Source organism: Uloborus diversus, chromosome 10, assembly GCF_026930045.1.
Source record: "Uloborus diversus isolate 005 chromosome 10, Udiv.v.3.1, whole genome shotgun sequence".
NCBI classification, from domain to species: Eukaryota; Metazoa; Arthropoda; class Arachnida; order Araneae; family Uloboridae; genus Uloborus; species Uloborus diversus.
In genome coordinates, this window is record NC_072740.1 from 138,883,846 (window position 1) to 138,955,934 (window position 72,089).

Genomic DNA, 72,089 nt, shown 5'->3' on the forward strand with positions numbered 1-72,089 from the left:
GAAATCTTCTATAAGAAAATGAGAAGTCGTCTGCTCTCTTGAACTGCCATCTTAACAGTGGCTAGTGAGAAACTAGTGATCGAAATATGAAGCACTCTTCAAGGGTCAATGTTGTCAGTGAAACTTTGCAAGTGAAATTTTATAGATTTTACTGCTGCGTCTCAAAGTGACCTAAGAGCGGAGAAGCTGGTTGAATAAAATGAAATTAAATATTATTGATTGTGGTAAGTAAAATTTTTTTCATTTACACATATTCTTGAGCTTCCATTGAGCTCCGAGAATGAATTGGTCATGGTCACAGAATATCTGAAACGGTGCTAATTTACTTTAACTAAATCTTAGTATAATACCGCTATCAAATTATTTGTGGACAAATCACTTCTTTTAGTTGAACGGCTTTCGTGAAAATACACGCAAAAATTGCAACACATCCCTTCGTTGTTTTTGATCCTCATTCCTAATAAAATTCTGAAATACCTGCGTAATCAACTCCCGTATTTGAAAAAAGACCGTACAGATCTTACTTTTGCTTACGGTAAATTTCCCATTTTTTAGTTTTGTAGTTTTTTTTCTTTTCTATACCATGTGATGGTAATGAATTTGTTTAACCCTCTAAACGAGTTTTCTGCCCTTAATGATCCATTTTCTTTGCCAAAGAACATTTGTGTACAATGTTAGTCCGGCATGAAGGCGAATTAAATGATACTGAGTTGGAAGGTTTCTAATTCTGTAATCCGCCGGTAATATCAAAGAATGCTTTCCATCAAACGGCAACAATGATTTTTCAATCTTCCAAAACACCAGTGGCATCAAATGGGCAGAAAAGACTTTTAGATGAAATAGAACTGTTATTTTCAAGTTTTGCAGCTTCTTATAAAATTATAAACTTTTAAATAACATTTTTTTTGATTGCAATATTTCTGTCAATACTAGTTAACGAAATAAATGATGGTTTTTAATAAACTACAATTTCAATTTAGATAATGAAGAAAAATTGTCAATTTTTGAAAGGAATGGTCTTTTTCCAATAAATAATAATTCGTTAAGCTTTCTTTCCGCTATTGTCTTTTATTTTGTACCTGAACTACACTTTAGGATAATCCTTTGAATTTCTAAGTATCCGAGGTGACCCGTCATACCTCAAATTGAAATCAGGTAACAAATTAGCATTTCTTTCGCATGCCGGGTTCTGCTTTGACTTAACGAGCCGCTACATTTTAAATTGAATTATTTCCCCAATTCTCAAACTTCTATTCATTATGAAGTGTTTCCATCTACAGGGATTGTTTGCTAACCGAATTGAAACAAATGTCGAGTCAGTCTAATCAAATTTCTATTTCAAATTCAATGCAACTTGTGCTAATAATCGTGCGGTATGCAATTCCAAACGCGGGATTAACAGTTCATGAACCTTACAACGTTTGCTTTAGGAACCATCAAAGTGGATAATCTTCAACCATTGTTATTTGCATCCTTTATACCACAGCAGCATACACTAAGGCCAATGAATCTGGAAAAACCATGAGACTAGACATATTCTTTGCGTGTTTAAGAGTCTTGGAATTTAAATATAAATGAGCTGGCTCTAGATTCTCTTTTAATTTAAATATTTTCATAATTCATTTCACAGTATACGTAACGTAATCTAAATTCTATAAATACAGCATTTAATAAAACATTTTTATTATTACAGTACAATGAGACTAATCCTAATAGACCAAAAATTTGCTGTTTAAAAATATATCTTTGTTACTAAATATTCATGAAAAATTATTTAAAAATCGACACTCTAAAATTAGTCTCAATACAGTACTTAACCCTCCAATGCACGACTTTCTTTTTCGAATAAAAAATATTTTTAGCAATGTATGATCATATAAAACAACAGAAAAATACTAAAAAAAATCGAAGTTGAATATTACTTTCATTAAATTAAATTTAATTAATGTATCAAATTTGATACAACGTGTACAAACGTAAAATAATGACATTTTTTTCATGTATCATATTTGATATAACGCGTATAAACCTAAAATAATAACATTATTTTAAACATGAAAATTTCTAAAACAATTATTTTTCTTATTCAAGCAAAGAAATACCCCACATGTATCGCATTTCACAGATGATAATTTTCCACCTTTCGGGTACTTGCACCGTTGCCTAATGTCCACAATTATCGGTAAATGTCCAATACCATCTGTGCGGACATCACAGAGTGGCACGTAGGATGCTGATGCCTTCTTGCTTTTGTTGCGTATTTCATCACTAGTGCTCGTGGAAGGTCGACCACGTTGATTAGGGTTATTTACCCCTTGCTTACAAAGTACCTCTGCTACTTGCTCGCGAAATTTCCATAAGGACAGCAAGTTTTTGATTTCATCTTCGTTGCCTCTTATTTTTTTCACTCGTTGGTACAAAATCCACGCATTAACTACAGTTAAATCAAGTAAATGGTATAATAATTTAAAGTACCATTTTTTGCTTCTCTTAATATGATGTCGACCTAAAAAGCTGGCTAACAGGTCAACACCTCCCATGTATTTATTGTATTGGGAAATGATTGCTGGGCAAAGGATTTATAGGAATCCTTTTCTTCTGTTTCTTGTCGAACCTTTCAACTGTAGACAATGGTAGTTGTCGACAAAACGAGGAGACTGAAGTAACTACTTTATTGTCTCTCCATATGGCGATTGAGACTTTGCTGCCATCCACAGCTGCAACATTTTCACAACTGTAACCTCTCTCATTTCCCATCACCTCTTTTACCATGAGCAAAATACAATTAGTTATTCTGTTTCGCCTAATAGTGCGCAAAGAATGAATTCCTTCTTTGGCTAAGTAAGATATAAGTTTCAATGATGTGATCTGAATCGCTGCTACCATCAGAAATCTCATTATTACTTGGATTTGCCACGTAACTAACATCAGCTGTGCTATTATCGCTGTCAAAATCCAATCCATCTTCACTTGCATCACTCCAGGCTTTGTCCATCAACTGTTTTATTTCCTTTTGAGTCAAAAATCGTTTTTTCGCCATTTTCTAAAAAAGTGATGTTATTACACATTGTATCATTTTTGATACATAATGTTAAAACCACTACTATATTTTTCAGAAAGTAATTCAAAGCGTTTTGATGAGTAATTATCAATGTTACATGCCTATGAAAGCAATTTTTGTGACTACCCAATATGCAAGACTCCTTTTAAATACTAAAACAGAATTAATATGTCACCACGTGTATCAGAAATTGAATAACTAAATACTAAAGATGCATCATAATACTGGTGCTGTCATCTAACCGCTTAAAATGACATGAAGTTTTTTTTTAGTCTATCATTTATGTTTCTTAAATGATACAACGTGAACAAAATGCTAAAGTGTTTTCAAATATTTTTTAACGGAAAAAATAAATTATGTATCAAATTTGATACAAAATGCAGTGAAGGGTTAAAATTTAGATTTCTTACTGGGAAGAATTTGAAGCTATTTTTTTTTCTGAATCAAACGCAATACCATTCCAAATTTAATTCGAATTTGATCTCTATCTTCTGTCATGTAAACCGATTCAAGTAGGGGAGAACGGGGCAAGATGACTATGCTAACAACTTTCGTGGTTCATTGATTTTTAGGGATAGTAAAATTAATTTTACATGAGCTGTTAGAGTAGTCCTTTGTAGCACTAAATATATTACCATTTAATTTTTCAAATAAAAATAACAAAGGATATTTTTATTTTTTCATAATCTCAACAAATCGTCATCTTGCCCCAGTACTGGGGCAAGATGACAATGTTGAACATATTTTATGTTTTGAATATGTTACCTAGTTTTACAAATGATAACCGTGTTTTTACGTCTTACATAGTATCAAATTAAGCGTAATGCATTGTAGCGTAATGTTCAAGTGTTAAGTTGTGCAGCTAACAAGAGACACAAATAAAAATGCCATTTTCATGGTTGGAACATTCCTCATGCCACCATTCTTGGCTTTTACAACTCTGGATCCATTCTTCTGTTGGAGGGTGAAAATATTCCACTTTCTAAGCAAGGCATCATAGAACACCATTCTTTGAAGTTGATGCAACTGGATTGCTTGACATGAATTGTATAGACTTGGGTCTACAGTAACTTGGTCTGAGTTTTTTTTTTTTTTACTTCCTTTTTAGCTTCACGAGCTTAGTTTCCCGTTTTTTTATAATGTTTTTTTTTTATCCGCTTTGCTCCTTGTTCTGACATTTCTTTGATGAGTGTGCTTGTGAGAATGTTTGAGCTCAGTTTTCTGTGCGCTTCCTTTTGTTTTCTCGCATTGTGCTGCTTTAGGCAAAGCATTGAAATCAGAAACACTAATAGGCTTCTTTGGTGCATCGGAATCAGCATTTGCCATAACTTCTGCTTCGTCTGGAGGGTTTATATGTTGGTTTTCTACTTTTAAGGTCTGTGGTTTAGCTCTGTTATTCTCAGTTTCATCGCCGTCAAAGTACGCTAAAAACTAGATAATTATGAGACTCGATTGCTCATTCTTTAAACCCTTTATCGGCATTTCCAACTGTAGCTGCTTTGAAGTAAGCGGTGCTCAAAAGCTCACCAATATTTTTGTCTGTGATAGTTTGTCCTAGATGAATGACCATAAAGTTGTCACATGCTTGGCTATAGTAGGTTTTTAATGGGCAGAAAAATGATGCATCAGGAGCTAGAGACGATGCGATGGAATGGCAACCAAACCATGATAATGTTTTTTCACTGCAATATAAGATAGCCTGCAAAGTTATGTGAGAGTTATGATTGTCAATAATCAACAGAGCAGGAGATTAGTTGCTTGATTTATTCGTTCAACTAGTCATTTGGTCAACTAGTTTATAAATAGCCCCTGGTCACCTGCTTTCTCACGATACCTCCCTTGATTCAATGCGTCCTTTAGCCCCAGACGCGCAAGGTCGTGTGGCAAACACACAGACGAAGAAGCGTTTAAAGGAGTTATTAAAATGGACAACATAGTTAGTTTAATGAATTCCGAAACACGGGCAGTAGGCAAGCTCGTCATCTTGCCCCAGACTGCCTGTTTGAACTGATTCTTCTCCATTGCCATAAAAAAAGGCAATTGACGTGTATTCATGGTAATAGGTAGTATTTAAACTAAGTTACTTATAAATACTAAAGAGGCACGATATATCCTATATGTATCCGTAGCAGAGCTTATTTACACATGCATAAAAGTTATACTGTGGCAACGGTAAACAATCATAGCTTCAGAACTAACACAAATATGGCGATTTTAGTTTCTCTATACTATTGCTGAACGAACAGCGGATAGGAGAGCCAGTAGCATAAAGTTGATGCAGTTACCTAGTTTAAAAGGGAAAAATTAAGGCATTCGTCACCTTGCCCGGCTCGCCTTCTTGCCCCGGTCTCCCCTATATATAATTCTAAAAACTCGAAATAACTCATCTACTTTTTTTATAGGACTGGAACTGGGCAATAACTCATCCATACAAGTCATTTATAATAACTTTTAATAGGATTTTTCTCTTCGCAGTTAATTTCAATTTGGTTTAGAACACTGGTAGCAAACAATGGTGCAGATGCAATTACGTATCTCAACGAACAAAATTTAAATTCCCGAGAAATTAAATTGTTTCTCCATAGTATTATCTAATAATTTTGGGCATTTAGGTATGTCCGCATTAAAACTTATGTATTTGAAAATTCTGTGAAATTGAAAATAAGTCATTCAGGACACTTGAGCCAATGCCTTAAAAAGCAACTCAATGAGACTGATGTCGTAGTTTTATGAAAACTATCTTAACTCCACTCTCAGGTTTTAAAGCTGCATGCTAAAAAAAAGCTTTTCTTGATATAGTAAGTTTGTCGAATTATGTGACTTATGTCTCAATATTCCTGCATCAGCGAAAACTCTTTATATTCTTCATCTAGAATTCATCTCTTAAATTTGCCTTAGATAACTGAAAATGCGGAAGTTGTCGCTGATTGAGCTTAGCAAAACATTTCCCCCAGAACATCTTTTGATCTGTGGAAGGGAAACTAAACTACAAATTTCCAATCTTCTAAAATCTTATGACTACTTTAAAATTGTTTTTCGAAAACTAATCATCATAATTTGTTTCCTCGGTTAACAAAATTCCTGGAATGCTGTGTCTCATTCCGAATTATGTTATCAAAATTTTTCTTTTAGATGATTTGTCTTCAATTTTTACTCTTTTTAAAGCGATTCATAGAAACACCAGTCTTTTGCCTTATTGGCTCATTTTTAGTTCGTATAATTTGTCCACGAGCAATTGAGATACATAATACACTCTTATTATCACATCAACAGGTTCGGGTTGCGAAAGCTGAGGATCCATTAAGGCTCTTATTACAGTTATGGACAAAATTATAGACTCATTTTTTTTTTCTTTTGTTTCAATTATAACATGACTCAGTTTAAATTATTTTCATTGAAGTTAAGATGAATAGTTGAAGAAATAGTTATAAAATTAGTACATCTTATCACCTAAATTAAAAAATTCATGAAATTAGAAAATTTGCAAATTTAATATTTTATTATTTCGTGAAACCTGGACAAAAGTATAAACTCAAAAGTAAAAAATCCAGGATTACGAGAAAGTTTCGCTCGAAAATGTTAATTTAACGCCATAGAATGAATAAATGTTGCCATCAGTGATTGCTAAAAGTTTTGTTTTTGGAAAGTAATGAGAAACATATAAATGCATCGCTGGACAAAATTATAAACTTTTTTTTTCATTTTATCAATCATAATTTAACTCAGTTAAAAAAAAATGTTCCAGTAAAGATAATAATCACTAAAATAGTCCTAAATTCAGTATAACTCATAAACTTTATAGAATAAATAATTTCATTAAAAAAATTCTCAACTTTTATGTCTTAATAACACATGAAACCTGGACAAAAGTATCAACTCAAAACTAAGAAACTCTGAAGTTTGGTAGAGTTGTATTCAAATACTTAATCAGTTAATATCCAAAAATTAACCAATGCTGAATTACAAAATTACAAACTTACGATACTGCATAGACACAATTATAAGCTGATAAAATTTTAATTATTTTTGTTTTGAGTTTAATTAATTTACATTTGCAATTACTTTAGTAAAACAAAAGCAAAGATTTAGGAAAATGTAATTTTGCTATTAACAATGGATAAACTGAAAAAAAAAAAAAAATTGAAAAGTTTTAAAAATTAACACTGCTTTAAATCTAGCCATCAGTGTAAACTACAAACTTTTATAAACGAGTTGGGCCACCATTTTTCTGAATTACCTCGAATATGCGGCTGGGAATAGATTTCACAAGAGTTTCCAACAGCTGCAGTGGCATATGGTTCTATACTGAAAGTATTGCCGTTTTAATTCCTCTGCGGTTTGGTACTGGTGCCCATCATGATAAACTTTGCGAAACATGGTCTAACAAAGATTTTCATTTCCGGATTGAGATCCGGACTACGAGCTGGCCATTTGATAACTTCGATATCCTAGAGCTTGAACCATTCTTTTGTACTTTTCGCTGTGTGTACGCGATATCTTGCTGAAATAACCAGTTACTTCTAGGAATCAGATGAGCAAAAGGTAAGAGATGTTCGTCCAGTATTAATTGGTAATCTTCAGCGTTCTGTCTTCCATTGAGAAAAGCCAATCCTGCTTTACCATGTTGAGAGAAACCAGCTCAAACCATTACAGAGAATTAAAAAAAAAAAATGAGTTTATAATTTTGTCCAGCGGTGCATTTATGTTTCTCATTAATTTCCAAAAATAAAACTTTTAGCAATCACTGATGGCAACATTTATTCATTCTATGGCGTTAAATTAACATTTTCGAACAAAACTTTCTTGTAATCCTGGATTTTTTACTTTTGAGTTTATATTTTTGTCCAGGTTTCACGTAATGATAAAATATTAAATTTGCGAATTTTCTAATTTCATGAATTTTTTAATTTAGGTGATAAGATGTACTAATTTTAGAACTATTTCTTCAACTATTCATCTTAACTTCAATGAAAATAATTTAAACTAAGTCATGTTATAATTGAAACAAAAGAAAAAAAAATGAGTCTATAATTTTGTCCACCACTGTAGTATCTAATTGATCTGCCGTCAAGTTTGCTGCGAATTTTAGTGCAAATGCCTGAATGTTTAAGTGCTTGATTGCATTTGCTTGAGCATTAATGGTTATTTTTGGGACACTTCAAGTGGATATCCGTTTTGTTCGCCCCCATTACCGTTTATTACAATTCCAGAATTTTTCTGTTTTAAGTTTATTTTTTGTGAACACTTTTCTGATATAAAGGTGGTTATTGAGTCGGTTTTCAGCCAAGTAAGATTGTTATGAGTCTGCTCTTGAGGAATCACTGTTTCTTACAAGTGTCGTAGGCAGCGAAGAACATCATAAATGCTCCTTTCTGTTAATCGAAAGCTTTGAATTATAAGTTTTCTACTGAGTCTTCATTGACTCTGTTAGATGAAACTTTCAAGGATTTTTTAAATTATCGTGTAAAAGTATTATGCTTTTGTTTACACATACGACATAAAATACAGGCCGTTTAAGAAAGAACTACCCTTCATTAAAGTGACATGATAGCAGAACAGTGAAATAGAAAGATGAAACAAGTTTTATATTATACCAGCGCGTTGGAAATTTTTATAAAACACTTTTCAAAAAATAGATCATAAATTCAGATGCCAAAGTCAAATGTTTTTAAATTAATGTATGAAAGTGCTTCTTGAACAAAAGTCAAATCTCATTACGAAGAATTCGATAAGGCCACCTTTTACAGCAGAAATATGACCATTCGTTTGTATAATGTTACAGTAGTAAAAGAAAGGTAGCTGTATCGAACCTATGGATTCGATGTGGGCAACTAGATTTGACCTCTTTTCAATAAGCACACATTCTTACATCAATGGAAAAAAAATGTTACAGCGCTCTTTGATATCCAATATTACTTCATCAAAGGTATCTGTTAACTGTCGTAAATTTAACCCATTTATTTTACTAATATTTAGCTTTTCAATAGACGCCTCGGCATGGAATCAAAGAGGCTTTTGATGTATCCTTGGGGGGTATAGCAGTCCATGTGGCTTCTACATATTGCCAAAGTTGATCTGGTGTAGCTGCAATAAATAGTAAAGTTTAAAAGTAATTGCATATTGTTGGGTTTTCGCTTGTTTTCATTTTTTTGCTATGAAAATTTTAGACACAGGGTCTGCCATATTAACCTCCCGTATTTGGAAAGGGTGCCTTTTAATTGTGAGGACACGGTTGTAGAAGTTGTATCGACAGATAGCAGTATCTTAGCCATTTACAGTAGTAGCAATGGCGTGGCGTTGTAAACATCATGTGATGTTGTTTAAACCACTCGGATATCCGAACCCGAGTAGAAAATGCTTCCCAGATTAAGGTAGTTCCGTTTACGGAGCCCCACTAATGAGGATGTCCAATCTGGCGCAAACATCGCATGATACATGAAAGAAACAACTGTCAACATTTTAATAATTTTGATCCAAACCAGAAGCCCAGCAACTCCTGGTTCAGCATCCACAGAGGTATTGATTCACTTGGAGGACTTGAGTACGGCATATTTAAACGGGGGGTGTCACTACGAACCTGGGACCCTCTTCTCCCCTCCGTTAGTCAGACGCCTACCCATCATGCCACCACGGCCATTCATGTGTAGTGGAATAGCATAATGGTGTTTTTTTCAATTACTACTCAGGAAGAATTTTAGGTTCAACGCCAATTTAGACGATATGATCCTGTTCCCGTGTTCCAGAAATAAAAAGATGTTTGGGTAACAGACTTTAGAGTCACAAGTACTGCCCTGAAGAGAGAAAAAAAAGCCTGGCTGGCCTCAGACTGTTACAACGCTGGAAAATTGTGCACTCGTGATAGCTTCAGTCTAAGAATCTCTAGTGTTTAGCACTATAACATACAACTGGTAAGTGGTTTTCATATACGAATGGGAGAAAAATTCAGAACGGTGATCTCTACGAAGTGAACAGTTTCCCGAGCAGAAAAGGTTCAGGTCGAACCGAATGCGAAATTATTGATGTGTAGTAAGTAATAATAATAACAATAAAAAAAAACAATTTCAAATACACTATCACCAAAAGTATTGGTACGCTTTCAAAAATGAACATTTTTACGAATATTTCTTGAGAAATAAGACTAATTATTCTATAACTTCTGTCACACAAAGGGTATGGTCCGGCTGTCCTCTTCCTATAAAAAGGAAATCCTCCATTCGCATTTAGAAGACCAGCAATAAGAAAACGATGTTTTTGACCATCTCTCTTCGCAAAAAAAGTAGGAATAAGTTATAACTATCAGAAATAAGTTTAAAAGGAATGTTTTTTTTCATGATATCGCTTATATTCACGAAAATATAAGCATTTCTTTTAAAAATAAAAATTTCGCTTTTTGGTTTTTGGCTCAAAACACGCAATTTCCCATAAAACCTTGAAAAAAAAAAACTTTTAGAAAACTTGACAGCATATAAGAGAGGTATAAAATTCAAAAATAAAATATTGAAAATTTAATGAAATATGAACGTTCAAAGCAATTTTTTAATCTGCATGCGCAAAATATAGCGGTATATAACTCATATTTTAAAGCCCTAGTAGATCTCTCAACTCAATGAAATTCCTGTTCACTGTCTCAAAAATTTAGAAGATATCAGCGATCAAATGAGCCGAATTAGAATCTTGTCCTGCAGTCGGTCCAGATAGGTCAGTTATCGAAATGAAGTCCAGCGTAGATGTTTCTTCTGTTGTACGCACATCTTCACAAACAGGGAATGCTAATCACAGAAATCCACCTATTTCTTTCAACTGTTACACTCGAGAATGGGTGTACATCTTCGGAAGTCTGTTAGTCAAAAAATAAATACTTACTGGTGATGACAATTCTTACCTAATAACTACAGCTGTTCAATCGGTTTGGCCAAAAAAACAAAGAATTGCAATCTGATAAAATTTCTCATGTGGAATTTCGTCCCAGGGATCCAAATAAATTTGTTACTGCGTCTCCCGATCCTTCCGTGAATCTCTGGTATATAAAGATGCAAAGTGACTGAGATTTGTAGATAAAAGGGACAAAATATCAACTTTCTGAAAATGGTCTTCACCTGAAAGCTGATCCCCCCTCAATAGAATCTTTCGGTAGCAGTACAGGAACTATTTTTTATCAGAAAACATTCAAAATTCAACAAAATTCATTACTTTAATGTTTTAGTCGAAGGGATCCTGTCAGTCTCTGAATATGCATTTTGATCATACGCTCCCGTTCACTATTCCAAAAGTACTTCACTTCACAGAATTAGTTGGTGCTCATAAGAGAAGTCAAGGACCCAATTTTGGAATAACACAGCTTATCTAAAACTGCGACTTCGCACCTTATCTTGAATTATGTGCATAACTTCATCGGACCTTGGGTAGAGATCTTATAGACGGAGGGATTGGACAACGGTGCGCCAATCTCCGCCGTGTTAAGACCAAGTGTTGTCAGCTCGAAATACTGCGCTGTGTCAATTTTTAGCTTTCCCACGTACATGAAATCTTTAAAGAAGACTTTTTTTCTCCTCGGTATTTTTATTAAACGGAGTGAGCGCCAAGTCTGGCAATCCGGCGCCAATCGTTTTGTATCGACATAGCGCTAACAAATAATTCTTTTTCTCAAAACTTATTCATAAACATAAAAAACAGATATTTGTGATCTGCACGTTGCATTTCATAATATAACTAGCTTCCTAATATAACTAGCTTCCATTTTTTTCCGTACAATATACAGTGATATTGGGGAGTAGAAGATGCATTACGGTCTACGGGAAGAGAGCATCTATGGACGTAAGATGGCCGCCGGTCCGAAGTTGTCCAATCCCCTCCGCATTTAGAATCTCTAACCTTGGCAAGACTTCCTCAAGTTAGCAATGCGTCACCTATTAAAATCCCCTCGAGGAGCGGACCGAAATTCAAGCCCACTTTCATTTCAACTCCCCAACTTAGTGACTATTTTAAATCCCTCCACCTTAATCATCTTTTGATCAGACTGCATTTACTGATCATTCAGAATCAGTCTCCTCTAACCATACTCTTAGTTTTCCTTTCAGAAGGAAGCTATTTATTGCAGCTAAAGGAGCAGCTCTGGAGAAGGTGGACCACCAACTATCTGAAGTTCCTCTAACTCCGCACATGGTGTACCAGAGCAAAACGTTAATTCCACTTATAGGACAAATGATCCTGGTGAAAGACAGCTTTTCTCGAAGGATGGATTCTTGGAAGAATCTTCAGCAATGGTCCAAGAGTGGTCTTCGTCCCACCGCTATCACGAGAGAAATGGACATAACCTCTTTAGCGGATGCCGCCCCCGGAAGATGTTAATAAGATGGATCGTTGGTGCTGAAGTCAACTAGCTCGTAAGTTGAAACTATAAACTTTAGTCATGTGTTTTCTTATGTCTGTGTAACATGATCAAGCCGCTTGGTCTTCAGGTTAAATCGAATCATTTAGTCCCTAAATTATAATTAAAACTCGAAAGAAATTAAAATCGTGTAATCATTTTCTTAGTCAATTCTGTGAGTCACACTTCCTTTCCAGGCAGTTACAGAATGTTTTAAACGGAAAAAAATCAGGTAAAGGCAAAGCTTGTTTCAACCTTATTTAAATCGCTTTCTTAGTTCTGAATGATTCTTTATTTCGAATTTTACATATATACAATACAACCAGTGTTTGTAAATTCTACCATTACATTTCCGATATATCTCGTTCTGTGACTTTGCGATGCACTGATGTGCAAAAATTAAGGACGATAAAGTTTTCTCAATGTGACGTTGAAGCAAAAGCTTTCTAAAACCAAAACGGACCCGCCAAGACAAAAGAATGTGGGTGTTGTAAGCAACACTTCCCAAAAAAGAAATTAAAAGAAAAAGTAGCGTAGAGCGCAATGATACGAAATTTTTAAACAATCATTGGACAATTTGTCCAGCAAGAAGCAATCCCGCGTTTAAAGATCAGATCCTAGGTAGACTTTCATTGAATTTTTTTTCTAAATCATGCTATACAGCAGAACCTACCAGGGCCACTAGTACAATCTCTTGCCCAAGACAGAGGAGAGGTTCATCCACTATTTGTAATGGTTATTTCCAAATTTTTAATTTTGCCACTTGCATTAATTTTTTTCTCACTGCCTCATTTCATGCTTTTTTCTTTAAATTCTTAAGGGATAGTAGGAAAAAAAGCTGCGTGTGTGCTATACAAATTTAGTTCTCCCCCGGATCTTTGCCAATTTTGGCAGAGTTCCCTTGATGTGCAGGATTTTACCAGAAATTACTTGAAACGGAATGTTTACGCCTATACCGTGAAATTTTAGATTTAAATTCGAGTGATAAAATTCTTCTTTTCTACACGTTGACCAGAAATATTAAACTATTTTATTGTGCTTTCCTTTATGCCTGATGGTTGAATATGCTACACATTTCATAACTTTAATTTTTGAGGTGCAATTCCGCTCGACTAGTATTTTTTATTAAATATATATTCAGCATGAGATGATTAAGTACTTGCGCAGAACACGAAATTTACCGAGTAACGAAATTCTTGAATTATATTATTTCTTAATTAACTTTTTGATTGAGAGTTACTGAAACAAAAGATTTCCATATTTATTTCTCATTTGAATCTTTACACCAAACTTCTTGTGCAATCTGTTACATATTACTAAATACATTTTTATCTACTTTCATTGCTTTACAATTAGTGATGTTGTTTTTCAAATGATTTTAGTTTGCGTAAAATTGTTTTTGTCAATAGATTTTTTAATGTTTAGTCTCAGCTTGCTTAACTTCTGCGAGAGGTAAATAGTGTGAAGTATTTGTATTGAAGAGTATTCCGTTCTCTCGGCAATAATTTGACAGCCATACAAATATTTCTTTGAAGAGTTTCAAGTAAACTTTGCTGTAAAAGAAAAGCACTCTACCCCTTATTCTTAAACAATTTTTAGTCCTTAATTACAAATAAAAATATATTTTTTTTAAATTTATTTTATTTTGCATTAAATGCAAAACAAAGACTATTTTACAGGCAGGATTATTTTTTTTAAGTAAAATGGTTCCAAAAATGATGTTCTTCGAACTGTTTCTTTCGAATCTGTTTTTGCTGGGATAAGAGGCTTCCACAAATAAAACGAAGAAACATAAATAGTTTCTACTTGTGAATAAGTAGTTCATTCTTTGAGTAGCTATGATTAAATATAATCATTTTCTCTATTTGAAACTATACAATCCTACGCAAGTTTCTGTTTGTCAAAAATGTTAGAGAAAAGAGGCAGTGGCAGTTCTTATTGGGCCCAACCGTCCTTTACTAAAGCAAATGGTTGTAGTTGCAACGAACAAAAAGTCTCCTTACTTTGGCTTTAATTATGAATGAATGAAAATGATAAAGCTTTCTATGATAAGTGCTGTAAAATCCACGTCAAAACACATTAGTTTGTGGATTTCAGTATGAGCTTTTAGTTACTTTAAGCATGCTTTTTGAGTATAGATTTAGACTGTATTTAGATTGTAGATTGCCTTGCGTTCTTCAGCACTTCGTGTCAGGTAATTTCCAGATTCATTTGGATTTTGTAAGTCTATCGAGAATCTCGCATTTTAGTTTAAACGATCGGAAGAAGCAGTTGAGACAGAGAGAGAGAGAATGAGCAGTTAGATGAGTTGTGCTAAATTCTTACGGTAGTTGTGTAATACTTAATGACTAATTTAACGTTTTTGTAACCAACAACTTCAACTGCAGGAATGCAGCAAACTTTTCAAAAATTTTGTTTCGATGGGAATTTCAACTGCCTCTTTAAAATTAAAATATATGTATCGAATAAATTTTAACTCAAACTACATGAAGTTATAAAGCATATAACACCAATTTATTTGTTATGCAACAGAAACAGATTTTGAAGGTATAATTTGCTCCCTGGTAGGGCATAAAAATCGTTTAGAAGGATTAGTTTAAATTTTGGATAGGACAATTTTCGGATACCTATTACATTAAATAAAATTATTATTTAACATGAAGTGGAAAAAGTAAAATCACCTAAAACTACCTTTTGATTTTTTTAATGAAATTAAATCGTAAAGTCAAATTTTTAGGTAAATTTTTAATAAAAAATAGCGTTACTGGTGGCAAGTCCTCGTCTACTTTATACTGAGGAAGACCGTTTGGAAGAATGTATTGTGAATTGCAAGTCGATAAAAGATGACAAATATCCTTCTAAAAATGACAAATGATTGTCACAATTCTTTAGTTATGTGTTAACATAACTAAGCATGAGCACTTAAAAATTTCATTACATTTGAGTCATTTTTGTCACAAGTAGTATTAAGCTTTAGATTCAGCAAAGCGTATCGAAGTTATGTTATTTTTAATGTTTTGCTCACGAACTTGCACTTTGCCATGTAATGATCTATATTTTGCAAAAAAAAAAAAAAAAAAAAAATCTAACCTTCGAATCAAACTTAAAAACTACAATAAATATAATTCATTACATAAGGTATTTTTTTCACACCAAAATGGCTTATTTAGACCGCAGAAAATTGCTAACAACTCGGTTTTAAAGGTATTTTAATGGAAACGTTTGTAATAATCGTTTTGTAAAAAATTAAGTTATACGAACAAAAAATTTCTAAATTTGCAGCACCAAGCAATTTAAATGACTCCTATAAGATGTGAATAAAGTCAAAATAGTATGTACCTGGGAAAATAGTTTCGACGTAAAAACTCCGGCAAGTGCTTCAAAATATGATTGCAAATAAAAACATTGAATGGATAGGTATGATAGCAGCAGAAAAATGATTATTTCAGTAAATTGGAAAGCAACTGCAGAAAAAATTTACAAGTCTTTACTCTGCGAGAAAGTGTCAGCTCTGAGTAATAAAAGTATATTTTTAATAGATTTTGCCATAAATGTACCAACTGCTCAACTGACTCGATAATATCCCCAGACGTTTCACACTACCTTAGCAACGGGTTGCACACATGCTTAATTATGGCAAACTAACTTGCCAAGCCACTAAATGATAGTGGAGGGCTAAATGCCGCCTCCGGCTGGTGACAATTGATGATTTTAATGCTTTTGCCGTGGATGTCCTGATGACATCCATGGGTGAAGATGTCCTCAGAACATCCCCACCGGAGGTCGGTCGCTATACGTCATAGAGGGGTGAGAAAGACTGAAATGGCGTTCCCTGGCTAAAGTCACTAATACCGTGTCTAGCGATACCATTTTTACTCGGTAGACGTTGACAGTCCAAAAGGAATTTGGTTACACACATAGACGTGCACAGGTTCTAAATATTATTGCTAATATCCTAATAACGGAAGGAAGGACAATACGGGCTGCACCACTAGCTTCAATATGTCATTAACATACCTGTGAGCCCAGTTTCCCTAGATGCTTAAGTGGAGGCAACTGGTCTCGCCAGCCAACCGCTTGGTGCTATGATAATATATTGCTTTGTAACAAATGCTGGAATAAACTGCAAACCGCTCCAAGGGGAGGGAGGGGAGATTAAATAAAATTTCTAATGACATACTGTGTTGCAAACATTTGTATGAGCCTAGAATGCAACCCAGTCCGAAGTGTCATGGTAATTTAAAATATAGTAAACCAAAACATGTTGATATCAGTCCCAACAAATGTTCATTTCAGAAAACGGTAAAGGCAACCTTGGGCAGCCTTAGAAGATAATGCTCTCTGGGAAATGGAATTAAGTAAAATTTCGGCAGCAGCAAATTTTGCCATAAATGTATAATGATAATATGCTTGAAAGCATGGCTTTGAGTGTCGACGAATATGTTATCTGATCACACACTGACGCGAAAATATAATAATCGGCAAGTCAATAGATTTGTTCTCAGCAAAAGCGAAGCAAGGATCACTGGATGCGATAATAAATCACTACCCAGGCAAACTGGAATATTCAAATTTCACTCAAAACCTACTTACTTATTGAATGTGCTTGCCGTTAATCTTTCTCTAAGTTTACAGTATTTCTACGAGATAGCTAAGTTCTATCTAATTAGATTTAAGAAAAGAGTATAAAAAGTCACTAATACTGCTTTTTGTTTATGCAAAAAGAGACCTTGAAAATTTGGTGATTTGTTGCTCGACCCAATTGCTACCAATTAACTGAAACGCTTTTAAAAAATAATTTGAGGATGAACAGTTCTTTGTTTTGTCCAAAAAGGAACAAGACTATACAAAAATTACTAGCCCTTATTCGGATACAAATCTTTACCTTGTTGCCTTTTTTTTAATTACTCATATAAAAGCAGTCTTGAATTTTAAAACAAATAATTTAAAATGCACGCTCCAACAGTTGTTTATTACTGTAAATGTTCTTAAAAATAAACTAATGATTCGAAAAAAATCTTTAGGTAGAAATGATAGTGTAAGTGAGAATAAATTGAGATACATTACTCGTGAAAAAGTTTGACCGCGCATCGGAATTTATATTTTTCAACGAATGTAGCTTGTTTTTGCACACTAAAGAAAACTGCAAATTTCCATGAGTCATTTGATTATTTATGCTGTAGTGTATGCATTCAACTACAATATCAAATGGCATGTTTTGTAGATCAGCATAAAATGGTTTCTCACATCTGAAGTAATAACTTGTATCTATTTTTTCAAAATAAAAATGGGAAGTCCTGAGAATCGGAGTATCGCTTGAAACTACTGTTTGCTTTCCCATTTTTTGCATGCTGCACATCCTTCTCATGCATTGACTTATTCTGAAAAAGTGTGCGTTCATTATCGGAAGTAAAACACAAGCCGCTGTTTATTTTAAACATGTTCTAATTTTTACAATATATCATAAAGTTAAAAAACCCACAAAGATTTATTTTACTTTTAATTTTTCCTCAGAAAAGTTTGTATTGTCTTCGGTTATGCAAATTAATAACTAATGTTTAAGGACTGCGGTTATGTTCGTAGCATTGTTTACAAAGTATCTAAGTCTTCTTTTTATGTGCAAGTGAAAGGATGTATGCATTGCACAAATTCTTTGCACAAATTTTGTCATTTTTCTTTTTTTGAAGTTTCCCATAGTAAATATTAAGGAAAATTTTCCCTTTCATTTTGACAATTTGATACCTTGTAATGGTTGTGGTGTAGGGTATTGTAGGCAAAGCATTGTATATCCAAATGTCGTGGGACTCTTCCAGGAAACCCTTATGGTCAGCTGCTGATGTGACAAAACTGGCCAATTAATCTCAATTTGGCAATTGTGTACGCATTGTGCTAGTAAGAAGTGGCTATATTTGCTGCTTATGAAACCAAATTAATAGAATATAGCATTCTTGGTCATTCAATTTGCTTTGTGGAATGTTTTTATACCACTTTATTTTGCTTTTTTTTTGTAATATATAAGTGTTGAAGACATTGGCAAAGCTTTTCTAAGTTTAATATTAAAAAAAAAGAAAAAAAAATCCGCAGCAGTTTTTATAGCTTGCATTCAGTTTTTGATAACAATGAAAATATGGCCTCCTGTCTCGTACTTACTATTAAATGTTAGGATTTGTCATAGAGGGACTGATGCATTGTGTGATTAGGAAATCCCTACTCTTTCTTGAAATCTATTAAGAACTTCATTACAAATGAACTCTCAGTTGTATCATTGTGGAACAAATAAACTCATTCCAATGACGACAGTAAAGGTTGAATCCTTTGAAAACCTTATACTAATTTCAATAGTATCATTGCTTTTTGTATTTGCAGATGTTTCTGTTTCGTAATAATTCATTTTCCTGATAACAATTTTCCCATATGAATCAATAGCTAACAAATGAACTGCTTGTACTGTTTCTGTAAATTGGATGAAACCTATTTCTCAGTACTAATGTTGAAGTAACTGATTTACTATTAACAAGGCACATTTCAAGTTTGAGACATTAAAGAGCAATACAAAATGTATAGTAGTACTTATCTTTTTGAGTCGCCCGAAAATATCGCTACACAATAATCATCGAAGTCTGCATTGACTCCGTTATAATTGTAATCCAATGACATTTTGCTTCCGAGTGCTATTACATGTTTTTTGTTCGTTATAAAAAAGTTTTATATTAACTTAATGTATTTCAAAATTCAGAAAATGCTTCTGAAAAACTGCATGTTAAGAGTTTTGTGTCAGTTCATGCGATTGTAAAATATATCTACTTTTTAAAAAAATATTATTACAGCTTCGAATTTCACTTCATAAAAGTCAGAAATACTAAATTTATGTTGGCAAAGTGTTCGTTACTAAATGTATAAAAGTTCTTGTGTGAAGAAAGTCATTCGGTTTTTATTTGTAGATGTTGTTTTAACACCCAACTCTGTATTTGCTCTGCTTAGATTGTCTTACGAATTCGTACTTAACATATTATTTAAATGTATTATTGTATTGGTTGCATTTCGTTGTAAGTAACATCATTTAAATACGATGTTTTGAATACTTTTCACAAATATGCATTTTAGATCGATCTGTTAAGAGAAAGGCTTTCTTTAAACAAGTCTGTCTGTTATAGCATACAGCTGTTTATATTTATAAAAACTGTTCCTTAGAAATATTTCTAAATATAGTGTTCCGTTTTAACCTACAAGAGCTTTGTTTTCGCAACCTTTGGTCCTAGATGTATACTTCAAATTGCAAAAATTTTCAAAATCAGATTCAGAGTTAAGATATTGAAAGTTCGAAGCAAAAATAAAAATGAGTGAAAAAATATAAAATTTAACTTTTTATACGTGCCCCAGGTCCTCTTACTTAGATTTAGGGAAATATTCTCCATTGAAAAATAATTCCAACGCAAAAAGTTTGAAATTAGTACGACTAATATTCGCTGAGATATGAAACGGGGCGTTTTGTGACTTACACCACTTTTCACTCGCCGTCAATAACGCCTTTTGGGGGAAAATAAAGTTGTTAACAATGCTTTAAAATTAATGTGTGCATAGAGCGTGGTTTTTCAAATTGATTGCGGCTTTGTAGTGTGTTTTTGCACAACATGGCATAACGTTTGCATTTATCTTTGAGCAGCAGTGAAAAATAAATACTTTGTTTTTTTGCTTCGACAACCTGCCATTCCTCTGAAAGGGCGATAACTGAAATGGAATATCTCCTTGAGTTCTGGTCGCAAAAATGTCAAGTTTTTTTGTGTCAGTAATAGTTTTCAATGGAGATTATTTCCTTAAAAATAAGTCTTGGACAGTTTTCTTTAAATTTGCCGGTACCACAAATTCTTGACTGTTTTGAGATTGGCAGAGTTGCTTGACCAATTTAATACCGAAATTCTTCTTTCTGTTTAAAATCTACGATTCGATTTAGAGATGTGACACGGAGTAGAATCTTGCTGAAAGATAATGTCACTAAAAGATGTGTCATTAAATGTCTAACTGCTGTGTCTCGATGAAGTATCGTACAGTATTATTAATAAACAGCGGAAGTCACGCATTGTTTTATTTTAAGATATATATAACTTCACCATTTCAACAGTCATCATGCACCCACAAACCAAGAAGGATATGGCAAAGTGGAGAGAACGTCTTACACAAGCTTTCTCATATGCTTTTCTTTTTAAATGCCAAACCTGAACACTTTTTGTTTACAGATATTTCAAAAAGAGATTCATCACTGAATATCCGGGTCCCGATTCACCACTGAATGACCAGGATCCCTCGACCTTTTTCGTTATTCATTACTAACAAGCTAATTTTCCGTTAGTAGCTTCATTTTGTCGAGAAGCCCAACATCAGCCAGTACAAAAATTTTGTAAGTGGTAGCTAACAGGGGTAATAAGAACATCGTTATAAATATTTGATAACCGCAGAATCAACAAACTAACTTTTTTTTATATAATTCTCGTAATAAATTATCTAAATTAGCCGAAAAAAAATGTTCCTACAAAATGCACGATTTGACCAAAGATGTACCATTTTTGCAACATGTACTATTTACGAAGACATGAAATATAATTACTAACTAGCTGAATTTGTTTTAGTCAGTTAGTTAATATCTATGTAATTTAAGACGCACATTGTCCTACAAATTGCGTGGTATGCTTTTCTAGTCCGACCCTCCAAAGTTGTAGTACAAATCCCAAATATAAAAATAATTACTATCAAATTGAATCTTCGTGAGTAGTTTCGTTTCAGTGAGACGCCCCACAGTTTCCTTTGCAAAAATGCTCGATTGTGGTAACTAGGAGAAAGAGCAGGTACATAATATGTTGATTTGATGATAGTAAAAAAATTATTACTAACTGGGTTTTTCAATTCTCAAAATAATGATTGATATTAGCCGAAAAATATTTATCCTGCAAAATTCAAGATTTTATCAACGAGGTCAACCCTTTCTAACATGTATCATTAACGAGGTCATGAAATATAATTACTAACCAGCTGAATTTTATTTGATCAGTTAATTAATATTTATATGATTTAACACCCACATTGTCCTACAAATTGCGTGGTATATTTTGCCGATGGGGGGGGGGGGAGAGACCCTGAATTTGCAATCTAATGAATCTAAATGAAGAAGGTACTGATAAAGATGAGAGTGATACTAGCAGCGACGATGACGAATATTTGTCTGAGTCAGATGAAAATTAATTTATTTTTTGTGTAAAAGTAAAAATTTTTGTTTATATCAGATAATAAAGTGGATTTATTTCAATAACTATGTTTTCACTTCACGTTATGTTTCACATAGGAAAACGAAAATAACAATTATTGTAGGACTAGGGATATATACCTGTTTTCTCGTAGGACATTGTTTTATTTGGACACAAAACACACTAATATATCACGTGATATTAGTGTCCTACGGTTACTAAAACCAAAAATGGTCCTGTGGTATTGACAACTTTGGAGAGTCGATCCAGAAAAGTATACCACGCAATTTGTAGGACAATGTGTGGCTTAAATAATATAAATATTAACTAACCAAGAAAAGTTCAGCTGGTTAGTAATATTTCATGTCTTCGTAAATAGTGCATGTTGCAAAAGTGGGACATCTTTGATCAAATCGTGCATTTTGTTGGACTATTTTTTTTTCGGCTAATTTAGGTAATTATTATGAGAATTATAAAAAAAAAAACAGTTTGTTGATTTGGCGGTTATCAAATATTCATAACTATGTTCTTATTACACCTGTTAGCTACCACTTACAAAATTTTTGTACTGGCTAATGTTGGGCGTCTCAACAAAATGAAGCTACTAACGGAAAATTAACTTGTTAGTAATGAATAACGAAAAAGGGCGAGGGATCCCGTTCTATAATACTTTTCCAACCTCGTTGCTCCTGTTTGAGCTTCTCTTTGCTCCAGGAGAGTCGTGCACGTTTCTGCTTCATGTTTATCTTTGGTTTTACTTCGTAGATCTGCAATTGCAACTGCAGTTTGTGCAGCCGTCCAAGTGTATTTGGCGTGGAAAAGATAACTATACATTGTGTTCAACACTTATGGACGTAAGAAGCATTTTTCAACGATTATTTCGGGCAATATTTTTTAAATTTGGGTTTATCTCTGCCAGTTGATACAATTTTTCATCCTCGTTTACGTCGGTAACTTTTTAGTTGGTCAGTCCTTCTATATTCCTTTAAAATCTTTCATACCATAGATTATAAAACGTTAATTTGAATTGAGTTGGATAGTTTTTTTCTAACTTTAAGAAATGATACAATATGTAACTTCGGTTTTTTCTTCTTTATTCCTTTCCCTCTTGACGACCTATTTTGAGCAATAGAATGCTTTTAAACGAGCGTAAAATTATCCTGGCACCAAGCTCCAAACTTTTGACAAACTATAGGGTGACAGGTATGCAGATAATTTCGCTACTTTTTAAAATTCACAGTGAATGAATAGATTATTCTATTTTTTTGACCCATATAAAAAATTTATCCATTTTTCCAACGTGTTAATGATCTATAAATTGTTAAAATAATATCTGAAAAGTTGTTTAAATTGATTTGCCCATTCATGAATAACGAGTTTTAGTCTTTTTATTTTCATGCTTTCATTTTTCCCGACCCATGGACAAGTTTTGTTCAAACATTTCTGATATTATTTTATTTTGAATTTGGGTTGTAGAGCCAAGTTTGCCTTGACGATACGCTTTCATAATTTAATTATTTACACGACTTACTGCTACTGTTAACTCGTCTCTGTCAAAATTTGAAAGCAATCTTAGTTTGTATTTGAAAACATTTTCATTATCTTTTCTTCACATCGATTGTAGTATGTTTTGTTTTGCATTGCTACCTGTAAAATTTTGCTAATGGCGCATATACATTTTGAGAGTAAGTTGATCTTATCTTTATTTTGGGAGAAACTGAAATATCGTTGCCTATTTATACATTCCTTGTCTTCACTAATTGCTGCGTCTTTTTAACTATGTGGTTTAAGTGGTTGTCAAGAGTTGTTTTTTGAGTTGCGTCTTAACATGTGAAACTGCAATAATATTTTCAGCATTTTTTAATGCATTGTATTTTATTTTTCACAACATGAAACACTCTAAACAGTAATGAGGTTTTGAAAAACAATTGATTTGTTTACCCTTGGAAAACTTTGTACATTGTGATACTTCATTTACATCGCCATATTTTTTGTTTTAAATGATCTGAGTAACTTGAGTTTAAAATTGTGTGTACCAGTCACTAAAGCTCTAACTGCAACAAAAATTTTGTTTGTGATTCATTTTCCTGTGTTTATTTGTATTGCTAACTATTGCTCTAGTTTCAAAACATAACCAATGTGAGCCCACATTCAAAAATGAAAGTTAACTAATTCTTCAAAATTACTAGATGAATCTATGAAAGAGCAAAGTATAACAAAAGATTAAAGTCAATATGATAAAAAATTTAAACATGTGGACTAAATTATTACAAATTTTATTCCATCTAAAAACGGATTTTGGAATCCGAATATCGCCATGAAATGCTTTTAAAAAATATTTTTTTATCAAAAAAAAAAAAAAAAAAAATCTTCGTTTTATATAACAAAATGTAATCAAATACAATAATTATGTAGAGAAAAAGTAAATGTATCACTCTGATTATCCCAGATTTAGATTTACTGATTTTTTGTGGGAGTTTAGAAAGCCTTTTTGATGACTCACTGGAAGATCTTTCCAGATATTCAAGAATTTTCTAGATATCCAGGATCTTATACTTGAAATGTGAGGCAAAGTGAAATAGTAAAGATGACTATGCTTTTTCAAAATAAACAAACTGAAAATTCGTTCTGAAAATCACAGTATATAAAGAAAGAATTTTTTTGCCACTAAAATTGACCCTAAAAAAGTGGAAATTTTCCACTTTTTTTTTCACTGGGCAAAGTCCAAAATGAAATATTTTTGGAAGGAAATATTTTCTGTTCGATTGAATAAAATACTTTTTACAGAGGCATGAGCAAATAAAAGGATAGCTTAATAAATGGAAAGATAATAAAAGAATAAACTAATAAATTAAATAATTGATTTTAATGCATGAGGAAAAATAAATGAGTGAATAAATAAGAAAATAAGTGAATGAATTAGTAACGCAGAAGTATTAAATGAAGGAATGGTAAATAAATTAGTTAACAAATGAATACGTAAGTGATTTAGTAAATGATTGAATGAGTAAACGAAATGACATATTTCCCTTTGCCTCATCCACTTTGCCCAGCATGCACTTCACTGATTGTGAAAATATTAAAAGCACAAATAAGCTAAATATTTTACTAAATAAATATTGCATCGAATATTAAAAGGTCCCAATTAATAATTAAACTGTTAATAAAAAGAACTTTATTATTTGATTTCAATTTTTGACTTACAACACAATCTCTTCATTTATCAATTTGAGTATCAATTTTTGAAAATTGCTTGTATTATCATATGCTTTGGATTTCAAAGGTATTTTTTTTTGACTCGAATAGACTACTCGAACAGACTATTATCATGACGTAAGTGGCACTAAAAGTGGAGTAAATATTTCACCATTTCACTTTGCTCCACATCTAAATGACCCTCCGGTTTAAGAGAAGTCCGGTTTAATAGGGTGCGGATTAATGAGTTGATTGTGCTTTTACCTCTAGCAAGATGAAAAGTTTTCTTATTGCTTCGTGTGTCCCCTCTCCCGCCTAATTAAAAACTGTCATCAAAGAACTTGTATGTAAGAATGTTGACTTTAAATTTGTTCTTCAAACATTTACTATATAACTGTAAAGTACACAATGTGCTGCATCACAGAAGTTCTTTAAAGTAGCCATTGCCAGCTGTGATACTTGTTAAAAGCCCCTCTCTTAATCGCAAGGCAAAGCAAGAAAGCCCGTATGTAATAGCTTGCTGAGCATATCCCTCAAAGAAATTAAGGGAAACTTTTTTTTAAATCTCGCTATCGATTTTTCCCATCAGTCATAGAGGGTATTTTAGGGCCTGGCCGGTAAAACTTTGGGTAACTTCAAATTGTTTAGTTAATTTGACTTTCTAATAGATGACCTAGTGCTGAACATTCTTATCAAAGTCATGAAATAAGTTTTCTAAAGTTTATTAAGTTTTAGTGAGATCAACGCTCAAAGAATAGAATCGAATAGAACATTCATAGAATGTTCTTTGCTTTAAGCATGACTGATATTTAACAAGTTCTCCAAGCAATCGAGCAGAAATGGTACTGATGGATATTCATGGACACTAGCTGTGAAACTATTTGAGTGGATAGAATTCTTCGTACCAGTGGCGGCGATTCAAGGGGCAAGGGGGGGGGGCAGCCCCCCACTTCTTAGTTTATTTTATTTTCAAAAATTATTTAAAAAAGCATAAGTGTCGAATTTTTCAAATCGTGATTATTTGTTTTGCTTCGTATATCTGTTTACGAAACATACAGTCATTACATGGCACAAGCAGTAACTTTTAGTTTATGTATTCATTGTTTAGATATTAGTAAATCGATTGTTTTACTTAAACAAGCCACACTTGCTTAATGAAGTTATTACCAAGTGCTTGTGGTATCTTAAAATACTTGGAGGTAAATATTGCAAGTCCAATTCTTGTTTAAGTTTTTCTTTCGGAAACGTTATTGTATACATAATTCATCAAAATCTTTAAAAAAAACGTGAGTTAAGCTCTTAAATTTGAATCAATTGCCACTCGCGCTCTCAAAACCAGCCTTAGCAATTTGTTTTTCTTTTTTCTTTCACTCTTTTGCTGCCGTTAAAAATCCTATGGCTTTCAGTCCCAATCGCTGCCTCGATCTGTTACTTATTAAGATCAGAGTTTAACTGAAGGACTTATATGTGTCTTACCCAGACTGCTTCAGTATGTTAATTTAGATTGAAAGTTATTAGTATTTGTACGTATTATTTATGTTTAAGAAGCTATTAAGTGCTTTTAAGATATGAATTGAAAGCACAAAAATGGTCTTGCTTTTTTGTAATATTCTTAAATTCAAACTACACTGCTTGACAATTGCTAAGGAACAAGTGATTTATGCAAATTTGTATCTCAAACACCTGGCCAATGGAAATAAATTCAAGTTCAGATGGCGTGGTAGATCAAGACTAGTTATCTGTATAAAAGACAGTGCACACACGCTCAAAATTCGTATTTAAATTCACGCTGTTTGGTTTTTAACAAAAATAGTGCTGGATGTTAAAAAAGGTTTTTCTCTGAAATTCTGTTTGGTTCTTGAAATACTTAAGAGTAAAATGTCAGCAAGACATCATTTGAGTAACTACGATCGTGGACGAGCGGTTGGACAACTGGAAGCACGTCAAAGTGTCGCCACTGTGGCTGCTGCAATCGGTGTATCAAAAAGTGCCATCTCCCGATTAAAGACGGCCGCTGAAGGTGGAAATGTTTTGCAAAAGCAGGCCGAGGATCGTGATAGGAGCACCACACCTTCAGAGGATCGCTATGTAGTCCTCGTGGCAAAAAGGGACAGAAATTTCACTCTTGGACAGATAGCTGCAAATCTAACAACCGCTACTGGTACGCATGTTTCTGCAAGAACCATCTCACGACGAGCAAATAATGTTGGTTTGTATGCACGGAAGTCCGTACGTTGCATCCAAGTTCAACCACGCCATCGTCGAGAGAGATTACGCTGGTCTAAGGAACATGTTGGTGGGATCATCAAATTTGGTCTAGAGTGATGTTCTCTGACGAATCTCGTTTCAGTGTGACAAATAATTCTGGTCAACTACTGTGGAGAGAGCGTGGAACACGTTATGCACAAAAATTTGTTTGCAAACGTGATCGGTACGGTCCAGGCGTCATGGTGTGGGCAGGCATCATGCACAATTGCAGAACACAGTTTCACATTTTTGAACAAGAAAGCAATACGTCGCGAATGTATTGCAGAGATGTTATGCTGGACCATGTTCGTCTTTTTAGAGGGGCTTTCGGTCCAGATTTTCTCTTTACGGACGACGATACACGGCCACGCTGGAGCATTGAAGTGTCACACACACACTAAAGTGAAAACATTCTCTGTATGCAGTTGCCTGCTTACTTTCCCGAATTAAATCCCATTGAACTTGCCTGTGAGGCTCTTGGCAGACGCGTTGCGTGAACAACCGTCCCTTCCAGAACAGTACAAGAATTTAAATCCGCATTGAGAGAGGAGTGGGGAAAGCATCCCCCAAGCACTCCTCGATAATTAATGGGGAGTATTGAAAACAGATGTAAATTGTGCATCAGTGTCCCTGGTAATCATACATCATATTAAGGTACTCATGTCTCCATCATTCTGAGTTAGATCATTTTTTTGGTGTTGTATGAAAATCATCTAAGTAGGATTATTTTTTTATTTTTAAGTTTTTACTTCATTAATGCAGTAATATCTGTATTATTTTGTACTTATAATAAAAGTACATCCTCCCTACTAACTATATATTTCGTTCTGTTTCTTTAATCATTATCTATTAACTATTCCAAAAAATGTAATTGTTCCTTAGCAATTGTCAAGCAGTGTAGTATTCCTTAAATGTACCTCAATAAATATTTTTGTAGATGTATATGCATTGCGAAATTTCTTATTTTTATCATTTTATTTTAGCAATTAACTCCTAAAGTTATTAAAACGACAACAGAGTTCACAGTTGCCTCATCAATGTAAACTTGACCGGGAAGAGAAACAAGGGATTATTTACGCTTTCTAATGGGGTAAGTTTTATTTTCTCCACTCACATGCGTAATTATTGTCCCCCCTCTATTGCTTAGGGTACTGCAATATGGTGGTCACAAAAAATCGATTTTCGAATTTCTTCCACGGCACCCCCCTAAAATGTGCCAATGGACTAGAAAACATGATTTGCAAAGTTTCAGCTCAATCCGATAATATTGACACGTGCCGCAAAGAGGCCAAAGTAACGAAAAACAGTGATTTTTAGCAGAAAATGGTAGCTTTTCTTCTTTAAAACGAAAACTTTTCATCCTAGAAACTTCGTTCTGGTCTCATTTTATAGGATATTTTTTTCTCGTGATGAGTTATCTTATCCATTTTTTAAACAAAATTTATAGAATGGTACTGAGCACTTTTCAGGTCAGGTCATGGAAGAAATCAATAATAAGGAATTTTCATGCAAAGATCTAAAAGCATTACAATATCTAATTACATTTATATGCTCTTAGTTGATTTTAATTTATCCATTAAAAAGGCTTCATTTGGAGGTACTTAAAAAAATTAATGCAACTTAAAATTGCTGATTTAAAATGAAATATCTAAGTAGTTCAGAAGAGAAAGCAGAGTTAAAAAATTACAAAAAAAGAAAAAAAAAAAATCTAATGCATTTTATTGCTTACACTGTTAAATTATACATCATTATGTTATTACTTTTCATTGAGAAGTTTAAGTGCTAATGGCTTTGATATGACAGATTTTGATGAATGTGGGAAAATGCCTGCATTCGGACATAACTTGTAATAGAAACTGTCGTTAGTTAGAAATCGGTTTTTCACCTGTTTCAACTGTGCTATTGACAACCCTTAAACTGTTTACTATCTTTTTAGCTTTAATATAATATTGGTTTTCATACTATTCATCAAGATCAGTATTTAAAAATGTTGTATCGATTTCGAATCTCTGTAAAAAATGTATCTCTTAAAAAGTTTAAGAAGAAATGAAAAAATCTACTTCTTTATCCAATTAACTAAGCTTCTTTCATATTGAACTGTGTTTTTGTATCCCTATCATCACAATCATCTTCATTATCTCCTTGGATTTTAATTTTGCAGCCTTCTTTGTTTTGATTTTTTTTCTCCCTCAAGTATGATCAAAAAAAGGAAATGCAACATTCTCTAAGTTCAGGGACTACAAATGATTAATTATTTTAGGTAGTTCTGTTCCTATATCATCTTCATAAATACTCTTGTATTGAATCAAATATTTTACTAACTGCAGATCTTGGTTGGAGGCCAAAGCTGGATCGCAGACAATAAACCATACTTTTCCGTAAATATTGTTGCTAAACAACCAAATATCTTCAATACCTTTTATCTTCAAATCGATTAAGGAAAACTTATCCCTGAGAATATATATTTTCAAAGAGTATATGATGCAGTGAGAAGCTAAGGGATGTAATTGAATTTTCGAGATAATCATTACAAATAATAGGGGAACGTATCCTCTGCTGAGGAGCAAGATATGGTACTAGTAGCTCTGGTAGGGGTTGTTATATAGCATGATTTAGAAAAAAGTTCAATGAAAGCCTACTTAGGATTTGGACTTTAAACGCATTTTATAAGGAACTTAAAAAATCCACTTCGTCCCTTTGCTTCTCACTACGTCATATGGCCTTTGCCACCCATCTTGTGTGATGAATAGCGCCAGGTACTCGAAAAGTAACATTGTTTGGAGAAAGACTCCCTAGATAAGTTAAGCAAAGTGGAATGAACTTTTTATAGGCATCTCTAAGCTGCTACTGTTTTTATTTCTCAAAAAGAAAGGTTTAAATTTCACCTGGATTGCTTATTTTGTTTTTAATCTTCTATACTTGCTTTGAATTGCCTCTTATCTATACCATTCATTTTGAAATTCTTGAAAAACATCCGGTTGAGGACCAGTGGACGTACTTATTTTGCAAATCAAAACTGCTTTCAAACCAACTTCTACGATGTGGTAGTGGTAGCGACATGCTAAATACAAAAACTTTTCGTGTAATAACTGTACCCACAAAACGCAGGTTTGTACTGCAGAAAGGAGCAATAAAATGACTGTCATTTTAACGAAAGCCCTAATAAGTCCTCGTCTAAGAACACAGGCCACTTTCCTGGGAATCGTAGTTTTCCTTTTTTTGGGGGTCGAAACAAGACTGGGATTTTTAAGCTAGTGTTTAGCGCTGATCACCCAGGAGGAAAAGTAACGGGTTCCGTATTTATGGCCTCTACAACTAATTTCATAAAATTTACATGCAGTTGTTTGTTTTAGCTTTGAGTTTTAGAGACATAACTATAGTACAGTGAAATTCTGTTACAACGAACTTCAAATTACCAGAAATTTTCTTCGTTGTAACGAGGTTTTAGTAGTAATGAAATTCAAGCAACGTAATGGAAATCAAATCGGAGCTGAAAATTTCTTTCGTTGAAACAGCTATTTCGTTGTATTGGTATTTGTTGTAACGGGATTTCACTGCATATATTTCTGATAATATTGCTGTTTTTGCTCAGATAGTTTAACATTGTAAGGGGGTTACAACCATTAACTAAAAGAAGCAATACAATTTATATTATAATGATTCGTTCTTTTTACGTGATTTTGAGGATATTAGCTACGACCTGACTTGAAAAATCCTGAATAATGTTCAATCAATTTTTGCAAGAATTTAGATTAAATTAGACTTAAAGAGAATAAAATTCCCTATAAAATGAAACCAAAACTAAGTTTCTAGAATGAATAGTTTTGGTTTTACAGATGAAAAACTACGATTTTTTGCTAAAAATTGCCATTTTTCGTAACTTTAGCCTCTTTGCGGCACATGTTAATATCATCGAAATGACTTGAAACTTTCCAAATCACATTTTCTAGTCTATTGGCACATTTTAGGGGGTGCCGCAAAAGATTAGTTGAAAAAAGTTTTTCCCCATGTACCTTGTGACCATGTACCTTGTACTGCAACAATGCAGTTTCAAAATACTGTATTTTATAACTGTACACGCTACCCTCGTATAACACGGTACTTCTCCAACACGGTTTCGATATTAAACGGTACAAAACTTGATTTTAATAATGCACTGTTTTGATGCGACATGAATTTTAAAAGATGGAAATTCAATTTTGTTTAATACATTGAAAAAATGCATGATAACAACTGAAAAAAGTTTTAACTTTGTCTTCATGAAACTTTTGCGAAAAATTGTCTGTCTTTGGCTTGAAAGTTTTGTTTTCCCGTATAAAAAAAACACTAACTTTTAACTACTTTTTGCTTTTAGAACACTGATAAGAAAAAGACGAAAATTATTTTGTTTCCAATGCATTTAAAGAAAACAAGATTAGGATCAAACATAAGCTAAATTTGGCAAACGATAAATAAAAATGTGTTCGAAACAAAATGTAAAATAAAATCAATAAAATAGTTATTTTTTAATTTATATTTTGTTTCGTTGCTGTTGCTGAGACAAACTTCATTGCTATAGAAAAGCTCGGATTTTTTTGCTCATAAAATGCGTTTTAGTAAAGTCGATAAAGGTTTTTTTTTTTTCCTTGATCATAATTTTCATTTGAGGTATGTAAAATAATTACGTTGTATCGTTTATAAAATTTCTTAATTTTAGATCAGTGGGCCGTTACAAGTTTTGGTTGCCAGTTTTCGTGTGTGTTCTACTGAGTCGAAATTTCAGCTATTATAAAATTTGCCCATTAAGAATTTGGTTTTGATATAACATGGTACACATTCCTTGATTCACACGATTTTAAAATCTCGTATAGCACGGTTTCGATATAACACGAAACATATAGACATGATTTATGATATTTACATGATTAGTTTAAAAAATGAGTAAAAAAACTATTTAAGAATAAGTTCGTATAACACGATTTCGATGCTACACAGAACGAATCAACCGTATTATACGAGAGATACATGTACTTGTTTTTAGAACATTGAGGAAAGTGATGATGAAGAATACATTTTTTTTGTTTCATTTCTGGTAATATTTTCTATGAATCATATGTGTTTTAAACACTTAGAACAGTTTCGAAAGACATTTATTCGAATCGAGCTCATATATAATGAGCAATAATTAAAGAAATGGACTTCCTCTCTTCCCATTCAAGCCCACCAGTGGTATTAAATACTGCCGTTTAATGAAAAAGAACAGTATCTACAAAAATGAGTTTTTGAGATAGTTAAAGAAACACGTTTTGGATTCCATGCATAGGGGAATGTTGAAATTTGACGATTTTTTCGTGCTTTATTTTCAATTGAAACCAAATAAGCAAACTTGCATAAAACAATTTAAGTAAAATAGATGGCAAAAAGGCAAAACAATGCAAGTTTTGTTGCAACTGCCTTTTACTTTCCCACGGCAGATTAGTTCGCTGATGGTAATGAATACGACACCAATTCAAAGTGAAGCAAAATGTCATGGAAGTAGTTATTTTTATTTTAATGATAAAATTGACATGTGGCAAAAAAATTAAGACTTCTGAAGTAATTATTGCTCATTTTTATACAGAATAGAGGTGGGCAATTTCGTTCTTTTTAATGATCCGTTCATCAGAGGATCGTTCATTCTTTTGATCCGTTCACTCAACTCGTTCATTTGAAAGACTTCATTCATTTAAAACAGTTGCAGGTGATCTCTCTGTACGACATACTCGTGTAAATTCGAAGTGTTTCATTGTATCAGTTATATTCTATGAAGGAAGAATAATGAACTTTATCTAAAAGTAAGAAAATATGCCTATGAAAAATAAATCAAAAAATATTTATTCAGGTTTAGACGTAAAAAGCAATTATAGTTTATTTTGTAATATATTTCTCAGCTGCCGAATATTAAGATATGTTTAATATTCCAAAAATCAGCATGTAAAAAAAAAATATCGTTAAATTTTTTCATCTACAGCACTGTATATGTTTGTATGGTATTACCAATAGACCATATATAACGAAAAAAGTAGCAACAACTATATCGGTAGCTCAGACGGAGTACCGGATACCTTAATTTAAAAAAAAAAATCAGCCAAAAATATTAGGGAACTTCAAAAATCATTTCACAGTACGGATGAGAATGAAAAAAAAAAAACTTTCAATTGGAAAAAAATTAGACAGTAATAGTCTTATCTAATTAAAAACTGAGTATATGTATCTATCTATGTATGTATCTATGCCTCTTTGTTTGGCTATTTAACATAATCCTCCGATAAAAATCAGCGGAGATATCAATTAAAAATTTTAATTATGACGCTTAGATTTCGACATAAAATCCCTGTTTTTCGAAGGCTTTCCTCCATTCAAAATATTATTCAGTGCTTCATCCTAACTTTCCGTAACAATTCTTTTATTAAAATTTGTAGCGTGAAGAAAATCATTGAGAAGAAAGATCTGTTGCCATTTTTTTCTCGAATATGAACAAGTAAAATTCTGACTTTTGTTTTAAAATCTTTTCCTGTAATCTGGGGATTTAAAATGATTACTTTTTGATTATTTTTCCGCAATTTGCAGCAAAATGTTTTTTTTTTTTTTGTTTAAGCCTGGTTGTTGAACACGTGTCACTTGACGTAACTTTTATTTTCGAGGTAGACCGTGCAAAGCCAGGCGACGCAGCTAGTCCTTATTAAAAAATCTGTGGATATAATGCAAAATAAGTGACTTGGAAGACGCCAAACAAGTTAAAAATAAAGACAAATTAATATAGATGGTAGTTGATAGAGTAGAATATTGTTTTCCAACCAGTCGTTCGTGAGATTAATGAAGGAGGTTCGCGAAAATTATATTTCAATGGTGGATTTTTAAATATTTTCGTAAAAGGTAACGAAAAATTTAATTTACGTACATAGTTACTGCACTGTTTTAAATTTCTAAACAAATCAGACTTCTTTGCTCAAGAAAAGGTATTTAAAAAATCTTTCAACGGTTTAATAACTTTCCGCGGCAAAGTGAACCCTTCAAAATGCTGCTGATTCTTATGTAAAATGATCTCTTTAATCCAAATATGAACTCCGTTTTCCCCCATCGGTCAACACTTTTTGCAAATGGCATCCCCCCTATTTTTTCTAGTATTTGTTTGGAGAGAAAGGGAGCATTTACCAGTAACGTGTTTCTGTTGGGCGAAAAGTTCAAAAGCATGAACATTTATATTAAATTGGAAGACTCTTAGGGTGATTCCTGCTAAAATATCTACACAATCATCATCTTTTTCCCCCAAGAGATTTGTTTTACAGTTGTCCCTGTTTTGTTTTCGGCATAAAACAAGAATAGAGGAGACTTTCGTCCGACAAAAATTCCACGATGTAATTCTTAAAACATGTTTTGGAAACATCGCATACGCGTCCCACAGCAGATCTTCAGTAAGAAAATTTCCTGTATTATTTAAATTATTCAAGCTTCTTTCTCGGGTATAATAAGGATTTAAAATGAAAATAAGCATGCTTATAACACTGTATTAATGTTAATTTATATTTCTGGAGCACCACCCACATTGTTCTTCCACTTTCTGATACACAATGTACTGTAGAAATTAACAATGGGGATGGTGCATCCCCGTAATATAAATATACATAATGCTTTATTATAAGCATAATTTTACATTTTTACGACTATATTTTCGTTTATTATAATCAACTGCTAGGAAAAAAGAAAAAAAACTTTTTTATTTTCTTACATGTTACTAATTTTAACACGAGGTGATTCGTAAAGAGAAAAAGGTTGTGAACCGCTGTGTAGAAGACAAAAGGATCGCCAGAAAAGTGCTAAAATATTTTTTAGAAATAATTTTTGCAACAAAGAATGAGAAGGATTTTAGCGGGTGTGTGGGACAGGATGTGTAATTGTGTAGTAAGTTACCGCCCAAAAGCCAGGGCTAAGGCAGAAATACTTAAAATACACCGCCAGCTCAGTTATTTCATCCGATGACTGCAGTTTCGTGCTTTTTAGCACTCATCAGCCCGGAATAGGAATCACATGAGCTGGAAGCGAAAAATCTCTTAAGGGATCCAAGAGAGCCAAACAAACTGGTAGCTAATGCAGAATTAGCAAACCAGATGAGCGACCGCAGCAATGGTGCGGTTCAACTCAAAGATTGATGGCAAAGCATGGTATTTTGTTGACAAAATACCATGCTTTACTATGAGTTTTCTTGCTCTTCTTGCAGACATACGAGGAAGATGATTCAAACTTTAGATGATGCTTGTGAAAATGGCCGTTTTATGAGCGGCAGAAGCTGGAAAACGAGTCAATGGAAAACATTTTCTTGACTGGAAATCTCGTAATATTAATCCCGCTAAATATCATGCAGTATTCCGTGAGATTCGGGATTTCTGGATTGGAAACCCTAGTATTTATGGAGGGTAGCGTTTAATTTTTTTCAGGAATTTTTGATTTGCCGTTTTCTTTATTTAAGAATGATTATTTTGACGGGAAATTTTAGAGTATTCTTCCCCTTCTAATTAAAGCTTGATTGTCACTTAACACAACTTTTATTTTCGAGGTACACCGTGCAAAGCAGGGTAACGCAGCTAGCTTACAATAAAATGCATTGCTCTTTGTGTATGTTCTGTAGCTTTTAGAAGAAATTTCCCTTTTGTTCCTTTTGAAAAAAACAACTCATAACTTTTTAACTTTGGCTGGCATTCTCCTACTCATTTTTTGAAATGATGATATATATTTTTTAAAATAATTTAAGTAGAGGAATGTGGGGTAACGTGAAATAGAGGGGCAAATTGAAAGTTTTGAAACATCTAATCCGCCTTTAGCGCCACTTACCTAGTAATATTTTAACTGTGTAGTAATGGAAGTAATGTAGTCTTTTCCAGTCAAGAAAAAAATTATCTCTGAAAAGCACAGCATATGATAATGCAAGCAATTTTCAAAAATGGATACTCAAATTGTAATATTTTGTTGCAAGTCAAAAATTATGCTGATATTATCTAATAATAAAGTTCTTGTTAACATTTTAAACATTAATTGGGACTTTCGGTGAAGTATTTATTTAAATAATATGTAACTTATTTGTCTTTTTTATATTTTTCACAGTTAAGTGCATGCAGGGCAAAATGAAATAGTTCATTTCGTTTTCTCATTCAATCATTTACTGAATCACTTACGTATCCATTTATTATCTAATTTATTCACATTCCTTCATTTAATAATTTACTTATTAATTAATTCATTCATTCTCTTATTTTCCTATTCATTCACTATTTTAATCACTTATTTATTTTTCCTCTTGTGTTAATTAATTTAATTTATTTAAGTAGATTATGGTTTCAGCATTAGTAGTAGTATCCCTTAGTCAATCATATTTTTATTTGCTCTTTAATTTCTTCAAAAATATTTTTCCCAATCGAATAGAATTTTTTTTCATTTAAAAAATATTTCATTTTTTCTTTGCCTCATAAAATAAAAGTGAGATTTCCATTTTTTTTTTTTGAAGGCACAAATTTACTGCCAAAAATAGAAAATATTTTACTTTTGGCATAATTCGATGCAAGTTTTATAATGAAATACAATGTTCTTCGTTTAAGCACTTAAATATTTAAAACCAATTTCCAATTAGTTCATTTTGAAAAAGCTCCGTTATCTTAACTATTTTACTTTACCTCACAATTCCCTAATTTTGTGAGAGGGAAACAATGCGTGTTTCTTATGATTAAAAATTAAACTTTCTTTGTCAAGAAATCTCTTTGTTATTCTTTCAAGTCAAGATACCGTTAGGTTTTTGGAGAATCACTCAGTTGTGATTTAACCTTAACTTAATATATTTATCTCTTAGAAAGGAAACGAAGAATTAGGAAAGAGAAAAATGATTAAAAAAAATTAATATCATGTAAAGCTGGTTGTTTGATTTTCTAACTTTTTTGAATTTGTTATGCTGCTTAGAAGTTTTTTATCTCATACTTTTTTGCAGCTGATCACAGTTCAGGTTAGACAGTTTTGTTTGAACGATTCTTGAACTCTTCAAATTGACGATTCTTTTATCTTTTAAGAACCTAAATATCTTGCCTTTTTCAAAACGTATTGTTTAGAAGATTGCATGATAGTTGGAAATAGACGTTTTTTTTGAAATGAATGAAAATAAAATGTTAGGTAAAAATTTAAATTTGAACTGTATAAATTTCATTCTCTAAATATGAGGAAGCACTTGCAGATTTTATATTCTTTGATCTATTGTTATTTTTGTGAATTGTCTAATATCTTTCCCAGTAACATTACAAAATTTTCCATTTTAATCTCTCATGGCTTTATTAGTCTCAATATTTTAATATGAACCCGAGTTTTCACTCTCTCTACTATCTGGAGATCGGAGTATTAGGAATTTGGCCTTGCCGGGTTTTTTTTTTGAGCAATCACGATTGCTTATTGCTTTCATTTGACTGTTTTGAGGGCCTATAATTTTATTTTCCCGCCAGCACCCTCTGCAGCATCACCGTCGACCGGCTGCCTCACGATGCTGCATCTCTAGCGAAAACAGTCTCCAGTTGCGTCAATATCCTACACTTACACGCATACATACACGCACGTACACACACACATACATACACCTACACACACAAACATACACCTTCACACACACAAACACATACGCACACTCAAACACATACGCACACTCAAACACTAGTAGAGGGCTATGGTAGAAAATATAGCCGGAAACTGTTAGTACATTGTCTACATGCATGTCAAGTTTCATGATTTTATCACAAAATTCAAACATTTTTGGAAGGGGAGGCATTTCAAAATTCCCCCAAACCCAGCTGTTAGCCATTTTTGGTCAGACACCCAAAACTACTTTCCTTTTTAATTTTTTGAAAAATACCTACTGTATCTTCTTTTGGGAGTTCTATTATGCTTACTAAAGCGTAAAAAGTCATCAAGACATCTCTAAACCTCCTAGTTTTAAAATTAATTTCAAAAACTTGATTTTTTTAAACAAAACTAAACTAACTTGATGTTTTTAAACGAAACTAACTAATCAAAGTCTTTAACATTTATTGAGGGGTCGTTTGAGAAATGCTTATTTATGCATTTTAAAGCACTGTGTTAAGAAAAATAAATTCATTAACAGTAAAATCCAATAATCCGAACCCCAGAAATCCGAAACATCAGAAAATCCGAACCTATGTTTTAAAGTTTACTATTAAAAATTGATTACAAAACTAAGAATAAAACTAGAAATTAAAAACCATAAACAAAGCTAATAATTTTTCAAAACCAGAAACAAACATTTGAATTGTTGTTTAAGAATAAATACAGCATTTTGATTAGTTAAAACGAAATAAATTTTCATTATCGGTGGAAAAAAAAACTTCGAACTCTTGGAAATGAAGTACGCATTTTTTTGGAAGTTTCACTCACATTCTGCAGTTTTATCAGTCATATGTGCACTTGAAATAAGGGGGAGGGGGCACGGACGTTGTTTTTACAGAACCTTAATCTTTATTACTATTACTAAACGCTTTAAAACAAGTTTTAAGTTTTTTCTCATTAGACGATTTGAGGCGTTTGTTCTATGTTTTAAACGATGTAAGAGAAAGAAATATTTAATTACTACAATAAGAAGTTTAGTGCTATGTTAATAAAGCTAGCAATATTTTTACTATTAATAAAATTGTTATTGGTTGAAATATAATTCACTCTTACAAAAACTACAAATAAAATATTTAATTACTACAATAATAAGTTTAGTGCTATGTTAATAAAGCTAGCAATATTTTTACTATTAATAAAATTGTTATTGGTTGAAATATAATTCACTCTTACAAAAACTACAACTAAATTGCAATACAAAGCTGATTAAGTGATGCATACAACGATTATATAGAAGGCAATTTAAAACGTTTGAATTTGCAAGTAATTTACACAAGTACATAACATTTTCCATAGCAGTATTTACACATAGGTTAGGTAACATTAAGTTCATTTTTGAAGCACTCACAAGTTATTTGAGAGCAGTTTTTTTTTACACTTGCATAACCTAAATTCGCTTTCAGCAAGAAATTGAAATTTCGGGCAAACTCAAACAAATAAGAACGTGCATTTTCATCAGTTACTGTAAAACCCCAATCAAAAAATTGAAGTTAAGGCTAAATTTTTAGACATACTGCCCCACTGATGTCCACCTTGATAAGCACGAAATAACTTGCCTTTGGGCTTCCGCTGTAGGTGGTAAGTTATTCATTGATCATTGTTCGCTGATGGGAAAAGTTTCCAGCTTCGTTTACGGACGGCAAGTTGCATGCAGACGAGTAGTAGCAAAGATTAATGAATCGCTAAGATATTTGAAAATTTTAATTAGGTGTGCATTTTTTGAGGTTAGGATATATATATATATACTCCAATAATATTAGGATAGTCTTTTCATCATTTCCACATCGTCACTTTTTTCCGACGTGCAAGAAAAGAGGTAACCATGAGAGTTCCGCTGAGAATGAGTGGAATTCTCTTAGAACAACCGATTTTACTGACCGAATTTGTACGCTAAGTCTTGGACTAGTATAATCCGAAAGTGTTTTCCAGCTCCAAAATCTTCTTTATCCCCTTTTTGTACAGCTGATGGAAGCATCGTTGTCAACAGTTCCAACGAATATGCTCATGTGTCCTCTTATTGCAGCATGCAAAACATGAACAAAGATCCAGAAATTAGCTTCCTCGTGATTTTAGGGCACTGGAGATGTCTTATTCGATGAAAATCACCGTCACATCATTAAGAGCAAACATAAGATCATATAGCTAGTGCAATCATGGAAAACAATTCTGTCTTATCTGCGTTTCGTAAAAACTGAACCAGTTCTTAGAAAACAAACCATTTTCTCTAAAATAATGTTTTTCTCTTATTTTTCTTGTATGTCTTACTTGTTGTATCTTGAAAAGAATGCAGATACTCCACCGAAAAATTTTCTGTCCTAGGTCGTTTTATGTGAACGATGAAAGAGCCATCACAGACAATGGCGTCACAATGTATCTCCATTTGCACTTATTTTAAAATTAGCATTCATCATTTGCATCTTCATCATCCCATCTTAACTCGTTTTCTTCTTCTCTCGAGTTGTTTTCATCAGTAGGAATACTATAATTTAACTCATTGAGCAGGAATGTTATTGACCAGACTTATTTCCCGTTCAAAGAGCTCCATTTATTGAAATCGATGGAGGGTGAGGTTGATTTTCATAGAGGAGAAATTCAACTAGGTTGAAATTTACAGTATTGCAAATAATGAAAAGCTTTGAAAACGAATCTGTATCGGATTTTAATCTTTTCAGTAAAAGAGCAGACTTACTGATTTTTCTAGAAAAATGAAATGCTAAAAAGTTATTGGTTTTTCTACCCGTGAACATAGTGACTTTTGAATCACAACTCTTTTCCATATAAATTTGTTGCACTGTTTTTTTTTTCCCTTAACTTGCCCAATCTTCATCAGTTGCCCCGAATATTCTTCGTCTACTGCTGCATTCGCCTTCAATGAGAACAATTCTTTCGATGACTCTAAAAATGGATTCTCATGCTTAGCTATTTCTCTTCAAGACCTTTATAGAAAACATGCTTTGGAAACTTAACATTTCTTCAATAAGCATATACGCCGTTTCTTTAAATCAGCAGAGATAACTTTTTCAAACTGTGCAATTACATCGATAATTTGAAGACCAGCCAACATCCATCTTCTTAACGCAGTTGGATCTGTGAAAGACCAATAGCCCCAACATCTCGTTTTACTATCGCATTGTTTTGCTAAGCATGGTCCGATCCAATTACAGAAAACACGTTCCCTGTCTTTTTTACAACAAACGTTCCTTTTTCAAAGGTTTTGTGTACGTCTGGAAGGTTTTGTGGGTTAAAGAAAAAAATCTTGAATAAAAACTGGTAACCATCCAGCATAGTATATGTAAAGCGTATAGCAATAAAATGAAAAAAAAAAAAAAAAAAAAAACACATACACAAAATCAACTCCTTCAAAGTTTCGGTAAAGATACTAAAATTGTTTGAAATCTATGATCTAATAAACTTTAATTTTAAAAGCACCAGCTTTAATACGGTGCACCAAAACTTGAATTTGTTTATATATATATATATATATATATATATATATATATATATATATTATAAAATGAGAAAAAGCTTACTGATGATCAATTGGGTGACAGGGAATTAATAACAGCAACAATAGTAATAATAACAATAATAATAATGAACAGAAATTCAAAATTCAACTTTAAATTTCTTTCTATTAGAATAATGTTGTCTTGAAATTAATTTCTCCCTTTTTTCTTCAAGTCTTTATTCTATTATACCCTTCGCAAATAGTTTCAATTATGCGTGCTCAGTTATTTAAAACGAGGGGCATCATGACCGGATAACTGGACAGTTTGGGCAATTAGATTTCGGATAACTGGAACTCTACTTTGATATAACACTAATGTAATGTATCTTCAAACATAAAAGAAACATTTAATTCTGTTATGGGGGGGGGGGAATTCACTTTTGGAAACTCGCAATTTAAAAATATCTATTTTTTTTAAAAAACCACTTTTTGCGAAGTTATTTCTGAAGTTAGACATTTTTTGGAGTTTTAAATAGCAAAAAATGTAATAAAAATCCATGGAATGACACAAACAACGATTTAAAATATTATAATAACGAAAATTAAAAAAGAATCACCGTTTTCGGTTTTGGACCAAAAATTGCTGCCAAGTGGGGGTTGCGGGGGGGGGGGGGGGGGATTTTGGAATGCCCCCCCCTTCCTAAAATTTTTGTTTATACAATGTCTACAAGCATGCCGAGTTGCGTAATTTTATCACAATTTGCAGTTTCTTCTCCCTTAGCCCCCCGACTACACACACACAACTACCCACACACTCATGCCTGCACACAGACACAAACACATATGCCTACACACACGTACATACACATCCCCCCACACGCATACCTAAAACACACAAACACATATAACCCCCCCCCCACACACACACGCCTACATACACACACACTCGTGATTGCGAAAAACATAATTTGAATTCAAGAAGTAAAAAATTCAAAGTTTTTTTTTTGTTTTGTTTTTTGGCTAAGCATTTAATGTGCACAATGTTTCTAATTTGAAAATACTAGTCCGTTTTTTACTGAACCCACTATCAACGCTTATTGTTCTAAATTATCAAAAGACTACTGTATTTGAATATTCATCTAATATAAATTCATTTTTAAGTATTTTTTATGTGTTATATAATAATAAATCTTTTTTTTTAACAGCTCAAGCCCAAACACGGAACTGAGTAACAATGAACGGTGCAACAAACTCAAGCAACAAACCGTGAGTCACATAAATTTATTTATTCTTTTATGATATGTTTTGATTGTGAAAATATCACTTCACAGGAACTCAATTTCATGAAAAAAAGAATTAGTTTTTAAATTTCTTAAATTTTTATAAACATGAAAAACACATTGCTGCTTTAGCTTGGGAAAATTTAAAAAGTTTAGTGAAAAAACCTTGTTTATACAAATATTCAAATAAGAACTTACAATATTTTTAATTGAAAAAGTAATTAGATTAGAATTTTAATAAACTTACTTTGAAATCTTAAGATTCCAAAGTTTAACTTGCATATAATTCATTATTAAAATGCAAACATATAGAAGTACTTTAGGGTTATTGGGGAAAATAGCAATGTCGGGGTATTAAGTAAAAACTTCATTTAATATAAAACTAGTTCAAGAGTACTTTTTGGATATATTCCAGATTTCTGGTATTTTTTCTACTTAATTACTGAAATTTCAGTGCTTTCCATTTCGCGTTATTTAAAACTTTCTTCTGTTATTGTTATGTACCCCTATAGCTCACCTTCAAATTAAGTAATAATTACAATTCACCCTAGGTTTCCTCAACAAATGTGCAAACATAATACTGCCAGAAACAAATAATTTTTTTAAAAAATAGTTTAATTATCCAATCCCAGTTATGAATATGTACTCATATATATTTGAACGCGTTTAAAGGTAACAACATTTTAAAAAAGTTTCACAATTAAGGGAGCGCAGAATACTTCACACAATTACTTTCACACAATACTTCACACAGTCACAATTTTCACTTAGGATTTTTTACCAGGTTTTGGTTAGTATTTGAGCCAAAGCAAATATGTAAATCAATGGGGCATAGCTTTGTACAAGTTTAGTAAAATAATCAGCTTTCTCTTAAATGCCGAAGTATGATTAATTCGTTTTTCCCTGTGCATTTCGAGTGTGACAAAGTGCCCCATGGCAGGGTCTTTAGTCACAGGGCAAGAGGTATTTAGTGACATGTAATTTTAAAGGAGAAATTAGTTTAACCGTTATTATCTTTTTAAATTATACTTATTACATTATTTAAATGAAATGTATCAGCTGCAATTAATTACATAATTCACAATAGTTTACTGTACTGCAATCATAAAATCAAACAAAATGTTACTCAGTAGCCTAGTTATACAGGCTTAGCCTCTTGAAATTTTAATTACCTTCTTTTGCATCACAATTTTCACAAACGTAGAAGGCAGAGTACACACTTCTTTGCACTTCGTTAATTGTATCCACACTTGTGGCAAAGTACATCACATTTTTTGTTAAAGTGCTCCGTGTGTATTTGTTCTTGTAACAATTTCATCAATTTAAAGTTGTCCAAACTTTTACAAAAGTGCATAAATATATTACTAATTAACTTAGCATTGAGCTAAAATAATACTCAAGTACCTTCAGTTGATAGCATCAGAGTAACAAAATGCCAAACACTAATTTAAAAAATTACTTTGAACACTTAATAAAAATAAAACGCACTGAATCAAGCTCACTGACACAAAACGTGTCTGAGACTGTCTGTGCAGGGTGAAAACAAAACTGGGCACCTTTGACTGGTTGTAAAATTCCCTCTGCAGTCCAAATTTTTCAAAATTCAACTCGTGATAAAGTACCCCGCTCTCCCCTGATAAAAAGTGCTACTGTCATAATTTATTTTATTGTTTTCTTAATAGTCTCATTAACTTTGTGCCTCATAACAGATATCCTACTGCAATTTTATGACCACTTACATTGTTTTTTAGATTTGTTTTTTGCTCCCTTCCGACTTACTAATGAAACAACTTTTGTATTATATGATATTTATATTTACATATTTATTATTTTAAGCATTTCTTTAATACTAAGGAATCGCACTTTTAATGACTGCTACGCTTACTATGTGGTTACTACTTCCTTCTCCTACAATGATGTATTAATACATGACTCTGGATGTATACATATACTATTTATGTGTTCAAATTGAGGAAATGTGAATTCAGTAGGTGTGTCAGTAGGATTGTTTGTCTGAACTGTGAACATTATTATCCAAAACATTGCAACTGTATGGGGAAAGGAAAACAACCATGTTGTTAATATTTTCAACCGCAAATTTGTAAATTAAGTGTCCTTTTTTCGGTCAATTTTTAAAAAGTCAGGGTTAAAATGTTTCGGCAAATACACAATGCTATAATAAAAATATTATAAAGAACAATCACAATTGAATAATACAACAAATGAAATAACTTAGATAAGTAACGATCTTCAACTATAAGAACAAAAACAAACATTGTAGAAATAGGGAAAACCGAACCCAATAGAAAAATCCTACAAAATCAAATACTGTTCCTGAATATTGAAAAAAAAAAAAAAAAAAAAAAGGCATTCAAGAATCAGTTCGCTGACAAGAGTCCTACAATAGCGTAGCTATCGACACTGTCGGCCAGAGCCCTCTCGAGTTAACTTACCACACCATTAATTAGGAATTCATAGAATAAACATACCCCGCCATCTATTAAGAATTCATAGAACTAAGCAACTAATTGAACATTTGATTTGTAATAACAAATATTTCGGGAACGCGGGTAAACTGGATAAGAAGCGCCCTATGTCCGTCTTCTGGGTCGCTACCTCCACAAATTTTCAGCCAAATCGGTTTCCCCCAATCGGTTGAGTTTTAAAGAGTGTAACTAACAAAATTTTCTTTATATATATATATATATATATATATATATATATATATATATATATATATATATGGATTTATTTAAGTATAGTTTTCAATCCTTGCAACTCAATTTTCAAACTTCTTGTGATCGGATTATTTTGAACTTTGGGATGCAACCTCAGACCCAATTACAGTTTAGGAATCTTCAATCGAAGTAATTAGCTAATCATTAATTATTGCATGCAATACAGGCTGAGTTTGATCGAATTTGCCATACGAAAGGGGGTGATAGAAGAGCCCACTCTGGGCATAGAACCACCCCATTATCGTGTCCAATCCTTAACCGCAACCGAGTTATGGTAGATATGAGGAAAATGAGTAAAAAATCAAAATTCTGAAAAAACGACCGATTTCGGAGACTCCTGTACACACACACAAATATACACACAAATTAAGTACCTATTTGGAAAAATCAGATAAAATCCTACAAAATGGCACTTTTCTCATAAAGATAGTCGCATTTTATAGCGAGCTACAAGCTTTGAAACATTGGCCACACTCAGAATTGAAATGTTGTCAAAGTTTTCAATCGGCATTTTCAATAACAACCGTATGAGCTTTAGTCGGTCAAATCTACCCAAAACTGACCCATTTCACTAGCTTTCAGATGATACAACAACAAACCATATTTCAACAGAAATTCAGGCTTTTGTTTGAAACAGTGTGAAAATCTGCATTCGTTGAAAAGGGAAAACCAGCGAAGTATCGCGCTTCTCTATTTTAGATTTTCTGTTTCACGTAAGCATGTTGCTTTCTTTGTTTAAGAAAAGGATATTTTCATATCAAAATACTAGTTTAAACATTTTATTAAGTGGAAAAACACAAGAGATTACAATAAGTAGAAATAAAAGAAGCATTACTTTCCCGTGCTTTTCACAAAGGAAAAATCAAAAATAAAAAGGTTACAGTAACATAACACAATGAGTACATTTAATCAATCTTCAAAATTTACAATAGCTGCTTAAATTGGTCGCCGTCAAACCTGTTACACGCTGTTGCACTTTTGAGAACGGAAACAACCAAATTGCTTTTAGCTAAATTTCCTTTCTTAGTTCCACTACTGCGTCAGCAAGCCGGTTGCTCAATTCCTGCAAACTAGCTACTTCTGCTTTTTAAACTTCTTGTTTTAAAAATCCTCAAACAAAAAGTCCACTGTAGTCGGGTCTGGTGGTATAGGTAGCTAAAGAATGGAGACCGTCCATTGAGGATACTGTTCAATCAGAATATGCCGAATGGCATATGAAGAATGTGTAGGGGCTCCATCGTGTTGTAAAAGGATTTCCGCCCTTAGCATTTTGCAGAATGCTACTAGCCAGAGACATTTATGAACACTTTTTTCTGAGCAAGATATTTGCATCAATCTGCTGAACAAAATCTATTTTTAACCCGAAGTTCTAAACTCGGTTTAGTTTAAATGTTTGACTGAGCGTAATCGACGATCAGTGTTTTAATGCAAAAACCTTACATTAAGAGTTCATGGAACATCATTTGCCTAGCTTATTCGGTGCCATTCCTGCTTCGGAGAGAGCGGATATAATTTTTCAACACGATGATAACCGTGCCCCTTTCCAAATCCTGTTCGGAATTTTCAGACTGAACAGTATCCCCAATGGATTGGTCATAAGGGTCCCATAGAATAATTTCTTACATAGAGTAATACACAAAGAATAACAATTTTCAGTATTGTTACTTTTTCTTTGTGGTTTCTACTTCTCTTTCCCACGATGATGCATTAATACATAAGTTAATTTTCATATACTATTTGTGCGTTCAAATTCTGGATATGTGAATAAGAAGTATTTGGTTTTTCTGAGCTGTGTAAATTACTAACCTAAGAGTTACAACTGTACAGGTATATGAAAACAACTAAGTTGTCAATATTTTTAACCATGAAATTGTAAATTAAGGTTCCTTTTCTTGATCCATTTTTTCAAAACTCGTCGCATCTTTTGCTAAGTAAAGAAAAATCTGTAGCGAGCACTCTAAAATTTTAACATGAAATGTCATCACATTTTTCATTAAAGTGTAAATAGTTGTAGCAAGGTGTATGTATAAATTATTTATGCAACTTAAATTGAATTCAGTTTAATTTTAAATTTACTATCCCCGATAAGTGGATACATTTCAATTATGGTTAATTTCATTAATGATTTTATCAAGCTTGTATTTCTTTTCATTTTCGAATTCATGCTATTAGCTCGCACTCTCTTTGATATGTTTATTTGCAACTCTAGTTTCACCCACTTCCTGTGATGGGATTATTTTAAAATTTAGTATGCAACCTTAGACCCGGTAACAATGCAGTATTCTTAATCAAATTAATTAACCGTTAAATATTACATGCAATATACCGAAAGCCCCTTGTTATGGACTCATCAGTCTGGAACAGGGCATAACCGAAATAGAGTAAGATGTCATCTCGTTGAAGCTGAGAGTGCTATCAAACTGGTAGGTAAAGTAAATTTATCTCACCAGCGAGAGCCTACACACATGGTACGGCTCGACTCGTAAACTGAAGGCAAATCTCGGGTTCAGCAGTAAGTTACCTGCCAGGTCTAAGGCAGAACTACATGCAATATACCGACAGCCCGGTTATCCATGACAAATCTGCAGTCTCTGGATGATATAACATAGCTGTCGGTACATTGTATAAAGCAGTTTCATGGCCCAGCCTTAGCCCAGGCTTAAGGGTGGTAACGTACTGCTAAATCATTAATTATTAGTTTGTTCCAACTTAAATCAATATTTTGGCTTAAATCCTCTACTACATGTATGAGGACGAAAAATTGCTAGCACAAATTAGAGATTAATATCAGACACCCTTGACTTTTTTGCATCGCAGATAATATTTGTTCCAATGTTCAAAGGTAATTACAACATCAAAAATGGTTGCTTTTAACAAATTTATTGCTAAAATGAAAGTGAACCTTCAATTAAAAGTTATATTTTGATCGCACCAAATTTTGGAATTTTTTGACACATTCTGTTGCTTTGCTGTGTAACTGTAAACTGCTTGCACAATGGAAAATGTAAATTTTTTGAACAAATATAAATCCCACTTACCTCATTTTAATGAAACCAGAAATTTTATTTTACCTTTCAAACATACAACTAGCCAAAGCTTTACTGTTTGTAAACATTTTTTGTTTCAAATGATGGCATGCATCTTTCGGATTTCTTGAATATTTACAACCCAAGCTTTGCCTTCAATTCACGAGTCGAACCGCATCATGCTGCGGACACTCATTGGTGAGATAAATTCACTTCTACCAATTTGTTGGCACTCTCAGCTTCAGTAAGATGGCATATCCCTCCTGGGGGGGGGGGACGAGTTTAAAAATTAGATCAGTTGGCGTGAAATGACTCATTAAAGAATTTTCTAAATTTAACTTATTTACTAGGGTCTGGTGGGGTAAATGGTCTTAAAATGGTAGGTTTTCAACTTAGGTGGATAAAAAATACAAAAAATTCTTTAAACGGTTCAACTTTTTTTGGTGTTATTTTACATTGTATTATTAAAGAAGACGCTACACTGAATTTTAGATAAAAAAATATTGATTTAAGTAGTTTTATAACATTTTCTTTTCCCTATGTATTTATGACTATTTTACCCCATGGGGTGGTGAAAATGGTCACAGCATGGGGTAAAGTGGTCATAGTTAAAAATAGATGCAAAACCATTATAAATAACTCTAATATTTGTAAATTTTGGTTATTTTTAGTTACAAGTATATGCACAAGTAGTTTGTATACACGAGTATACACGTGTCATGTAAACATGAGTTAACGCGTCTATATATATATACGAGTAGGTACATGTATACACACCGGATAGATGCATGCACGAGCCTACTCAAGTATATACGTCTATACACGAGCATCATATGCGCGTATGCACTCGTATCTCGAGTATTTGCGTGCATAAATGATTATATACGTATATAGTAGACATATATACGCATATATAAGTGTACATACATACATATAAGATACCTATACACGAGGTAATTAGTGGATACATTCAGTTCACTAATTCTCACTCAGTTCTTTCAAGTCGTCTTTGCACGTGTCTAATCACGTATATAAATATGAAAGTACGAGTATATATGTATGTATACGTGTATATTTATGTGAATACGTCTGTCTACGTGTGTAAAAACAATGCGTATTAGGTGAAATTAATATTTAATTTAAATCTGCCTTATACTTAAAGATTAAGTGACATTAGAAGAACAATATTCGTTAAGCCTAATGTTATGACCACTTTACCCCATCTTACTTAAATTGTTCTAAAAAAAATATCTAAAATAGATTCAGCTAACTGCTAATAAGTAACAATTTTTGAGACATGTAAGGAAGCTGCCTGTGCAGTCAACCTGTTCATAATTCTAACAAACAAAATTTCCCAGGAAAGTAAAAAAGAGGTGTTCATATTTTAAAATTTTTCATTCACACAAAACATTTTTTTACCCAAATAAAATTTCGTCAGTTGTAAAATTTTGTATTCAAAATGTAGTTTCTAACTGTCCTACTCTAAAATAAAATTTTCACATTCATTCAAGCATTTAATTCCAAGCTATAGCTATTTATTTGATGTATGACCACTTAACCCCATTGACCACTTCCCCCGCCAGACCCTATTCCTGACTGAGTAGTTCTAATAAGAACAAAACTGCAGTCTCAGAATGTTATACCGGGCTGTCTCGCTGTCTGGTAAAATGCATGTTGTCTAACATGTATTTCTGATCTGCACTGAGAGTTGTGGGATCAAAGTTAAGCAGCTCACATTCAATACTAGTAAAAGCAACTATTAGAAGCTTTTCGCATCCTCTGAAGTTTCGTCCCATGTCTCCGGTGTAAAATACAAGGCCAGTCACTTGCTGTCTATAGACTCAAATAGAGGAAATGGCTACCCATTGAAGAGAAGTAAGCATATAATCCATTGTTTTTTTTAAGTTTCATTTCAAACTTGCGAATTACACCATTAAAGACGCCCGTGTCGTCACACCCAGGAAAAACAAGGCTGCTAAAGTCATCCAATAAAGCATTTGTTACGTATTCGTAAATGCTGTTAAAATGTATCGAAACTGGCAGCGCATTCAGATGTAACATGTACCATGTACGTAGAAAAATGCTCTGGTATAATAGAGTAATGTGCCTCTACAATTGTTCTTTAAAACTGCTTGCCATCAAGGGGTTCAGTTTTCAAAGTTTTGTCCCGTCATCCATCGAAATGAAGGTCATATAAAAAGGAACAATTTTCATTTGATTTTTAAATCAATTTTGTATAAATTCACGATTTTCTCCTTTATATTTTATTTGTGTCTGTGACTAGGCTGGCATTGGATTCTAAAATTAATTCCAAATCCTGCATAATACTCGATGTAATAGCAGGTGTGGCTTGTTCGATACATCATATCTTTGACAAGAACTATGTTATTCAATTTTAAACTCATTTGATCACGTCTCGTGGACTTGTTTGATGCCCACCTTGTCTCCCTCCGTCTACATCTCCATCACAACTTCTATTTCATTTTCCCTTGCATTCTTTACTAAATAACTTGATGCAGAAGAAGATGATTGTTTTGCAGATCTATTAGTCATATTGTGCATTTAGCGTTTCTAGAGCCGTTTTGTTTCTAAAACATCAATGCGTCCAACGTAATTTTCCCTCCGTTCTTTGAACAAAAAGGAACCCCTGCTCAGCTGAAGGAACTTTTTTTCTTTCAGACAGATACACTTTGAAAGACATGAAATTTTGCAGGCAAATATGCCAAATAGTTTTTTAGTTCCATTTTAAAGTTTTCAACATTTTCCAGAGCAGTCTTGCATTTTTTAATGTGTATAATATTTTTCAGGATTAATGGATATTTTCCATGGTATGAAAGGTTTCATATCAGAAACACGTTTATGTGAAACTGAAGGAATGATGCATCGGCGCATAAATTTTCTACCTTTAAAACGCAACAGTTTCTGCAATAAGTGAAAAGCTTTGTTTCCACTATTTTCACAACCAATACGCCATCTCTCGTGAGGGCAACATCTTATAATGTCCTCATGCGTCGGCAAAATGCGTAAAAAATCTTTCGGTGTTCCAAAAATCGGTCATTGCAACAATTGTCGACTTGAAAACTTTGAATGCGATGATTTTGGCATTTCTAATATTTACCAATATCTTCTATTAGAAAATAACGACGAAATACACAAAATAGCGAAATCAATTCGCTAAAAAAAAACTGCAGAGAAAGGAAGTGTAAATACCACAAAGGAATTGAAAGAATACAGCTATAAACTCACATATGTTTGTAGCGCAGGCCTCTGCGCTTAGCCAGACAAAAAAGCGAGTGGTCAAATGCTTTACTGGCCACTCCTAGTTTCTTCTTGGGAATAAAATAGGGTTATTTCACGTTTTTGGCTGAATGACAAACCTAATTTGCTTTGACTGTGAAATATGAAAGTAGTAAACAGTTATACAACAAAGTACCAAAATGCGCCAAAATTTGATGCCGATGAGGCGGCATAATATATTAACCTATAATTCTAAACTGTTTTATGTTGAAAGTCGTTGCAAATAACTTTTAAGCGCTACCCCAAACTGATCGACAATATCCACAAAATTTTTTTATAAATTTTTGGAATTTGATCATTTTTAGTCCAATTTTCGAAACTTTCGGCACACTGAGGCGACAGAAGATATCAACCTAGAACTTTAAGATTTCTCACACATTTTTATGATGGCAGTTCACAACTTTTCCGCACAACCGCTAAAAGATCTGGGAAAATTCGATTTTTACGATACGTTCTATCATATTAGGGTGGGCTGAAAAAATCGAATTTTTTCAGAGCACTTAGGGAGTCTCAATTTTCCGCAATAAGGCTAACAATAATTACTGTGCGAAATTTCGTGACTCTGAGTTAATATCTTCTGCTCTGGCAAGAGACTTGAATTTTTGAGATTTTTGGAAAAAAATCAAATTAAGAGAAAATTTACAGAATAGTTTGTAATGTGTCACGCGTATTTAAGGAATTTTAAGTAAAATTCTCGAAATTCAGGCCTCTTGCCAGAACAGAAAAAAAAATAACTCACAGGCTTAAAATTTTACGCAGTATTTATTGTTACGAAGTTAAAAAAATAACGCACTAATTTTTCAAGTTCAACCAAATCAAAGTACCTACATACCTAATACCCTGCGATGCTTATAATTTTTAATCACATCTACGGCATAAGACCAACCCTTGAACCAGCTCCTTCCTTTAAGGGGTTAGGGTAAAGGGGGTCAACGGCTCCCCTTACTTTAAAAAACTAAAGTTTTTACATATAAGTGGGCGTGGTTTTCTAGTTTTTGATCAACATTTCACCGAGTTCAAGCTCTTTATCCCCTCCCCCACCCCGGAAAAATCGATATAACGGGCATATCATGAACTGAGATTTTATTTCGTTGTTTATACGGGGAAAATGAAAAGGAAGTCAAGTGGTTTAAATATTTGTAAGAAGGTGTCTGTTGCATATGATGCATATTTCAAAATATTTTCAATTCACTAGATTAAAAGCTGGAATCATTTTCCAATTGGAGCAAAAGCTTCGTAGACCTCTACAGTGGACTATTTTCCATCTTAACAAACTCTCATTGCGGCATCTGTTCCAGTTTGTTGATGGTTCATTGTCAGTCACGCTATAAATCTTACTCCAGTAAAATTTGAAAAAGGCTGTGAGACTCAGAAAAGCGTCCCATAGTTGGTTTAAGTAATTAGATTGCAAGTTGAACCGACGATATTGAGTAAACACCAACAATATTTATTACTAATATCACATGCCGTAAACTAAGACGTATGCTCTCCTTATCTTACTAATCACGATCTGGGAGCGCTAAGTATGCCTCGCTGTCTAAAAACAGCTAATAGAATATTGAAATTGTACACTTCAACTATAAAACCAAACACTGAGTTTCAAATCTTGATCAAGTTTATTAATATATATACTCCACCCCGGTTTAGAATAAAACCAACAATTCTATTCAAGACGGATCTAAGCAGACGTGGGATTTTTTTTGCATCAAGATACTTGCCAAAAAGGTATCAATGTAAATTTTTCTGTCAATTGCTCGAAAAGGTACATTTTGTAGTTTTAATAACGCATAGTTTACAATCTTTATAAATAAATTTAAAATTGTTCTTCAATGAATAGAAATCTATACCCTAAAGGCAGTTCTGATTTTTTGCATATTTCCCAGAGTTTTTGTAACCTTATAAAAGCATTCATTTTTAATTGAATATGTTCTTACATGCTATTAGATTTTTTATTAAAGATCTTGTAAATTTTGAATCTCTACCCACTTCAACAGCCACACACACACGATAAAAAAAATCAATTGAAATTTAGAGCTCTTGCCAGAGTAGAGGAAATTAGCCCAGAGATAGGAAACTTTGCATAATGATTCGTATTAAGAGTTTACAAAATTAAAGCAGGCCTGTTATTTCGATTTTTTCAGGGGGGGGGGGGTATAAAGGGCGTGAACTCAATGAAATTTTATCAGAAAACTACGAAACCACGCCCACTTATATGTAAAAGCGTTCTTTTTTAAAAGTAGAAGGTGAGGCATTGAGCCCCTTCCTCCTAAAATTTTTAATGACAGATCTGCTTCAAGGGGTGGTCTGATGTCATTAATGAGACTAAAAATTCGAAGTATTGCAGCGTATTAGGTATGTAGGTACTTTGTAATGTGTTACTCGTACTTAAGGAATTTTATGTAAAATTTTCAAAATTCAGGCCTTTTGCCAGAAAAGAAAAAATAACTCACAGGCTTGAAATTTTATGCAGTAGTTTGTGTTAAGAAGTTAAATTCTCGCATTAAGGCTTAAAGTTCAGCGGAATTTAAAATATTTTGTAAATTTTCTCTCAATTTGACGTTTTTCCAAAAGTCTCAAAAATTCAAGTCTCTTGCCAGAGCAGAAGACATTACCTCAGAGTCACAAAAGTTTGCACAGTAATTACTGTTAGGGAGTCCCAAGTTTTCCACGCTAAGGCTAAGTGCTCTGCAAAAATTAGATTTTTTTGGCCTACCCTTATATATATATATATATATATATATATATATATATATATATATATATATATATATATATATATATATATATATATAGATAGATAGATATAGATAAGTATATATATATATATATATATATATATATATATTGTACCCACTGTTATGTTCTTTACTTGTGCCAAGTTTCATGTTGGGACAACTAGGGATCAGCTATTATTCAATGTTTTATGCAATGGATGTTTGTCGATTAATTAAAAAATAATGATGTAAGAAAGGTTTGGCATACGATAAATTACAAATCTATAGAAAATGGTAAAATTATCTTTGCTCTTTTTAAAATGTCATCTGCAGATTGACTTGCAGATAATATTTCCCCCAATACATTTCAGTTTTAACAGCTTTGTGGGGAAGAAGCAAAATTGATTAAACTAAGTTATCTCATATAAAGACAGTAGAGTTCCCAACTCCGAGCCGAATTTAGTTCCGCAAGATTTTGGGATTGTAAGGAGCCAATCTGGCGGGAATCCGGGATTCCACCGGATTATTTTATTCTTCATAAAAGTTAAAGTTTAGTGTCAAATAGAAAACGTTGTGCTTTATAAGAAGGACTGCGTTACTTGAATTAGTGCAGTATTCTCGAATTCCGTACATAAATTGTAGAACACTGCTAAGTCAGAAAACAAATACCATCGTTTGATACCCAAAAGTGTATCCTTAAAAACATCTAATTCATCTTAACAAAGCCTCGCTCGTATGGGATGGAAAGCTTTTTTTTTTAAGCAAAACATAATGCTTTTAACGAAAACGTATACTATGTCTCCACTGCAGTTATTTTAATGAGATTAAATAGCTGTGGACATTCAGCAAAAGATTCCCATTAACTTCATCACCTTCTGAAGTAGATTTTTTTTTTCTTATGCTTGGTGTTTGCTAAATAACTGCACATTTTGGCTAATAACTATGTCTATTTGATTTATGTATTGCTGTATCCAGCTAAACATGCATTAAGAATACCCTTGTTGCTTCATTAACGATGGCCATTGTAATCAGTGCATTTGATTCATTACAGGAAGGGATGATGAATGCTGATTAGTTTCACCAATTCGCAGTCTCAGTAAAAGTTTTTAGATGAATTCGCTAATTTTACGTTTCACTTTAAAGAGACATTCAACAACTCCTGTAGATTAACGTACTGCACTGTCTTGCGAGTCATTTTATGCGCATTCAAGTTTCTGTCGTCTCTTTTAGAGTCGTGCCGAATATTTAATTGCTCAGTTAATTCATTCAATTTAATTTTAGAGGTACTACCCACATTTATGATACCAGTTCCACGATGACAAAGTCATCGGCAGGCTCTTTCTGCAGATTAGAAAGCAAAATGCTATGTCTTTTCATTACTTTAAACTTCGGAGAAAAACATAGTAAGACTTTTAGTAAGTTAAAGATTTTGAACGTATTCCTTGAGCTCACGAAAGCGTTTCAACATTGCATTCAGGCAACTCCAGCGTGTTTTGCAATCTGTAGTACACTTTTCCGTTTTATTTATTTTTTTTTTTTCTAAAGCACGATTTTTGAGGCTTCAAATTTTAGCAGTGATTTTCGAAAACGTTTAATATTTGTGCTCTTTTATGAAATGCAGAACGTATGAAAACTGAAACCTAAAATAAGAATATCAATTCATTCTCCTAAAAATATCTCTTTTAATTGTGTTCCTAAATGGAAAATCCCTCGTTAATCATATGAGACGAAATAATCTTGATAATCTTTACAAAAAGTGCACAATATATATATATATATATTTTCAGTTTAAAGGTTTTAAGCTTTTTAGTTTTCTGGATTTTAAACGTTAGTAGTGGATTTTAAAAATGGTTTTAAATTATGCGCCTTTTCTCAGTTCCTGAACGTGTAGAAAATGAAGACTTGAATGAGAATACCAATTCATTTTTAGAAAAAGGTACTCTTATTTTTATTGTGTTCTGAAATGGTCAATTCGAAGTTCATCTTTTTTTTTTTTTAAATTTCCAATGGCTGGAAGCAAGAAAAAGTTGCAAAGAAGAAAATAGCAAACACAATACACAGTACAAGGAGCAATGAAGTGAAATATTTAGCTGCCGATACGCTCTCTTGCTTCCCAATAACGGTCGCACAGGCTACGTCCGGAAAGCTGTGTGCAAGTGTGCAGGTAGCGAATTTCCATTTCTTGGTTTCAGTTATACAGAGGACAATTGCAATTCTAAAGAATCCTCAAACGGTGAAGATGCTTTGACAAAAAAACAGTCATTGCCAGTTAAAAGTCGAAACATGGCTACTGCTTCGGCTCTTGGAGCTAATGGGACAAAATCGCGGTTTATAAACCAAACTGTGGTTGCTTTTAGGTCTTGCTAAAATAAGTTTCTTGATTTTTTCCTGATATAATTTTATTGCATTAAATGAGACTAGCTCATTTGATAGTTGAACAACAGCAGTCCCCCCTCTTTGTTAGAGCATCAGCGAGCTCGTCTCCCCTAATCACACAGTGTGCTGATATCCACTGCAACACCACTTTTATCTTCTGCATCAGCAGATCGTTAATGAAACTGCAACAGTTCATCATATGAGACACAGAGTTTTTCTTGCTCTTCTTGCAGAAATACGAGGAAGGTAATTCAAATTTCAGACGATGCTTGTCAAAATTTTCGTTTTACGAGCTTCAAAAGTTGGAACATTTTTGAATGGAATTTATTTGCAGAATTGGAAATCTCATTCCAACTTGGCGACAAATCTGGCGTTTTTTTTTTTTTTAATCTGTTTTAATTTCTCCACTGTTGGTGATATTAAGAGAGTGAACTATCACATTAAAATTGCCAGTAATGGGGTAAAGACATTAAATTGGAGTTAAAGGAAGTCATGTGATGCACACATCAGCTCGTTTTATATCCTGATTGGTATGCCTTTGTTTCCTCGTTTTTACTGACGACATAGTTCTTATTTACAATTGTATTTTACGATTTTGAATGTTCATAATGCAAATGCTTGAGACCAGGTTTGATCTCAGTGCAGGAACCGGAAGGAGATATAAAACTACGGATGCAGAAAGCAACCTAGCTAAGCAAAGTCAAGAAATACATCCATCCAAGTCCAATTTGACTTGGTGGATAACTTCTATAAATTTTTTATCATTGTATATCATACTGAATGAATTTTTCATTTTTCTAATGGTTCATTATCAGTATGATTATGACACATTTGAACACACATATTTGACCTATTAAAGGTCAACGTGACCTATTAAAGGTCCTCATCAAAGGTGATGACGTTTGATTTTTGGCTACTCATAGTCACATTGATGTTTAAAGTTATATATGATCCTATTGTTTCCTCACTGTGAAGTGTGGCACAAATAAAGAAAATAAGTGTACACAGAATATATATATTTTCCAGATTTTCAAAATAATAGCTGTTGCATAGATTCAAGGTCAAAGGTCAATTCGAATGACCTGCAAAATTTAAAATTGTATTTGTGTATAATGAAATATATCCTTTCTTTTAAGCTCTTAGCATAAACGTTCAAAATATATAAGAAACTTGAATAGGTCTAGATTTACGACCAATCTAGTATGAGCTGGGGGTGCAGGATATTTAAATTTCGTCCCCTTATATCTAAAACATAGCAGCTAGGGGATTAAAATTTGATTTTTTTATGCCTTTTAGTAAATGGGAATGTAGCAGCGCAATATTGTTATAATCCGGGAGCACTCAGTTTTAAGGTGTGTGATTTAACATAGAATAACTCATTATTGACTCTCGTTTTCTTGTTTGTTTCTTCCATTCAAATATGTTTTTCTTTGGCTCTCATTTCGATGAGATTTCTGTATGAATTTATATTTTGAAAAAGCCGTAAGAAAGCAAAATAAAATAAATCGTAAATTTTTAAAGCTATATAAATACTAGGGTGGTTCACCGTCCTATGTTGAAAATAAAGGGCACCGGTATTCACCATAGGACGGTGAATTTCATTATATTCACCGTCCTATGGTGAATATAATGAAAAAGGTGTCAAATGATGTTTGAATCTTAAATATAAAATTTCATTAGATTCGAACAACATTTTCTGCCTCCCGATGTGAAATACCAAGAAAATTTTCTTTCTTCTTTGCTACCTAATATTGTGTTTCTGTCATATATTATATTAATTATAATTTATTAAAAAATAACTAAAATAATTTTTTTCTTGATTGACCCAAGTTGTAATAGGCTTTTAGTATTTTTAAAAATTACTTGTTTAATTCTGAAAACTGTATGTGTAATTGATATATCTCATTCATTCATCGAAAATAATCAAAACATCTCTTTTTTTTTTCTAATTTGGGAGCATATATTTAAAAAGTAATCCCCTCCTCCTTTATACTTGAAATTTTTAAATAATAAAAAATTCTTTCATGCACTCACAATCCTACTTTTATTAGTTTTAAGGGGAACAGATTAAAATGGGATAGCTGTTTCTTCTTCAGCTTAGCTACTGCCCCTCCGGATTGACTCAGACCCAAGCAAAGACGAAATGCAGTCTCCGGATATGGTAGCTCTGAAAGAATTCCTTGCATTTCTGCCTTAGTATCAGTCGTATTTGCATTAAGAGCTTTCCTGGCGAATCAGAAAATAAGTCAAGCAATTACTATGTAGGGGAATGTGAGGCAAAATGAAATAGCGGGGCAAAAGGAAATGTCGAAATATTTACTCTGCTTTCAGCGCCTCCTATCTGGAAATATTTTGACTAGGGTCTGGTGGGGAAAGTAGTCAATGGAGTTAAGTGATCATTCGTCAAATAAATGGCTATAGCTTGGAAGTAAATATTCGAATGAATATGAAAATTTTATTTTATAGTAGGGCAGTTACAAACTACATTTTGAATACAAAATTTGACAACTGGCAAAGTGTTATTTGGTTTAAAAAAATATTTTGTGTGAATATGAAAAACCTTAAAAACTAAGCACCTGTTTTAACTTCCTTGGGAAATTGTTTGTTAGATTTATGAACACATTGACTGCATCGAAAGCTTCTTGCATGTCTCAAGAACTCTTACTCATTAGCAGTTAGCTGAATCTATTTTGGATAATTTTTTAGAACAATTTAAGTAAGATGAGATAAAGTGGTCATAATATTAGGCTTATCGAATATTGTTCTTCTAAAGTCACTTTAAATTATATGTCTTATATTTAAAAATAAACATTAATTTTACTTAATTTGTATAGTTATTACAGTAAATGGGGTGAAATATACGCTTATATACGCATACATACTCATATACTAGTGCAGGTACGTAGTATATTCATTCACATAAATGCACCAATAATACGTATGTGAATATCTGCAAGTATTTTTTTATCTATACATATATACATTCAACTATACACGTATATACTCGCATATAGACGAAAACTTATATACTCAGGTAGACACGTATATAAGTGTACGTACAACAATAAACACTTACATACAAGCCTATGATATACATGTATACAGTGTGAGTTTAAAACTCTTGAGGAAATTATTAAAAGTGTTAGAGAGGTGGATATGAAGCAAAAATCATAAAGAAAATTTTGTAACAATTACAATGCTGACGCGCTACATGCACACAAAGCCAGAAACTGATGGATGCAAAAATGGTCACAAATTTATACACATTACACTAATACGATTTAACACACTATTTCAGGTCTTAAGAAAGTTTTTAAGTGATTGATGACAATTGCAGCCTGCAGCTGCAATTCATGCGTCGCAATCACGAAGCACTCTCTGTTGCAATAACGATACTTTTGAAAAACTTTCTCCAGTCGCTGCGCTTTTGTTGCGATGCTTGTATTAGAGGTACTAGAGACCGTAATTTTGAACAACTGTTTTAAATTTTTCTTAAAATAAAAGGTTGGGTAAAATCATCTTTGAGCAACAAATTTGAGACCTATTTTCATCCCTCCGTTTCTGGCTTTGTGTGCATGTAGCGCGTCAGCCACCATAAGTTCCTTATGATTCTTTGCTTCTTATACATCCTTCTCACACCCCTCAGATTTTTGCCCAAGAGCTTGGATTCACTCTGTAAGCATACATGTATACAAGCGTATATAATCGTGCATACATACATGTAATGGTGTATATACGTAAATGTACGCATATATATCTATAAAAGTACATAATTGTGTTTACACGTATACATACGCATATACTCCTGCCTCCGTACATATATACGTGAGTAGACACGTGCAAACAAGCGCAGGATGTATCCATGAATTGACTCGTGTATACTCGTATATGTATGCATATACACTTATAATATGCATATATACGTCTACTTCATGCGTATATACTCGGGTATTCACGTTTATACTCAAGATACAAGTGCATTTACACATGTGCATTCATGTATCTGATGCATATATGTATCTACTGATATATTACTCATGGTTTACACGGCACTTATATACTCGTGTATACTCACATATACTCGTGCACACACTTCTAACTATAAAAATAAAACCGAAATATACAAATATAAGGGTAATTTGTAACGGTTTTGCATCTATTTTTAACTTTGACCACTTTCCCCCACCCCCATGGGGTGAAGTGGAACATAAGGAAAAGAAAGTGTTATAAAAGTACTTAAATCATTTTTTTTCCCTAAAATTCAATGTACCGTGTTCTTTTATAATGCAATGTAAAATAAAAACATAAAAAGTTGAAGAGTTTAAAGAATTTATTGTATTTATTATCCGCCACACACAAAGATGAAAACTTACGATTTTATGACCACTTTACCCCACCAGACCCAAGGTCTTATGTCAGTCTGTTCCAGTAAGGAAAAATTACATCTGAAAATCAAAGAATATGGTAATACAAACAATTTCAAGAAATGATATGTATTTTGTTGTAAATCAAAAATTATTTTTGCAATTATTAAATCATCAAGTTATTGTTATTAACATTTTAATTATTAATTCAGCCCTATTAATACTCGGTGAGTTTTTTTTTTTTTTGTTACTATTAAGTTTTTTGCATTTCATATATTTTTTTTAATTAGTCAAGTGCATGCGGGGCAAAGTGGATGGGGCAGATTGAAATTGGTTCATTTTATTTACTCATTGAAATTGTTACTACAATATTTACGCATTCATTTAAAAATTACCTTATTTACATTCCTTCCTTTAATAATTTACTTATTTATTCATTCATTTCGCGTATTTTCCTATTAATCCCTGTGTTATTCACTCATTTATTTTTCCCTACATATTTACTTTTAATTATTTATTAGTTTAGTGTTTCCTTATCTTTTCATTTATTCCTTTATATAATCATTTATTTGGTCAAAAATATTTTTTTGCAATTGATTTGGATAGAAAAGTTTTATTAAAAAGTAGATTAATCTCTTCTTATGTACTGTTATTTTCAAAACGGAATTCCAATTTGATCATTAAAAAAATAATAAAGTTTTCTTTACTATTTCACTTTGCCCTGTATTCCCCTACATATAAATAATTTATACGGACTTTCAGTGAAAACTCTTTTTACTGAAGATTCCTCGCTATTCCAGAAACGTGACTGGCTTTGAATAAGAAGTGTTCATAAAAATTTCAGGAAGATTGCTAATTTTTGGCAGGTTACTTTCTGGGGTTCTGCCTGATATTTTAATGGCTGAAATTAGGTGCATTAGCTGCCCATTATTTTCCAGGAGCGCTTCAGAATTTTATTTACATTGTTTCTGAGCGGTCGATTGGACCATGTCCGTTCATTTACTTTCCAATTGCTCTTTCTTTAATCTCCTCAAAGTGAAATTAAAGTTGTTATTAAATAGATAATGGTATCTGCTAAAGATGGGTTATGCTTGCAGATCGAGTATAAGTTTGAATTCTATATTTTATTTTTTTCATTTTCACAGCTGGAACTCTTACTGTGATGCAGTCTCCAAATTATCTTCTCACCCAACAAGTTAGTTGTCGCACAAACACAGAGTTCGTCCTTGGGTGACAATGCAGTAAGTTTTGATTTTTCCCTTTTTTATAATTTGATAAAAATTTATCACGTTTTATCCCCTGTTGCATAAAGAGCATTACATTGAGATGTCTTTTTCTGATTCTAAGAACGTCAGCACACTATTATTTCTGAATTTGAGAAAGCAGGTAATTGTGTAGAAGGATATTGTGTTATTTGGATTTCAGGGATTTATTTTACACTAGCAGTATCCGCACGGCGGTGTCCGTGCTAAGAAGTTAAAGGAAGTCTGTTGAACAAAAAATATCCTCTCCCTAGGCCCCCCTTCTGATGTGAAATGATCATTTTTCTTCAACTAAAATGCGTACACACCTTTTCAAAAAACCTATAAATATCTCTTTGGAATTTAAAACTATTCGCCAAAACACAAACTTTTTTCCGTAACTTTAAAACTTAAAATAATCCTTCAACAACAAAGTTTATTGCTTAACGCGTCAATCAACAACGCTACTGCAACCCTGCCCTTTAGCGAGTGAAGCGGTTTTCCCCCTGCAATTTAAAGTGTTTCGCCAAATAAACAATGCTATGATAAGAACGCTGTAAAGAACAATCACAATTGAATAATACAACAAATCACAAATTATTTACTTAGATAAGGAACTATCTTCAACTATAAGAACAGAAACAAACGTTGAAGAAATAAAGGAAAACAAAACCCAATAGAAAAATCCTACAAAATCAAGTTATGTACCTGAACATCGAAAAAAAAAAGGAACGCATTCAAAAATCTGTTCGCTGATCACAACAGCGTAGCATGGGCATGACACATCATAGCTATCGTGTCGATAGCTGTGTCGGACAGCGCCTTCTCGATGAGTTAGATTATCCCGCCATCTATAAGGAATTTTCAGAACTAATAACAATTAATTAAACATTTTATTTGCAATTACAAATTTTTCGCTCAATCTGATTTTAAAAAAAATGCCTATAGCCTTCCTCAATGAATGGAATATTCAACACAAAAATAATTTTTCAATTTGAACCAGTTGTTCCTGAGATTAGCCCGTTCAATCAAACAAACTCTTCAGCTAAATATTAGTCAATTAATTAATAAGTTAAAGAAGACAATGATACGTAATATACATATTTTTTTTTACAAATAAAGTTTAGCATCGTTTAGGATTTTCTCTGAAAAGTACCCTCGATATTTGCCTTATTGGGGACTCGAACCTACGCCCACTGAATCACGAAGGGCGTACTTTCATGTTGAGTCATCGTGGTTACGCATGTTCAGCGTTCTAAGCATTTTATATTGTAATATAAATTTTCCCTTTTTCTAACATTTTTTATTGCTGCTCCACTCCTATCAGTCATAGCGTTATATTATATAGCCTATAGCCTTCCTTAATGAATGGACTATTTAAGATAAAAAGAATTTTCAATTCAAACCAATAGTTCCTGAGATAAGCGAGTTCAAACAAACAAACTCTACAGCTTTATACACACATGTTTGAAAATTGCAACAACATGAAATACTCATTGGGAATGAATAAAATTTATTGCACATATAACTCATATTCCTGCAAATAAACGATCAAAATTACAGATGAATGAAACGAAAATAACAGGCGTACATTAATATTGAACGTAGCTACCCCGAGCAGTTAGGTGAGCCTATATTCGTTTTGGCATCGAATCATAGAGGTTACGATTAGTAATAGCATCCCATACGGCTTCAATCTGAAGCCAAAGTTCATTCATACCAACTGCCGGACGAGACACATGGGCGAGTCTCCGACCAACGCAATCCGAGACATGCTCGATGGGCGTCATATTCGGAGGACGGGCAGACCAAGGAAGTAATGTAACCTGTCGTGCACCGAAGAACAAGTGTACGTGAGACACGTGGACATGCATTCTCCTGCTGAAACACTGCACCAGGAATGCTGTGAAGAAAGGGTTGTACCTCCGGCGTCCCAGCGTTAATGAAGTAGCGATCGCCATTGAAGTTACCCGGAATTCGGAGTAGGTGGGTCTGCCCATGATATTCAAAAACGCTGAACACCATGACAACCTAGCGTTATGCCGGTATGACGTCGGATTGCACACTCTGGGAGATGACGTTCCCATGTGTAACGCTTGACGCATACACTTCCATCGTTTCAGTGCAGATTAAGTTTGGGCTCATCCGAGAAGACGACCTGTTGTTAGTCCGCACGCCATTGGGCGTGCTGCTGGGCCGATTGAAGCCGGAAGCAACGATGGTTGAGGTTCAAGGGATTACTGTGTCAGGGATTCCTTGTATGCTGGTCCTGGCGCAGCAGGCATCCATCAGCCGTGGATGAAGCAAGTGTGACACCTGTAGCAATATTCCAACGTTGTGCTAGCGTATTAGAGGACACTATACGATCCATCACAGTTAAGTAGGAGAGGTTTTGATAATCCCGTGGCGTCGTTCGGTTACGTGAGCTGGCGCGAGTTCTTCGGCTAATTTCATCGACCTCTGTCCATCTTTTACAAATATGCATCACAGTTGAGGCATTACGCCCCGTGCGGGCACTGATTTCTCTGTAAGTAAGTTCCCTCTTACGCATGTCGATCGTGCGGCCCCATTCGAACTTCCTTACTCGCTCGTATGACACTCTGCGTTTTGGACGAGGCATACTGAATATCAGAGAAACATCTACCATCGGCACATAATCATACACTGATTTTGAAAAACCTTTACAGTCCTTTATATACAAAGTCTGTGCGGCATGCGCGACGTCTCTGTAATGCTAATCATTTACCTATCGTATCTTGCTATACATTTCCTGTAATTTTTGATTTATTTGAAAAATTCCTTCTTGGTGTTGCTATTTTCCCAAATATGAGTGCATTATTAGTATAGATAAGAATCACCATGAACTATGTAAGAAGCATTTTGAAGGTTTTTTTTTTTTTGCCGCTCATTGTAATTGAAAACAGAATGTTTTGTCAGTTTAATGCGAAAAAGCGTACAACGTGCTCAAAAAAGAACTTTACCATTATAAGCTCTGAGAGCAGAATTACTAACTGGTGAAATGAAAAGCAGTTTTCTGCAAAAGAAAGAAAAAACTTGGTACGAATTTAGACTAAATAACTGAAGTAAAGGGTGCTAGCCAATAGTAGCTAATTCATCCAAGAAAAGAAAATGGCGACTGTACAGGAGAAAATGCAGTGTTTTTTGTGGTTAACCGAAAGAAAATCTGCGATGACCGCGCAAAGAAAAGGTTCGCTATAAAGATCCACGAGGTGTGACTTTTGATAGATTTTTATGGTTCATCCGGCGGAAGTTTCTTTCCAAAATTACCGCCGGTGATTTCGTTTCGGGTAAACTTAATGCGCACGACACTTTCTTATACGCAGTCCCCATTTTCTTTTCTTTGCAGAATTAGTAAGAAATCTAGTGCCCTCTCTACATCATGCAATTAGTGACAGAAAAAACTTTCCGAGTTGTTCTCCCTTTTGCTGAAAACTGCGTTTCATATTAACTGTTAAAAATATTTTTATTAATGAACAATAAAAAAAAAAATCCCGAAAACCATGAAAAACTGAAATTCCATTCTACGAGTATTTTAAATCATGTTCGATGAAATGACATATGCAAACCGAATAACTCCTGTAACTTTTAAGAGGACTTAAGGTTAAGAGAGAATTTTATCGACTCTGCAGTCATAAGTACCAGCAATGCTATCTACAGCACAACCTTTATAAGTACAATATGTAGTTTTTTGAGAAAATCTACTTCTAATTCTGTAGCAGTTTTCAAAAAGACTTGTGCATTGAAAAACCTTTTTTTGCATGACTCTTAAGTTGACTTTCGTAGGAAACGAATATCCAGCGCTAGCTCCTAAATTCGGCTTAAGTGCCACACCCCATGTTCATCCGCAAAGTAAATAAATTAATAAGTGAAGAGAAAAAAGGAAAACGTACTCATAATCAAAATTATCAGTAAGGAGCTTTTAAAGCACTATTAGTTTCAATGCGTCCCATTATTTTCTAATCACACTAGCTTATATTAGCTATTTAAAAATGCTTTTTTATGGGTACCAATAGCAAGAGCATATTGACACATTTTTGGCGCAAAAGTTATTTGCCCTCGTGCAACCGTTATCAAGATTAAAGGTCTTAAAGTCTTAAAATGTTAAAAAAGGAGAGAGAAATTTGCCGATTTTTCGCCGACAATTTCGTCGTCTGCATGTGGCTGGACATCCAAATGCAAAACGTGTGAAAGAACCATTCCAGTAGTCACCGAAACTCACTAAATTTGGCGAGTTTTCTTAAAACTTTGCAGCCTTTTGAGGCCTCACATTTCGATAACCGAAACACGAGGGCTTACATCACTGGATTCGAAATTTTTAACCCGTTTACATCCATCACGTTAGGTTTTCTTGTAAAATCACTTCACATGTATTGTATAATTATAAGAATTTCACCATAAACGACGTTATGAACCCATTTTTTTAAACGAAAAAACACTTTAATTTACATCACTTGCTAAATATACAAATGCAAAAGTGATGACCAACAACAAACATTGGGCCCAGCTATGCTGGTCCTAATATTTTTATTTGTCCTCAATAAGATCAAGATCGTTCTTAAAAATTTCACTCCTATTACAAGTGACAAATGGGGCAATTCTACCGTAATAAACGTATCACTTGGTACATTGGTACCCTCCAAAGGCTTTTTAAATACCCTAAATCCATGCTTCAGTGCATGGACTTTTGAAGAATACGGAACCTACTCCTACTTATTGTAGTTAAATTCTGAACTTTTTTCAAAATCAGTGCCTTTTTTTTGACTCATTAGCAGACGTATCTCACAAATAAGAATCATTTTTTATTTTATTATTATTATTATTTTTTTTTTTTTTTGCTCTCAGAAAAGCTTCAAAGACTTCTGAATCTATACATGCAAATAATTTATTTGCATTGTATTTTAAACAAAAAGAGTATGATAAAATTTTATGACTTTTCATGATATTAATAAATTTAAAAAAAAGATGAGTAGGTTGTCTTTTTCTATGAGCACCTGATGTAACTGACGAATGAGCTCAAAAATATTGAACTTTAAATATCTTGTATTTAGTTTTAAAGCCTTTAGATTACTATCACAACCGATTTTAAATAAACATTAAGACCTGAGCTTCTATAAATGTGTTTTGTAGTATGAATTAATTGCAGTTAATTGCAGGTTATGCTAGGTGAAGCTGTATTAAAATGACAGTCGTTAATTTTTGTCTAATGAATGTTCAGGACGTACTGTCATTTTATTTCTTATTTACTGATATTTAAAACTTTCTTTTAGACCGCAGGGTTTGGATTGCAAACCTAATGTTGCCGGCACCGTATAGGTTTTAATTCAGGTTGCATGGTTTTCGATTTTCCTGTTTTGAAGTTGAATTTTAATATTTGTTATGATGTACTGGACTTCGGTCTTTCAATTTACTGAATGAGTAACAGTATTGCTTGAATTCCAATCCATCTTCCTTCAAGTTTATCCACTGTTGCGAGAACTTTGAGTTTAGGAATGAAGATGACTGCTATCTTCTTTCATACAACATTTGACAAAATTTCTGACGCCATATACGATTTGACTATAAGGTCTTTTAACCCAAACAATGGTCTTTCACCAGTTCCGTTCACCGGTCTTTGGCCGTGAGAGGAGGGAATAAAATTCCAAAAAGCTCTTGCTTCTATGAAGTTTACATTGCATAAAATGAATTCCTGTTTAAAGTTTCATCTGAACAGTATCAGTTTCACGAACAGTAGGATACGAGGACACAGCATCTTTAACAGCCTTTTGAAGAAAAATATGTACAGCGTATTTATCATGCTGTACGTAGTTAGAACATACTGATTTCATTAGATTTTGATGCTAGTTGCAACTGTAGAAATTGCGACCTTGTCATGTGAACGATAGGCACATTACACCTCATCCTGGTATGCAATTGTATAATTTTCTGAATTGTATAACTTTGAACGAAAACTCTTGTGGAAATCTTTTTAATTTGATCTTTTGACCTTTATCTTTAATGTAAAAGTGAAACAAGAACTAGGGGAAAACTTTAGGGGGCATTAATGTAACTTTCCACTGTGCTTTCATACCGTACCTTTCTAATACGATTGTTTTCTCCAGTTTTCTCCAATTGATACCATTTCATTTGATCGTAGATTTTAACTTCATGCAGAATGATTTCTAGAACACCGGAGTCTTCATTCATAGCAGGTTCAAAAACCCCGCTCAAAAGATATTTAAACTGCAGATGAAAGAAAATTATTATACCACATTCATCACTTCGAGTGTCTCACATTAACCTCTTTACAACGTCTCGTGGTTTCTCGGGGAATGCAGCATTAGCACATTGCAAGCCCTTTGAAACCAGGTATTTGCATTCATCTGACATACACATAGTATATCAACTGCAGTTTGGTAGATACAGATCACATTTAGTGACATGCGTTTGTTACGTCCGTTACTGATGGAACAATGCTATGTCCGTTATGGGCTCAAAAGTTCTTTTATGCAAGAATGTTTTTTTGATAGGTTACTGTATCAGTTGGTTGTTGAAAAAGTTAGAAAGTCGAGTAGATGAATTAAATCCAGTGAGGAAGTTTTACAGAAAGTAGGAAAAAAACTAATTCTTGTAACGAATGTATAAATATTTAATGGAATTTTTAATTAACGTATTCAATTACAAATGCGTGAAGATATTTTGTCTCCTTTTAAAGTTCATTTAGTTACTGGGATAGTGCGAAACCTATTGATATGCTCTAATCTAATATTTATTCTATAGTTATTTAATGATAAAGTAACGTTTTAAGAATGATCTGTGAGATATTAGTTAATTTTTATGAAGAAATTACCCGTTGACAACGACTCTCCGTGGAAGTCTCCAAAAAAAAAAATTGCTGGACCTCTCATAAAGATTTACTGGAACATGTAAAATTAAAAAAAAAAAAAAAAGCTGAATTTATTTGTGAATAACTTCAGCAAGTGCGCTGATTATTGACAATTTGTTAAATGTTTTAACGAGAAACCGGTATTTTTATTCAAGTGCTGCGAAAAAATAAAAGATCAACTAAAGAAAACAAACTCGACGTAATAATTGAAAAAACTTATTAACCGATAAAATCATGTCAGTTTTTTTTTCTTTTTTATTTTATTTTATTTTTTTTTACACCGCAATGAAACTTTTTTTCCTTTAAAACGTCCGCGGAGAGCCGCTATCAATGGCTCATTTCTTCAGGAAAATTCATTAAAATGTCTCAGAATTTTCCTCAAATATTGCTTCATAAGGTAATAACTTAGAATTACATATTAATTGGTCGTCAAAATCAACTTTAAACTATGCTTCTTCTTTCTTTCTTTCTTTCTTTTTTTTTCATCGAAATAATCTGATTGTACCCTTTAAAAATAAATGATACGTAATAGAAACTTTCTTGCTTCGAATTTGATCTCAGCACGTTAGGTACACCAAAAACATTCAACGTTAGGAGGCAACATTTTCATTTCCAGATAAGGTAGTTTATGCGCCTTTTTTTTCAAAACTTCTGCAGACATTAAGAGCTCAGTTTGATAACAGGGACACGAGGACAGTTAATTTGTCCAGAAACATGTTTTACTATGCCCTTTTAATTGTTACTAATTTAGTTTTTTTTTCATTACCCTATTGTATGGTTAGAACTACAGATGTTTCTAGTTAATCATTTGTATAGCAATTTTCAAAAGATAAAATTATTTGAAATAGTGCCCTTACGAAGTTTTCAGAAATAAAGTTCTAGTATAGGTTTTAACATGATCTAATACGTTAAAATTGGTTATAGCAATTTTTCTAAAGATTTAAAACACATGATTTGACTAAATCGGATAACTACACTTGAGCTGAGTGATCAAGAGAAAAACCAGGAATAAAAAGTGGATTTGCTGCTACAACTACTCTAATTTTTTTATCTGTTAGTTACTGCTTTTGAAAGATAACTAGTGTTAGTATTTTAGTACAAACGACTTCAGTGATACTATTTAAGGCTTTCACGGCCGGCGTCAATATGAGGAGATAACATTTCCGGGCTTATTGGCCGTGGTCTAATTGGAGTAGAAATTCCAGACGTTTCGGCTTGCTTTACGCCTCCCAATCAGGACCAGCAACGCAGCAGCAGTTTGCTTAAATACCAGAGCCGCCGAAGCCTGGAATCAGTCTCACCAAACTCAAACCACTGATGATGGCTGCAACAAAGCAAGCCGAAACGTCTGGAATTTCTACTCCAATTAGACTACGGCCAATAAGCCCGGAAATGTTATCTCCTCATACAGACTTCAGTGATGACCCAAACGTTCTCGAAAATCTATTAAACTTTGTTTTTATCCAAAATAAAAAATAAATTTTAAAATTTCTGTTCATACAACGGGAAGCACTGCGCCCCATTCATAACCATTGCACACTTTTAATTAACAACAAAGGTTCTACACCATGGCCAGTTCGTGGTACCACTCGGCGGTCGAGCTCTTCGGCGCAGCAGGGTACCACGGCACCCATTTTTGAAACCCCTGGAAGAATGAAATTACGTGTCGAGTGCATAACAACTGAAAATTAATGAATTCTTTATAATTAATGGTTAAGAAAGGAAATAAAAATTTACATTTCAATCAGATCCTTGTTACCTGTGCTTTTATAAGGATGTTACTCGATTCAAAAGGACAATAATTTTGACATATTACTTGAATCACTACTGTTATAAATAGCTACCTTTTTTTTTCACCGTACATTTAGCGAAACAAGTAGTTTCCCATTCAGCCTCATATCCCGTTTACTAGCACTTTCCCCTATTGTAAATTGAATATAATTTGTGTTTAAACTAGGATTTTATTTTTTTCTATGGATCGTAAAATCATGAGAAATGGATCGTGAATCGTTAAAAAAAAATAAAAAATAAACCTAAGTCACTGACTCAAATTTTTGAAAGAACAATAAAGAAAAAACTGATGAAATGATGGGTGAATCTAAAAGTTGAAACTTCTGTGTCTTAATACCGAGTGACTTAAAGAATTTAATTAATGCATCCGAAAAACTATTGCAATTAAATTTAGCTTGTGCAGTCTTTACATAGTTTTCAACTCTTGCGCTGTTACATTAGGGTCAATCCATGAAGGTTCGATGGATGGGTGCGCTCGACTAATTTTAATTATTCTGAAACTCATATCCCCAAAAGTTGCATATGAATGAAAGTTTAAAACCACTTTTATTTTTTCTCCAATCTGGACTTTTGATTTTTTAGAGGTCATCAAAAGTCATTTTCGTAGTCGAAAATGGGACTTTTAGGCCTTTGCATTTTGACAAAATCTATTTGAATTACATTTATGGCAGCCAATTTTACACTTTGGTGTTGAAGTGCATAAGATGATAGTCTTACATGCTGAGTTACGCTGCTGTAAATTAACACGTAAAATAATGGCAACAGATTCAAGTTCAAGGTCAAATGTAAAATTTTTACTTATTTCAAAAGGGGATAACTCATTTAGGGGACGAAAACACAAATTGAAACAAGGCAAAAACTAATCACTGGAATCACGCTAAAAAGAATATGTAACTGTTGCTGTGTGGTTGTTTACCCCTTATAAATTACAGCCCCTCAAAAATCAGAAAAAAGGCATTTTTAGACCCCTGTAAACCAAAAGGGGATGACATTAAAAATAAAATTTCTTGGACAATTGAATATTCCATTCAAGTGCTATGTATGCTATATACAAGGTGTTCCGTTTTAACCTGCAATACCTCTATTTTCGCGACTGTAAGTCCTAGATTCATACTTCCAATTGCAAAAATGTTCACTATCAGATGCAGAGTTAAAAT